This window comes from Anguilla anguilla, chromosome 3 (genome assembly GCF_013347855.1).
Source record: "Anguilla anguilla isolate fAngAng1 chromosome 3, fAngAng1.pri, whole genome shotgun sequence".
In the NCBI taxonomy this organism is placed as follows: Eukaryota; Metazoa; Chordata; class Actinopteri; order Anguilliformes; family Anguillidae; genus Anguilla; species Anguilla anguilla.
Genome location: NC_049203.1, coordinates 49,808,214 through 49,880,302, shown reverse-complemented (window position 1 = coordinate 49,880,302; position 72,089 = coordinate 49,808,214). Strand labels below are relative to the sequence as shown.

At 40.8% G+C, this 72,089-nt stretch overlaps 2 protein-coding genes across 3 annotated transcripts; one reads left to right on the top strand and one right to left on the bottom strand.

Annotated features, from left to right (window-relative positions):
- Nucleotides 1-30,945: 30,945 nt before the first annotated feature.
- On the bottom strand, nucleotides 30,946-43,217 carry slc26a2 (solute carrier family 26 member 2). Of its 2 annotated transcripts, none has more exons than XM_035410386.1 (4): nucleotides 43,072-43,217; nucleotides 36,573-37,192; nucleotides 35,483-36,222; nucleotides 30,946-34,942 (listed from the first exon to the last, which is right to left on the bottom strand). In XM_035410386.1, exons 2-4 carry the CDS (start codon nucleotides 37,167-37,169, stop codon nucleotides 34,141-34,143), a joined length of 2,139 nt encoding a protein of 712 aa, XP_035266277.1. In that variant the 5' UTR covers nucleotides 37,170-37,192; nucleotides 43,072-43,217; the 3' UTR covers nucleotides 30,946-34,140. The 2 variants fall into 2 exon arrangements, with proteins under 2 accessions (XP_035266277.1, XP_035266276.1); XM_035410385.1 differs by lacking the exon at nucleotides 43,072-43,217 and adding an exon at nucleotides 37,315-37,374.
- Nucleotides 43,218-43,312: 95 nt separating this feature from the next.
- On the top strand, nucleotides 43,313-67,655 carry pde6a (phosphodiesterase 6A, cGMP-specific, rod, alpha). Its single transcript, XM_035410384.1, has 23 exons — nucleotides 43,313-43,799; nucleotides 45,857-46,345; nucleotides 48,880-49,032; nucleotides 49,575-49,664; nucleotides 49,909-50,049; nucleotides 51,159-51,233; nucleotides 51,522-51,586; nucleotides 51,776-51,842; nucleotides 52,114-52,161; nucleotides 52,598-52,747; nucleotides 53,225-53,368; nucleotides 53,885-53,950; nucleotides 54,039-54,185; nucleotides 59,220-59,327; nucleotides 61,036-61,145; nucleotides 61,419-61,506; nucleotides 61,768-61,868; nucleotides 62,333-62,440; nucleotides 62,825-62,888; nucleotides 64,924-64,998; nucleotides 65,452-65,535; nucleotides 65,832-65,997; nucleotides 67,083-67,655. Exons 1-23 carry the CDS (start codon nucleotides 43,707-43,709, stop codon nucleotides 67,130-67,132), a joined length of 2,682 nt encoding a protein of 893 aa, XP_035266275.1. The 5' UTR covers nucleotides 43,313-43,706; the 3' UTR covers nucleotides 67,133-67,655.
- Nucleotides 67,656-72,089: the final 4,434 nt, after the last annotated feature.

The following is a 72,089-nucleotide window of genomic DNA, read 5'->3' as shown; positions in this document are numbered from 1 at the left end:
ACGGGGATCATGTACAGCCACATTTTGTAAGGATGTGACAGGCTTGATTTTCTGACAAGAATCTTTTGTAAAGAAATGTGAATTCAGAAAAACAGTGTTTTAGAGTTGAAATAGATTATTCTGAGTTGAAATTGAGATTCTTTGGTGGAAATTAGCCAATAAAATCATTTATCACAATTTTTTTGTTTTTTTTGCCAGTGAGTTATGTGCCACTACAGCATTCCTTTTACAATACAAAAGTCAACTATAAATTTAAGTAAATACCCACCAGACCAAGTATGCTGCCACTGTTGCCATAGTGTACACTGCCACCAGCTCTGTACTAACACATAAGTGGCATTCTCGGGTTGAAGATGTATGGAAACAACAAAGACCTACAAATAGTCATGTGACCCAACTCTGTAATGACACCCTGCTCTGGAGGAAAACATTTCCCAGGAGGAAATGCACAGTAATTCCCATAAATACATTCAATTGCCCTCTTTTTCTCTTTCCCCTCCATGAATTCAGCCAGCACCGATATTAGACACACTAATCACACTGACAAGGACAACATTTCCTTGGTATTGGTTTTGGGCAGGAGTTGTTTTTCTTTTTCAATATGTGAAGCATACCGGAGTGGATCAGTGTTAACAATATGTTAGTCATTTCCAACGGAAAACGCTACATTCAGATCGTAAAAAAAGGAATGTGTGCTTTTTGCATGTCTTTCGGAATGACTTAATCTTCTTTCTCACTTGTCCCTCAGAGTCATCGGCTCAGCCCATTTTTTTTAGGATGTACACCTCATTACTGTGATTAGTGGAGGGGAAGATGCGATGAGGAGAATCTCAGATCTAATTAATTATCTCTATCAGTCTTGCACTTCCTCAAGGCCTGCAGTACACTGAGCTGTAATTCATTTCAGCCTGGTAGCTTAAATTAACAAGCAAATTATGGAGTAGTACATGCAGGAAACAAATTCTGAACAACAGGTCTGTGACTACTGAAATAGAAAAGAGAAATCATTCTTTACATATGAAATGTAATAAGTTGTTTGCTTTATTGATTCATATATGAGTAGCACTGTATTACAGGAAATATCTACTGTATGTTTTAGTATAAATGTCTATCAATGAGGTCATGCCCTCATTTATGGACTACATGTTGTAGTCTGTATTCACGGTCACTTGTCTCCCCACTACTGTCTCTGTGTCTGTGTTCCCTGAGCTGCTTCACTCCCCTGTACTTGTGTGAATTCACTATTCGGGTGGTTCCGGGTTTTCGTGGTTTCCCCCCTTCTTTCCAGTCTCGCTTTACTTTCTTCCTGCTGATTTCTAGTTTTACTAATTTCTACTAATCCCTACTAACTTATAGATTGTAAAGTACTAACCTCACTAATATACTAACATGTGAATATTACTAATGGACTAACACACACTAGTTTTGGGTTTTTGATAGTTTAGATCACTATACTAATACATTAACCAGTCTCCCCTTTTCCATGCTGCGCTGTAGCTCCGCCCCTTTTCTTTCTAGCCTGCTCTACGCTGAGTTCTGCAATTGCCTGCACCTGTCTCTTGCTCTAACTGCACCTCTCTCTCTCTGCACGTGTTTACCTGCTTCACCCAGGCCGTCTATTATCATTGTTGTCTATGTGATTCCAGTCCGCGTTTTGTCAGCCCCCTGTCATTTAATTAGTTTTCCTAATGTTCTTCACCTGGATGTTGTTTGTTACTCCTCCCTCACTCACTTAACCCCTCCTTGATTGTTATCTTCCCCAGTGTATAAATGTCAGTCTTTTCCACCTGTTCACGGTCAGAACGTTGATCATATTCATTGTGCCGATTATTTGTAAGCCTTTGTTTATTGAGATTCCTGCGACACCCCTTTGCCCGACTTCGAGTTTGCCTGCCCCTTTTGGTTTTGTTTGCTCTGGTTCGACCTTCGCTTTTCTTTGACTTCTCTTTTGCCTGCCCCTTTGTACCTTCGCTATTTCTGATCTCCTGGTTTTTGACTTTTTGCCTGTCTTTTTACTATTCTTTTGGAAACTCGATTCGGTACCGCACTCTCTCTGATCACCTGGCTTCGAACTTCGGACTGATTAAAGACGACGTTTTCTTGGATTTCCCTGGTCTGCGTGTGGGTCCTTACTCTGAACGTAACACTACAGATACATCAGTATTGTTCTGTTTGCTACATCTCTACATAAACGAAAATGATATTGGCTGCATGTGCTATTTTATATGTGTTAAACATGTGTTTATACGTACCGTATTATTTTAAATCCCTTGAAAGCAGAATATAGGTTTCTTCTCTCAGGCAGAGCAGTGTAGACTGCAGTATTGTCAATGAGCAGCTTCTTACACACTGAGCGAACTCTCACCCTTTGCGATCAGGACAGTTTAGCATCATCCTGTGTGGGCTCCGTGGAGACACCGCTGGGGCAGTCTCGCCATCGCCATCCTCTGCAAAGTCTCCTCTAATCAGCGCATGTCTTTTCCCAGAAGAATGGCCCAGTCTGACGTCTGTCCTTGGCAGCGTGCGTGTGGATAGAGAGCCCTTTTTCTCCCCGCCCCCACACGGCACTCCTAGGAAATCCCTGTGGGTTTAGTTTGCTCTGACGCAGGGCGCTCCTGGACTGAGGTGCTGTAGTCATGGCCACGCACCTGGTCCTGAAAGACCCAGTCCACTGGAATAGATGAAATGCGTATTAGCCTCCTCATAAGCACTGCATCGCAATACATTAAAGGCATTTAGCAGACGCTTTTATTCAGGGTGACTTACACTTTTTTTTTTACATTGACATTGTATCCATTATATATATATATATATATATACAGAAGCAATGCAAAGGGTACAATGGTACCAGGAATCGAACCAATGACTTTTCGGTTACAAGCCCAGTTGCTTACCCACTATGCTACACTGCCACCCATTAGCAGCAGCTATGTGTCAATGAACATAATACCTTGTGTTTTTGCTGTGATGTCACTGGTGAGCTGTACACCTGCAGTACATGCACAGTTTTCGATGTGCTGGGTTAGATGCATTGACATAAAATCTGGAGTCAGCTAATAGGACAGTATTTCTTCTCTCAGTCCTGCCAGTCTGTGGATATGGGTGCGCTGGCAAAGCAGGCTGTGCTTGTGTCACAGGAGTCAGGTTATTTTTCTTTCTTTCTGGTAACCCAGGTAACATGGGTCCCATGCTTCTTACTCAAATCCAACTCTGGCCCTCGGTGCAATAATACTGCTGGTTTTCATTCTTACCTTTGACTCAGAGACTGATGAGAGCTGAGACAATGGGGAAATAAAGTCTCTGACTAAAAAGTGACATTAATCAATCAATTAACGATGTGATTTTAAAGAAAACCAGCAGTACTGACGGCCTTGAGGGTCAGATATGAGTATCCCTACTCTAATCCGTCCAGATTGTTACTGTATCATTTGCAATTTGTCAGTGCCATTCAACAGCACCTATGCAGGTGTTTGAGTTTGTCTTGATACTTTCTGTGGTTTTCACCACAGACAAATTATATGTTTTGTTAGGCAGTTGCCTCAGGGAGCTATAACAGGGCAACAAAGATGGTGCATTTTATTTCGGTGAGAATGATTGGATATGATTACCTGACGCCAATTTCCATGCGTAGTGCTGAGAGACAAAGAAGTGCAGATCCCTGTTCTGTCAGGTTTTTACACTCGAGTCATTTTTTCCTGCGATAATATTTCAGATTTGAAGGAAGCAGACAGAGAACAAAAAAAGTCAGCAATTGTACTTTGAAAAGTATGCTATGAATCCTTTTTACGACAATTATGTAACTGTTTTTTTATGGATACATACCATGTATGAATTTTCCCGTGAAAATCCCACATCAGTTTATGTTTGTGTTCCTAGACACAACAGTCATACCCTATAAATCTACGAAATAGTCTCAGCAATGAGAAACCACTTTGCAAAAGCTTTCGTTGTGATGATGAATTTATATCGACTACAAAAAGTACTGTACAACTGTTTACATTAGAGTGCCTGCTTTTAATCTTAAATGCAGCATCTTTCAAATCTATTAGAACGTATGATGCTGCAGAAGTTCAGATAAACAGTCTGTGCAGGGGTGGATTCAGATTTAGCATCCTTACGTTCTAGCCAAAGACAACTCATATCATCATGTGTGCGTAATGGCTCAGTTTATAAAAGGCTCTTTAGACAGTGTGTATTGCACTGTAATAGCATCCGCGACATTTACAACACGTACCCATTAATAATTTCCTCTGCTCTTTTTGCTTTTAAAAGCATGTATTGTTCTCGCTGTCAAATGAGTCATTTGTCCAAATAATTTTAACAAATGTACAGTTTCAAGGTACTCTCTCATCCAGAGCTCTGAAAGAGATCATTTCTATTATGGTGCCACTGTAGGGGCTGGTGCTGTTTGCCACTTTAAAACACTTTAAACTTGACTTAACAGCTTCATGTGGGGTATTCTGACAGATGAATGTGTCTTCAGGGCTGTGTCCTCTTACTACTAGGATGCCGTAAAAGAAACCTTTCCTATTACACTCAATTACCACAATTGACCTGAACCTGGAATTTTGACTGTTATTTTCACTGAAATGTTTTTTTTCTCTCAAGTCAACTTGAAAATCAAAGTGCTGCCCACTGTATTACCTGCGAGAGACATAAACCCAGACTGCACGGAAAGTCCGACTGTGTACACATAGCTCAAGAGCTTATGCTTATTCGAGATGCGGCAGGAGAAGTGCTGGCTCTGTAGAGTTGTTTAAATGTAAATAGTTCTTTTTCAGTTTAATTTCAGACACTAGGAATTCAGTCCTATGCCTGGCGTGCTTTAAATGATTGCCATTCAGTTTTACGGACTCACATATTTACTTGCTGCTTGTTTCAAATGCATGCAAAATATCAAGGAGAAATTAACATACAAGGGAAACAGAATATTGATGAACACAATAACAGCTTGCAAAACAAATTGGATAGTGAATTTTATTAGATAACAGCAGTGACGGGTCTATTCAGAGAAGGAAGCATCAAACTGAAAGAGAACAAAATAGCCCATTGTAAATGTGACAAAAGGGTGACAAAGGGTGACAAGCCTGCAGGGGCAATGTCACTTAGCTGTATGTACTATAGTCTTGGATGTACTTTTATGATGCATATTAGATTAAACAGGGCAAGATAAAAGTCAGGAGGGCTGTATTATATAAATTTTTTTTTACTTTTATATACATTTTTATAGATATTTTCAGACAGAAAAGAGACCTGCACACAAAGCAGGTCAGCCCAGCCACCACATCAGAAAAGCATATCCCACTCATACATGGACATACATCAGAATTTACATCAGAATTATCTGAAACACATTATGTCCAATTTACTGATGCAATAAAAATAACATGCTGTTCCTGCTCAACAAACATTACTGTTAATCCAGCCAGTATAGCCTAATAGCTAGAGGTGCTGCCTGGGCTTGTATTTCTGAGGTTTTACGTTCAGTTCCTAGCTGGTACAATGCTGTTGTATCATTGAGATATTTAACCCGAATTGCTTCAATAAATATGCAGCTGTATAAATGCATTGAATGTAGAAATGCAAAGCTGTGTGATAATGTGCTCAAGATAAAAGTGTTAAATGTCTAAAATGTGGAAAACAAATAAATAATGTGCTTCAATTACAGGCAAACAATATAAATGTGACAATGCTGCTAGCCGACAGAATGAAGCATTCAAATGAATTCATTCATTTAAGCATGAAAACAGTAGCTGTTATTATATGTGCTTTGTGCTTCTCAACACATGCCCCAAAGATAACCTAACATTTGCTAACATCGGCTCTGATGGTCTAAAGTTGACCGAGATCCAACTTATTTGAAGGGCTAACATTGAATTGTTATTAGCAGTAAGCAGGCTTGTCAGCTGGCTTCCTGGCTTAAAATGAAACATAGCTTGCTATCTCTCCTGTTTACTCCCCTGACAACTACAGAAACCTGTTAGCAAGTGTGCACTAGTCAGAGCCATAGTTATGTACTGTAAGACTGCAGTGCAACAGCCAGCAATACTACTACAGTAGCGGATGCTGTCACTGATCCAGCCCTTAGTTTCAGTCATCAGGCAGGAGAAAGTCAAAATGTGGTATAGCTGCCAGCTGAAATAGTTGGTGATGAAGACACAGCGTTTAGATCCTGAATTTCTGTTTGTTTTGGGGATTTCTCATGTTAAGCACCTTATTGTAAATCAGCAATGCTGATAGGATTATGTTTGTGAGAGTATGCATCACTTTTGTCAATAAATTGTACTGTACTGATGTATGTCAGACCTTTTGATATATTTTTTTACATTTATAGCTGTGATATTTTTAGATTGAAATGTTTGTCGTTTTATTTTTTCCCATTGTGTTGACTTCCTTATTTGGAAAATTGACAGTGCATAAAAAGAAAAAGAAAATCCTCTAAGGTCAACAGAGATCTATGCTCTCCAAAGGCTGAAAATATATGAGGAGCACTGTACTGCAGATCCTGTGGTGCTAGAGAGTTATGGGGCCTGGAAGCTTGGTGAGTGTGGTGGCAGTGTCACATGTCCCACAGCATGACGAATGAAGGCCAGTGAAGGTCTCTGACCTGCCCGCTCTGGAAGAATGTTGGAGGGCCCTCCCACTGTTGTGGGGCCCCAGTGTCTTGTTGCATCAACAGTGACTGTGGTAGAAGCCGGCCTCTGACAGTGGCGCATCCGCTTTCCTCAGGGACGGGGAAAAGGTCATCATCCACACTGCATCATCCACTCTGCCGCCTGGTTCAGTGTGCCCCGTACGTATCTCTACAGAGCAGCCTCTCCTTCAGGCCCTCCCCCCTAGCCTATCACACTATCCACCGCCGTCCATGTGACCAGGGGCGTCGTAGTGGGGGGAAAAGTGGGACTGACTACCCAGGGCCCGAATGGGGGGGAGGGAATGATGCATGAGAGACATGGATCAAGAGAGGAAGGGGGCCCACAGAGACTCCTTATGTATAGGACCCAGAATTTTGTGCTACACCCCTGCATGTGACTCAATACAATGGCAAGTGTGGACACGGAGCTACTCTTAATTAAGCACAGGGACGATGTTTTTCTCCCAGTGACCCAGGCATGATCTCTGACCGTAGCCCCTCAGAGATGTTGCTGATGGAGAGATCACAGGCCGTGTGGCATATCGGCGTTCAGCGTGATTGCTTCTTTATTTTTCCCATGGCTGGTTTCCTCCAAGTCGAGGACATGTGAGGCAAAAAGGTCGATATTTGGTCATAACTGTGAAATTGTTCTAACGTTGAACATATTGAATTTTATGGTTCTCATCTGCCTTCCCTTCACTATTGATAATTGGTGTGATAAATCCTATCATAACCTGTAAGTTTGGCCATGTTTCAATTCTATATGTAAGTATGACCTGGTCCAAGACTGACTTATTTTTGGAGGATTTTGGAATATATGCTTCAGTTAACATGTATTACGTAATGTATGCCATATTTATGACTTTCGTTCAGGAAAATTTAGTTTCTCCTTACCAGTTTTTTCATATTTTTGTTCATAAGTGGAACATTAGCAACCTGGCATTTCTGATCTGGCATATCACTTTCAAGGATCAAAACAAAATGAACGTGAATTCCAAAAATAAAATAAAAAATCAGTATAAAATAAACAGGTGGAGGCACAAATTTTTCTATTTGTGCTTTATTATGTATAAACAGTGCAGTATACAGTAATAATACACCCAACATTTTGCCTGATTAACTCAGAAACCAAAATGTGTAAATCAGTACTAAATCTTAATATTAATGCAGGCTCTCACAATTAACAGATATTTAAATCATCAGCGAACTAAATAATAAATGTAATAATTAAGAAGTCTTAAATACATTAGATAGATAGGGTAGATATATGAATATAAACCATACATGGACAATAACAGGTGTTGAGTCTTTCATATTTAAGAGTAACCTTTCAAATAAACAACTGATGTTTGCATGTCAGCACCACAAAATAATTTCAGTTAAAAAGTAAATGAAAAACACAGAATTTGCTGTTCTTGAAGACTGAGGGCTATATTTTAACGATCTAAGCGCACGGTCTAAAGCGCTTGGCGCAAGTGCATTTAGGGCGTGTCCAAATCCACTTTTGCTAGTTTAACGGCGGATGATCTGAGCGCAAAGTAAAGCGCATGGTTCAAATGGGTTGTACGTAGTCTCTTAATTAATCATAGGTGTGTTTTGGGCATAACATGAAATAAACCAATCAGAGTGTCATCTCCCATTCCTTTTAAAAGCTCAGACTCCTACTGTAGAAACAGATGACATCTTAATATCAAAACTGCAAATTAAGATATTTCAATAAAAATTAAGGGGGCAATTACATTTATCAAATTAAATGCATTCATTTAAAGGGTACATCACAGTGCACAGTGCAACTATCACGTAATTAATATTAATCTGACACCTTTGAAAATGAATTTTGTTATTGAGTTAAAATTTCTATTTTGCATCTTTAGCAACTGCGCATAACACATTTTTAGGTTATACATGCTTTAGCACCTTTTTTGCACTGCATGTAATTACAGTTTCCCTGTTCTTTCCTGTGGCGTATAGGGTCTCACTGTTTTATTAATTCATTAGTCTGGGAAACAATATCTGATTGAAAGATGCATCGCTCCACCTTTCTGAAGATTCATTATACCTAGTCTTTCAGGTAGATCCAATCTGAGCGTCACAGCTGAACCCGGTTGATCAATGCACTTGCCTACACAGACTATTTTCCCTCCGCGCACTTCATCCAATTTGTTTCCTATTTTTCTTGCAGAAATAAACTTTTTTCCCAGAACCAGAATTGTCAGATGGAACAGAAGTGGAATGCTGTGTGTAGCAATATCCTGTCTTACATTGCCATGGGGTACCATCAATCATTTTGAGTTTGCACTCCCTGCCCTATGCCATTAGGAGCACAGAAAACAGAATCCGTTGAGACAAGGCACTAATGGTAACCACTTGAGTTGTTTTTTGTTTTTTTTTAACCACATAGGCATTTATTAAACCATGTCAAGCGAAACATTGATTTATTTTAGACATCCTCCAAGTGCAAAAACATAATAATCGTGTGTGATATATAGTTTCAAAGCTGAGTTTAGCAATGAAATTGTGCATTTTTATTTTTATTTTTTTATGGTTCACAATTCAACTTTGTTCCATTTTAAATGACACCACAGGTAAATTCTAGATTTGTAGACATGGCATCGACTGACATACTGTAAACAAGGCAGTTTGACCACCACATGCAAGCATTACATTGGAATGGAGATCATGTTTGTGCTTTTTCATATATATTTTGGACTCATTTATCTTCATAGACTCATAACTGGAGCAGCAATGCAGTCCTACATTTGTATTTACAGAGGGCTGAAAAGCTAACAAAAGATGATTCATTTATGAAAGGTCAGAGCCCAGATGAATTAATCAACATCAGCAATAACGCGGAGTGCAGCTGGCTGTTTCAGAAATGTGTCCACGGTTGGAAAGAAATCATGTGCGTCACTTGTGTGAGAGCTCAACATGCTAGCAGTGCGGTTCATTGCCCACAAGACTGAAGATATCAAGGAAAAGCCATAGCGACCATAGCTAGCTAGCGAGTGACAACAGGAAAAGTAAGATTATAAAATGTAAAGCACACTAGACAGATATTTTATAAACTAATTTCCTGAACTACAGTGTTTCCTGCCCCACCACCATCGCCTGCTGCCCACAGTTGCTCACATACACACCTCCTACAATGGGAAAACATTGTATTTCTGCCTGCTGCTGTATATCACCCCTTGCTGTCTGCCAGTGGCAAGCTCTGATCAAATGTATGCTAAGCAATTATCTTAAACATCATTCTACCTCCAGCATTAAAACGGTGATGCACAACTGTGCGTGCCTCACTGCAGCATAAAATAAATGAGCATGCATTGTTGCCTTTAATAATACTAAATTATCAAGAAAATGTGTCAGACATAAGTGGCTTTACCTTGATCAAAAGCAGCAGGCTATCCCATAGAGTTAAAATTTTGCATATGCATAATTTATTCATTTATGCATCTGAAGTTTTACAGGATCTGTACAATCACATTTAGTTATTACTGTTTATTATTAATAAAGCCATTAGAAAAAAAATGTATACTTATCTTTTCCAAACTTATAAAGAGGATAATATAATTTTCTTTATTTGAATGTAAAGTAAAATATGTAGAGCAAAGCTGAAAACTGATGTGGTGTTTCCCTTCTGTTAGGAATACTGACTTTTCACTTTTGATAGACACCTCACTAAATGGACTGTTTGTTACTTACAGCAGCTAGCAAAACACAGAGAATCATGTGGAAAATGAGTGACATCAACAACACCAAATTAAGAGAAAACTAAGTGCAAAGGATTCCTGAATGACTATTGTGAGTACAACGGAGTGTAGCACAGTGGGTAAGGAACTGGGCTTGTAACCGCAAGGTCGCAGGTTCGATTCCCGGGTAAGGACACTGCCGTTGTACCCTTGAGCAAGGTACTTAACCTGCATTGCTTCAGTATATATCCTATGTAAAAACTTGTGTAAGTCGTTCTGGATAAGAGCGTCTGCTAAATGCCTCTAATGTAATGTAATGTATCTCACTTACAATGTAATGCTGCATTATCATCACCATACATCTGTGTGATCTGCTTTCTTTTTCTTAAAGTTTTCTTTCCTGCTGGTGAGCCATGAGATAACATTATGTGGCAAAAACACACTCTTTCCAAAGCCATTCACACCAATCAAATGAAATCCCTCACCAGTGACAGAATGCATGGAGTTATGTAACACATTTAACATATGTTAAAGATATGTTATTGTATGTTAATTCAGCTGGTGGGTGGCTCATCCTTAATCGCTACCCTAGTATATATGGTTGGGCCCCATGATCTGGTGTAGAATACAGACTGTACCATTACCGACTATAGCTGCCAGCTCCTCAGGGTGGCACACAGTTGGATCTAGCTAGCATCATTCAGGTATTGGGAGGTTTCAGTTTGCGGGGATGATAAGGCCTCATTGTGCACCAGCAACCCCTGCTGGCCAGTCAGATATCCGCAAGTCCATCTGTTAAACTGCAGGTGAAGTGTGTTTCTTTAACTCATGCCTGTGTGAGCCTGACCAGCAAAGTGCAGTGTGAGGAGAGGTGGAGGAGTACTGTAAGTGTGGTGGTGTAATAGTGTGGGGAACATTAGGCCCCTTAACACCAACTAGGCATCATTTGAATGCTGCGGCACACCAAAGCATTGTTGCTGACCACGTGCATCCCTTTATGGCCACAGCCTACCCTTTTTCAAATGGATACGTCCAGCAGGATAAAGCACACATCATCTGAAGCTGGTTCCACAAACAAGACAGTGACTTCAGTTTGCTCCAATGGCCTGAACAGTCCCTCGAACTCAATCCAATAGAGCACCTTTGGGATGAGGTGGAATGGGAGGTTTGCATCATAAATGTGTGGCCAAAAAAATCTGCCAGAACAGTGTAATGCTATCGAGTCAGCATGGACCAAAATCCCTCATGCTGCAAAGAATTCAGGTTGTTCTGGAGGCAAAAAAACTCAATACTAGATATATGTACCTAATTAAGTGACCACTAAGTGTATACTTTAGGGCCAATGAGATTAATATTTTTTTTTTTTAATTCTGTTGGTTCTTGTAATTCACACTTAAGTACATAAAAGTACATAAGTAAGGCAGGTATTGAGGTTAAATTATTACTGTAGATATATATAGATTTTAGCTGTAATTCCTGTTTTGAGTTCAGATTGTTTATAAACACTCTCTAGTCTGGCCCACCATATATCTCATACCACAGTTGTTTCTGCAGTTTTGCTTTTGACCTAATAAATGGTATCAGGCCTCATTTTGTATATTAAAATTATTTTATATGAATATGTTTTTTATAGAAACAAAAGATGGCTATATTGAGCTAAGGTGAATGTAAGGATGTAAAAGCATGAAAGATTTAACATAATTTTATTTGTGGCTCATTGTTTTCCAGTCCCTTTTAAAGATAACCCCAGGCCATTGAAAAATCTATTCTTGTATCATTGCAAGGTCACTGGGTTAGTTGGGGATAAATACCCCTTTGGGGTGGCTGCTACCACATTTATTTTTATGGCAAGTTACAGCTGACCTTTTTCAGTTTGCCCGTAACTCCATGTTCATGTCCAGGAAGAGAACAAACAAAACGTCAATAGCATAGAAGTATCCTCTGAATACCCCAACAAGTGATGGCTTTCCCTCGTTTTTATTATTCCCATAGAGAGAACACGCCATATACTTTTTAAGGATAAAAGTTTTGATGTGGGCCAAAATGTGTGGTTCTTGTTTGAACAGTAATTTCACTTCCTTTGTACACTTCCTTTGTTCCTTTGGCTCTACTGTAGTTAAATGGGAAAGGAAAGACATACTATTTCAGAAAATATTGACATAAGAATCCCTCCATCAAGCATTTTCTTTACAAATGGGAACTTGTTAAATGTAATTGAGCACAAGATTTCTGAGGATTGTCAAACATTGTGCGGCTGAGTGGACAATTCTTACCTGATGCGTGATTCCTGTCAAGATTCTGGTTCTTCCCTTTACATATAGACAGAAAACCCTCAGTATTTTGGTTGAACAGCCTGCTAAAGCCTCTACTCACCATCCTCATTTTAAAAACACTTTGAAATACATACCCACATTATCACCTATTGAATATTTACGGTATAGTATGACCTTGTGATTCCCATTTATAAGTAAAACAAAAAGACTAGGATGACGGTGTCTTCGACTGTGAAGAGTTTTGATTGGATCACTGGACAGAACTAGTCAAGGGATTCTTTCAATGTCCTGCATGAAGACAGTTTACTAAATTCAGATGTGCAGGTACAGTAGAACCAAATGTATCAGATGTTTTTAGAACTTATATATTTGTAAGTAACTTCAGTCAATCATTGATTTGAATCATTACTTATAGTGCTGCAGGCTTCAGTACATAGGTTATTTTATTTTGTAGCTACTGGCAATAGCTGGTTTTGTTGTTAAATCAAGCCATATTGATTATCCCAATGCTGTGATATACCCCTTTTACTAATGTTTATATGCCAATATTTTGAGTGTTCAAGCTTCACATCTCTAAGGTTATATTGCTGTTATCTAATTAAATTTGACTTACATTCAACCTGTTGGGAGAAACAGCTTTTAGAATGATATTCATGCAGGGGAATCAACCTCAGCAAATGACTTTTGTACAGTACATACAGCATTGTTGAATACTCATTGAGATCACTCTTTTGGAGGAAAACCATTGCAAATAGTGTAGTATGTGTAATAACATTATTTGCTGGTACAGTGTATGGAAGGGTAATATGCTTGCAAAGCATACATGCATAATAAAAATCTGAGTGTGCATCCACGTAAATGTGATACCAGCAATACAGTTTACCTGATGAATCAGCCAGAACTTCAAAAGGGCCCTGTCCTGCTCTATAGTCAATGAATAAGTGTAGTTACAGATCTTGCTCTTGCTTTGTTTTTCTGTAAAGTTGAGAAATGTAGTGACAACCCTTACTTTAAAATGCAGCACTACAGTCATTAATCTCATTTATGCTTGTGAACTACAAACAGAAGAAGCAGAGAACTGAAATGAAAACCAATAATGGCCCTGGATTAGCTGTTCATCCACTTACCAGTTTCTGTCAGAATCAGCACATCACCAGCTCACCTTATTTAAGGTGTCTAATGCGGTAACCCTATTTCTGCAAACTTTAAATGCTTGTCATTCTTATATGGTCTGTATTGCATTATGGTGATCATGATAGAAGTTATATATTTTTATAATTATTAATTAATTCATTTTTGATGCACAATTAATCGCGCAAATACGCAACTTCCAGATGCAATAGAAGAGAAGGGACAATGCTTATTTAAACCACGTGTATGTTGTTTCAAACCGCCATAGGAAACCTCGGAATACGTATCTCGTAAAGTTAAGTTTTCTTTGTCTTACATTTCAAGCTCTCCAGACATCAATGTTCTCAAAAACAGAGCTATCATTACTTGAATGGTCTCGTGTGATCAATATTCCCCTCTGTCCGCTCCATCCCGATGCCACATGATGCAGCGGCAAACTAGGCCCCATGTGAAGCACTGACAGCAGGTGACAGAGTGGTCTCTTGCCAGTCGCTGGGATGGATTCGTGCTGAAAATATATTGACAGGGAATCATGTTTTTCGTCGGCTTTAGGGGACCTGACAGTGGAACTTTGGGGGTTCAGTCTCTGTAATCACTGTAGCTTGAAAGGGCAATTGCGTGCTGGATCTCTTGTGGCCGTTTCTCATACTGAGATTCATCTCGTCAGAACAAGAATTGGAATAATTCCAAACAAAGATATATTATATATATATCCAGCTTAAGGAAATTATGTGTATCACACTGCAATCATTGAACATTGCAGTGACCCTCGCAGCCAAGCAATACAATTTCTGTTAACCCAGGATCATGATTCTAATTTTACATATCCCAGAGGTTTAAATATGGCAGATCACATGTACTCTTGGTGGGGAAATCACTGATGTAATTTGAAAATATGCTAAAAAGTTTAAAGCAAATAAAATAAGAGAACTTGGTGAAAATTAACATTGTTTGTTGTTATAAATAATTGCTTTGTTCTGTCCTCTGAAGCTCACACACCTCTGTTTGTGTGGCATTATGTTAAATAGACCTACACTTTCACAGGCTTCCCAGGTCTATAATCACTAATGTTCATAGTTAATAGGTAAAAGATGTGTATGTATAATTAAACAGATATCTGAACTGCCACTCCACTGTGAAATCTCCCATGTTAATATCTCCCATGTTAATAATGCAAACACATGTTTCCACTGGTCTATACATTTCTTGTGAGGAGTTTTAAAAACTCTGTCACGTGGCTCACATGCTAATGCCACATGCAGCTAGTGGAATGTACATAATTCCATATTCATGAGACTGATTTTTATTTAACTTGCCAGTGTAAATGCAGCTTGCTCTACTTATTAGAGTGGCTTTCTGTGACAGACTGTGGGTGATCTTTGAGTGAGAATTTTGCACACAGGATGATAGAAATACTCATTGGCTTATTTACCATGCATACAATCAAGCTGTAAATTGCTATAAAATCATAGAATAGTACAAAGCAGCTGTGAGCAGTGACATAGAAAATATATATTTACAAAAACAAAAAACATGTTCTACACTATCAGTATAAATAACTCTGTCAATCTTCGAAATGGCTTCTAAATGGCAAGTGAAAGAGAAAAAATGATCAATTACCTGACTATCGCTTCCTGTTTGTGCAGCCCATATGTCAAGAGACACTCCCTCAAGATGTCAGGAATATGCTGTGCGTTGACATCATCGCCAGGAAGGGACAGTTAGCCCCAGCCCCTAAAATATGTCCTCGCTATGCAGAAACACACCTGAGAGTCCCCGGAAAGCTGTCTCTTTGTCAGGAGGGGGACCTGATGGTGCTTTCTTCCTCACGGTTGCTGTCAACATAAGTCACTAAGCTGCTGCTTTCATTTACATATAAACGACCCCTGCCTACTGCGCTGGGCCACAAAATAATTGGGACAGAAATAACACACCCCCCTGAGAAGGGGGCAGATCATGGGGCTGTCTTACTGAGAGCTTGTCTATAATCACAAATTACCCGGTGTCTATATATATTCTGCACATTTTGAAGTGAACCATTCAAGATGATTAATCTTCCAGTGTTTTGGCATTTGGTAGTCTTTGCCACGCCAGGCAGCCACAGTGCATCAATCATAGACGGAATTTATCCTGCTAAATTGGATGCATTTAAAATTTTGCCTCAAATAGCCCCTGTTAATTCAGGCATGCATTTTACGGGGAAGGGTTTTGCCAGGAAAATAATTGCACCTTGACCTAACTATTCATAGTTCTCAGACTCTAAAAAGAAAAGTCTGACATTGACAGTGTGACTAAACGGTACATTTACTTCGAAGGTAAATGAATAAGGTCGGCCGCTGACTGTTTTTCTGCAAATGGAACCCACGGGCTAGAGGATGACAGCACTCCCAGTCCAAGCGCTCCAGGTCGGTGATGTGGGTCCAGCGACATTCACTTTGCACCGTGCTCCTGAGGAAACAGAGGTGTAAATGCAGGCTGTGGTGGCCTGACCTTTTTGCAACTTACTCGGTCATCTGCAGGAAGGGTAGAAGCCCAGTCATGGCCGGCAGTAAATTAGCCAGGGTTCACAGAGGACCCTGCCGTAGTCAGCTCAGGAGGCGTGGCCACGCCAGGAAACTCAGTCTGCCAAAGAGCCGACCCAACAGGCCACACCAGGGCTTATGCACAACTCAGTGCACATCGGGATAATTTTGTGCACATGGAACAGTGTGTGTGCACAATAGAGTGCCAGCTCCTCAAGGGAAGGAAGTTTAAAATCCTGAAGGTTTTCTCTGATCCATGAAAGGCCAGAATTACTCTGCATGCTCCCTGAATACCTGAGCCGATCTTATCTTACCGCTTACAGAGGAGTTTTCTCCCCGCCAGCTTCCTTTACACAAGAAGTCTTAGTATCCATGGAAACAGCTTGAACTCCTTGCTACCCAAAAGTGGTATGACGCAAAAACCCTCCCTCTCCAAGCCAGTGTAATCTGCCACCTCATTCCGTCAGGAGAAAAAACGGTCTTTGTGGAACTGGTAATTTATTTTGCCCTCAAAGGCAGAATTATGTAGTGAGGGGTGGATTGTGGCAGTGGAAACGGTCTTTTTAATTTCAATGGTTCAGAAGAAGAATAAATGAGGACGAGACCATGAACTTTTAAAGGGCCATGACCCTGCCTGGAAAATATTCTTTCTAACACAAAACCTGAATAAATGTGTCATTTTTTTGAGAAGGCACACAACAGGGAAAAGAAAACCTTGGCTCTCTACTGCATTGTGACGCACTAGCAGGCCAACCATTTATGCCTACAGTAAGCACAGAGGGAAATCCAGCCAAATCCAGTTTGGGTGTGCCCAAGTCAAACAATGGACCAGTTAAGGCAGAAATGGATGAGAAGAGGTTACAAATACCTGTGCTGTAGCATAAGGGGTCACATTGCACGTAAAACTGTTCCTACTTTACTTTATTTTTTACTTTTCCATAACTCGCCCAAGGTCACTCAATTCTTCATATTTACCACTGGATGTTTCTGTGGCAGGAATTGGACCCACATTGCCATGTAGGGAACAGTCTAGGGTCATTCCATGGTGACTGAACAATGGGTACAAAGGGACACATCTTACAACTCCCGAGAGATCATAGTGAAAATGCATCTGTACAAAGCAAACGGGGCATTTCTCAAAGGTCCTGCTGTTACAGTGTTACATTATTTCAGGCAAGTTGGACCGAGTGTGAATGGGCTCACACTGATTCCCTCACTGTGGGCCGGGAAGAAGTGGGTAGAGGGACAAGTCTGGTGTTGGGTGATGGTTGCACAAAGTAGCACTGACAGTTGTCTCCTTGGAGTCTCAACCATGGCTCTCTTGTCATAAATGACGATGCATATTTGAGTTGGTGTCAGAGTAACGCAGTCCATCACATGGGCTGCGTACAGTATGCACAACTGTGAAGACAAAACTGTCATTTTCAAAAGACTTTGTTTACTTATTGCCAATTTCACTCAAAATAGACACATAATATGTAATGTGAGTCCCATGCACACAAATGGTGATTCTATAGTTTATTAACCTCCTTACAATACTTATTTTTGGATTAATGAGTCATAAGAATGGCTTTTCTCTTCAGAAGTAACGTATTAACTTATTTCTTAGCCAGTGCTGATGTTCAAAATAAACCAGAGGCCTCTTTAAGGCTAGAATTACAGATGAACGATTTCACTTAGGAAAACTGGACATTCTGCATTATTTCTACCAGAAAAAAAGTCAGGTTGAGTCAGCTTCCCCTCTAAATCTTTACTTACTTCCAGTGAACCGAGAGCTGAGGCAACGTGAAAAACCTCTGTGGCCTTATAGGCATGGGGCTGCTCAGCCATGCTTTCTACAAATGATTTAAACTGACTTCAGTCTAGGTAATTAAATTATAATAATTAAAATTGCTTTAACAATAAGGTTTGTAAAACATTGAAAGGAAATGCACTGGTATGATGTTAAAGGTCAATAATTGAAAATAAATTGCAGGTGAAAAAACTGATTGAGGCTGAGTACTACTAATAGGCATATCGCGTGTTAATGGGATTTTCTAATTGTTTACACTCACACCATAGAAACACCCTTTTGTTTTTGCTAAAGGCTTGAACGCTATGACTAATTCATTTTTGGAACCACAAACATTGCCAAAACATTTATTGTTTCACTATACCTAGTGTATTATTTGATCATCCACAGCATTCTTGTTAAAAAGCTCTTTTTTATATTTTTCATCTCTCTTTTGGCAAAGTGGCAACTGAATTCAAGGTGGCCACTTTATGTAATTACCGCGTAACACTCAAAGCATCTTTACAGATGGCTCATGCTTCTGAAGCACATACAGTAGATCAGGATCCCGGACAGTAGAATGTGTTTTTCTATTATTTGCACTTTATGTTCTTTTCTGGAAATCCTTTTGGCTTTTATGAGCACTATGTGGTGATTTAAGGATCAAGCCCGAGGTCTTTGCCAAGCTTGATAATGTCTGACTCACAGATTTCTATCCCGTGAAGGCCACACATTGAAGTGGATGACACATCTCCTGTGCTTTTGACGTTGATTGGCAATTCAGCTGCTGAGACAAATGTGAGCCAGGAAGTAAATGATGTGACTTTTTACTGAGGTTTACCTTGGCTGCCCAATCAGATGATGTTACAGAATGTGCCCACCTGAGGCTGGTGTTAAAACATGCAGCCTCACAGGCAGGTAATTAATCAAATTATGACTTGATGGCTGATGCTCATTTTTTGTGGAAGAGGCTGGAGACGATGGGGGGGGGGGGGGGGGGGTGCCTTCTATACTGCAGCGTCAGAGTCCACTATCAGGACAAGAAAGGCATGTTGTTGATAGCCCATAGCTGGATTTGCTGTCAACCACAACTGTAAGAAACCCGAAGTAGCCCCACAGTTATGTCTTATCCATATCCAGCTCTGATGCAAAAAGGCGAGAATTACACCTGAACGGCATGGTGCCACAATGGTTAGTGCTGTGGTCCCACAAGAATGTGGTCCTGGGTTCAGGTCCTCCCTGTGTGGTGTTCTCCCCATGTTCACGTGGGTTTCCTCCGGGTACTCCGGTTTCCTCCCACACTGACATGCATGTCATTGGCCTCAGAACTAGAGTCGGTCCCTGGACACTGCACTGTGGCTGCCCACTGCTTCTAAATAACTAGGATGGGTTAATACTGAAGTCAAATTACCACAAGGGGTTCAATAAAGTATATCTTATCTTACTTTATATATGATGAGAAATCCATATAATTCTGTAAATCCTGTATGTCCATATAATTTGAAAAATGGACATTCTATCAAGATTGCTCCGAGTTACTGTAGCACATTTTTTGGACTAAAAATTGCTGTGGGTTTTGTTCACTGGATCCTTGCCGTGAAAAAGACAGCGAATTTACAGTGATTCGTGTTGTGTTGGATTTCCAAAATGTATAGTTGGTCAGGATCCCTCAAGCTTGTTTTGCCACCCGACATGTAATAGTACGAAATAACGAACCGTTGTCGCTAAAACATTGGCACTGTAATATATTTTCTAGAGATAGAACAGTGAGTTTTAATACTTTTAACTGGTACATTACGTGACTAGACTGAGGTTAAAACTAAAATTAATTTTGTAACATCTGCCAGCAACCTCAAGCCTGACAATATTTGCCTCCTGTTTAAATTATAAATACATTATTTGCAATATAATTAGTGAATGTGTATGGTGATTTTCTGCAGCAAGCATTTATGTCAAGCATACGGCAAATTTAATTTACCACAGAAAAAAATTATTTAATGGCTGCTTATTTCTGCTCTGGTCCTCGTCGTTTTAACCATGGATGTCAGCAATATCTGTTTGTTGAAGACGTATGACGTAAATAACATTAGGAGCATCACTGTAGGCTTCCCTGACCAGAGGAGAGTCGAAAAAAAGAGCAGAGAGAACAAAGAAGGAAGGAAGGGGGCAGGTGTATGGTGCGAGAGAGAAGAGGAGATGACAGAGGCAGGGTAGAGGGAGAATGAGAGAGGGGCTTTGAGAGAAGCAGGTCAAGGGGAGAGCAGGATGGGGCGAAGAGACAGTTTCAGTGGCACTACAACTACCAGAGGTCAGCACAGGTATGCCGCACGACCCAATCTTGAGTTCATTTCCAATATACTCGGGCCAAACCCTCCCTCCTCCCCACCCCAAATCTGCCTCCCTGTCCTCTGAGGACAGACAGCTGTTACACTCTTCCCAACGGGCCAGAGCTGGCCAGCTGGAGAGAACACCCTGAGCCCCACAGCCATGGGGAATTACAGAAAACACCGCTGCTGCCCACATCTCCCATCATGCAGTGCAAGCAGACCTCAGATGTTGTAGGCAGACAGAAATTACAAAAACACACATGCTTCAGTCACTGTGGGGCATATGGCTCAGTACAGCTTCACCCTGATCAATCTGCTTTGTTGAGAGCAGGAGGGTAAGGGTGTGCGGGTTAACATCTCAGTGTTTGAGAATGCGCCATCCAAGGTGCTCTATTATTTTCCACCTTATCCCTCGCCATATTAAATATTTATGAGTAGACATTAATGTGCGAAAACTCACCCAGGTAGAATAGTATTAGCAGTATATTTCCTCAACCCAAAGCCCTTAGCCTGTCAATAACAAAATAAATAAATGCATAAATAAACAAAACAATAGTAAAAATAATTTTTTTTAAATGACAGCAAATGATAAGGAAATGCAATGGAGCTGGTGCTGGAACTCCAAATGCAAATGTCATAATGTCAATGACTTTTATGGTTGTGGAGCAGACAGTTCAATTACAGAGTTCTCCAGAATGGTTTGGTTTAATGAAACAGATGTCACTGGTGTGAAATTTGAGTCATGGTCCCACTCTCTTACACCCTGTAGTCCTCACTGGGATTTTGCATTGCAAATAGAGTGGCACAATATCACAATATGACAATATGAATGGCCATATAACAAACATTAGGATGAACAACCATGTACTTTTGACACATTCAGTAGGCCTACTTTTTATGTAGATCGCAGGAACTAAAACCTGTAGTACACTTAATGGTTACAAATATTAATTGGGAAAAAAAACATTACTTTATTGAACTATCAGGTCTGTTTGCTTAGAGCTTGACAATACTGCATGTTACAACAGCAGTCATTACCTGGAATGTACATAACACAATAAATAAATCTTCAATAACTGAAAAGCTTACTTGCCACAAAATTATATGAAATTAACATTATCCAGATAGAAATGAAACCTTAACTCAAAAGCATAATTTCCACAGAATAATCTGTAATAAAAACTGCATGACAAGAATGAGAAAAGTCATTCATGATTTAATTGGTGTCAAAAAGAATGTGTTTCAGGTTACTTCCAGTATTTTGACTACAGAGGTTGATAGTGCCAGTGATATGGAAGTTTAAATGTAACCCGGTTATAGGGAAGTTATAAAAGGCTTAACAGATTTAATAACTGCTTATTAAGGCTTAATGTACCGATTCAATGTAAACATGTTGTATTGCACCATGCAAAATAGTTGACTAGTATCAACACAGAGCCAACTACCAGTTGCCTAAAAGTTGACCTAATATTTAGGCCCTACACCTGACTCTGCAGAAATGTAACACAGCCCAGTGACTTCTGTTAGACTTCTGTTTTGCTGACAGTGTACTGTATTCTGTTAGAGGAGTTTTACTTCTGTTTGTTTTCATCTTTTTTCCATTACCCTATTATTAAGCAATATCTATTTCCTTTACTTAGCTAGGTAGAGCTAATGTAAGCTAATTAACACACACATTAACGTTACCGTATAATTAGTAGCAGAAAGCCAGCAATACATTTTTAGCTTTTTTGTAAAAGGTACTTAATAGTCAAATAGAACATTATTGTGCTTCAAGGGTACATTTGTGAAATCTGTTCCTTAAAGAACAAAAATATACATCCAGGGTTCCTTCATTCCTGAGAGTGTACTACAGTATATTTCTATTTTCTGGTGTCGCTAGGAACTTTTAAGTCTAGGTTGAGGGATTTGATGTTTTATTTAAACTGCTTGCCCCTGCGTGGTCCTGTACTGGAATGATGGGTTTCCTATTTTTCTGTTGTGTTTTCTCCTGGTTTTAATATATTTACCTTGTGTTCTGTCATTTTTATTGTCTGTCATTTTTTGTCAGTCTGCAACCATGTTGTATGTGCTACTGCTTGTCTTGGAAATGACACTCTTGAAAAAAAGATTTGTAATCTCAATGAGGTTTCACTGGTTAAATAAATGTTGAATTAAATAATATATATATAAAATACATTTTTTTTTAAAAGCATGACCCCTCATTTTAATTCTTAAAATCTGCTCTGTTTGCCAGAGCCAGCCACTAAAGTAAAAATATTCCGCGGATAAGACATTGCATGTGATTTTCATGTCTACCCATAGTCTATGTCTGTGTGTAAGACTTGCCTGTTGGGTCATACTGCGTTTGCAAACATAGTGCGCAGTAGAGAAACCTGGAAGCAGCAAGCCTCCTGAGTGTATGTTCTTTTGAAGTGCTGCCAGTTTGATTCATGGGTTCTTACATTTCGTACAGAGATGCGACTTATGGGAAATCTTAGAAGACTTGTAAAGGCATCTTTCATCATCTTCAGTGCAGCAGCAAAATTAAGATTACATTTTTGAGACAGGAGATTTCTACATGTTCACAACCAGATTGATGTTCTGGTGCATTTGAATTGACTGCATCCCACCTAAACCAGGGAGAAAACTACGTATCTTCTCAATTAACTGAGATTTGCCTGAACCTCGTATTTTTTACGATTGAGGACAGGGGGAAATGAATGGTTATGTTGTTCAACTTTATATGAAGTTATCTGTCACTTGAACATAGACTGATTTTGGGCACATGCCTTTCGTTTGCAGTTGATGAATATGATAAAGGAAACAATCATAACAATCATAAGCACAGTGATGTGCTTGCCTTACTGAATTTACTCAGGTGTGATGCCTCAGGTAGTGAATGTGTTGCATGGAATCAGAATGCAAAAGGTTAAGGATTCCTTGAAACCAAACAGCTCAGAGCATAAAATGTAATATCCCTACAAAAAACTTCAAAATTATTACACAACACTTCCAGTTCCAAGAAAAGAAGTCCTTTACAACTCTTAATTGCCATAATCACCCCCTTGCTGGTATGCATGAATGCTGGAACCTAAATACATAAATAACATTAAAAGGATTCTGTAATGAATATCCAAAATAAATGGCTATTAAGAAGTTTTGCTGAATAAGTGGTCTGAATTTTAAAGAGTTTCAAGCAACAAACATTTGCTGATTTCAGCTATTCGTTTCTAAACTCATTTTAAAACTTAAACCTTGCCGCTTTTTGCCAGAGCCAACCGCAAACATGATGAATATTCCAGGGATAAGGCAGTGCATGATATTTATGAATCTGTCCTGGTGATGCCTGTGGGTCCAGCTGGCCACATACAGTAGTTATCCGATTGGCAGGTGTCTGAAATATTAATCTGTCATTGAATTAAATTATTAACAAGAATTCAAATACACCCCTTCTTAACCTATGATTCTAATGCAACACAGAAGAACAACGTTGGTCTGTAGTCTAAGTCTGTAGGCAACAGAGTTTACATACAGCATTAAGCTCCCAAATACAGAATTATTGGTTATTTTGGGGCTACTTATGTGGTGTATAGACTTTATTACCATTACCTATATCATAATACTTTGAAGAAAATATTTGCCGCAAACAACATATCTGTCCCACATACATCAAGGATTAGCTACAAGGTTGATTGTAGCCTACGACAAACATCTCATTCCTTCACTTTTTTAATTTTGTTGTTCCTTGTGGTGTCAAAATGATTCACATCTTTCACAACACAAGGTCTTTTCAAACAGCCATCACACAAATTGGCATTTAAAAATGATTTGTTTTTAAAATAAGTTATGTTGGTATTAGTAACTTCAGTAACCCTAACCCTAACCTTGACAGTAAACCAAACAAAAAATGATGCTATCTGCTTCTAACTGGGCAGGTAGATTGGCAAGCTAGCTAGCTAAGCTAGTTGGAGTTAATCATATTATCCTAGCAAGCTACATAACTAATGGCCTCAAATATGTTGCAAAACTCATTTCTGTATTTCGACCAATGCCTCCATGACTAGCAGAGGTTAATTTGTCATTTTCTTCTAAGCTTATATGAAAATTGCACTGCAAATGTGGATATTTTCAATTATGTTATCCAGACCAATAATTCTTATTTGTACATGCAGTCGTATACATTGCAAATGTAGCAAAAAAGGGAAGGCCCGACCTTCAACTCTTCCGGTTCTGGCGCCCAACACTGTTTATTGATGGTTTTTCTTGATTACAGGTTGAATTTGTTGAATAATTTAAAGTGCATTAAAAGCTAATCCTGTTCAGTAATCAAATTATATGCTTCATTTTAGTCTAAGCATTAAAAGTGTATTCTGTTCAGTAATCAATTAATCATGCTTTTATTTTAGTCTAAGCGGTTATCATCATATGAATATTATAATCAGAATTGAAATATTCACATAAAAACTGAAAAAGTTTTTATTTGTGACATATTATTATGGTCAACAACTCCTTTGTCTATTGGAGATTAATAATATTGTATCACTTGGTGAGTGAAGATACAAAATATCAATTTTCTTTTTTTACCTATTATACTTGTTGTATTCTTTCTTTCAAAATGGAGGTGCCCTTTCCTATAGCGAGGTAGATGAGGTTTGTGCTGGAAGAGTTGAAAACAGAAAAAAAAGATACACCTGCATTGCTGATGTGGAAACTCAGCAAATATAAGTATTCAACTTCGATGAAAAGATAAGTCACCAATTAAAAACTGGCTGCAACTTCTAAAATGGAACCAGGAAGGAAGTGCTTAGACTGTGGACTAGTCTCCCTAGTGATAAATGGTCTCTAGGGGAACTGTAGTGTGATTTGCTTTGATGGGGGAGACAGAAGAAAGGAAGCCACTCGTCAAGGCAACCCCCTGATGTGAAATTATGGGCTGCACTTTGTGTTTTATTTTTTGAACAATGTTCTGAAACTATGATTCAGAAAATCACGGCAGTACTGTATATACTCATCGGAACAATAGCTTTGGTGTGCTATTGGTCCCAGTGCATGCCTATTTGAGAATGAAGTGTCTGTGCTGGAGAAAAGAACTGTGCTTCATACTGGTTCTCTTGCAATGATCAGTGAAATCCACTGGGTAATTTCAGAGCGAAAGACTCGAAATTCAGCTGAGGAGATCACTCTCACGGTTCTTTCACAAAATCAGCCCAAGAGATTTGGAGCAGCTGTTTAAAGTATCTGAGACAATAGCCGGTAATTCATTGAGTAATCAACTGTTGTTAAACGGCTCGGCGAAGGCACATCTGCAGCTCAAACGGAAGACACAGCACAGCCTTGATATTGAGATTAATTTGTCACTTTTAAGTAGGACACATTGTGCTCTCTGTTTGGGAACAGTTTATAAATTCAAAATTATATACAGGTGTGTCATACATATACAAACACGAGAGCAGAAACGTCAGGGTAGTTCGAGCCTCCAGTGAAAGTTTCCGACAAAGTGTGCAAGACAGCGATATCCATGTCAGCATTCGAAAAAATATGGCTTGGCAGACATGGACAGGATGGAATATCCTACCCTTTTACCAGGGACGGGAGACAGTCACTATCTCTCCACACACCTGCTGATGCCAATGAGGCTCTAGGAACGTGAAAGAGTGACAGTCACAGGTAGTGTCTGAGATGGTGGGAAATTAAGGAGTCTCCTGACAGCCAACAAACTTGTCTATACTTTTTTATGGCATTGTGAAGTGTGAAGGAGCTGCAAACGCGTGCTGAACACTAAGCTTGATCAGAAAAAAACCGCTAGGCAGAGTGTTTAAGGAAATGAATATACGTCCATGATGACTAGACGCAGCTATAGCGTTATATGATAATATGTTAATAATATTGTTTTTCTCTAATATGCGTATAAAAAATAATATTTATTGTCACACACTGCATGACACCTCTAGGAGGGACAGAATAGGAGGACACAGAGCCTTGGTAATTCTTGGTAAATCTTCACTGTTCACCTTCACAGGATCCAGGCCGGCACAAATAATGAATTCTATTTACAAAGGCAAAATAAACTAAAACACCACAAAAGCTTTTCAGTTTTCAGCTCAGTTTCTGTGTCTTGCTCTCTCTGCGTGTGAATGCTGGTCTTAGACACCTACTGTGAAAAGAAGCACACTTTTAAAGCTTGGGTAGATTAGCTAACACAAGTCTGGTCCCAATTGCCCTGATTTCCACTCCAAGACAAAGCCCTGCCATAATTATGCAATCAAAACATCTCTTGAATTAATTGTACATTTAAATATATCTAATGGGGTCGACTAGATCACAAATATTGTTTCTGGTTGAAGAGTGTCATTATTTCAAGATCTCTGAAAATTTTTAAACAGTGCAAAGGTCTACACTTTTGAAAACGACTGTGTGTGTGCTTGTGTGTGTCTGTCTGTGTACAGCCTAAAAGTATTAGGCCTGTGGTTTAAAAAATAAAAAAATAAAAAAACTTAAGTATAGAAGAATTTAAAGTACAAACATTATTTTTTTTTCAAGTTGTACCTACAATAACACAAAAAGATGAGTTTTACTTAAAAATCTTAGACATGGCTTTTATCAAAATAGCCTCCTTTGGCTTTCATTACAATTAAAGAAATTATTGTAAGTTTATCTAATCATTTTGTACATGTAGAGCGGGAGGGAGGAGGAGGTGCAGTTTAATTGAATGAAATGTTATCTACCTAAGTTTTTCTTTTATATTAACCTCAGCAAGCCTAATCCCATTGGCTTGTAGTGTAAGTAAAATAGCATTAAAGAAAGCAGTGCAAGAAATATGGCAAAGAAGGTAGCATTAGGCTTAGATGTGAGAGGCCAAGTGAACACATTGTGGCAAGGTTATTCCCTGCAAGAAATAGTAAAGAAGCTTAAGATTTCCAGGTGCAGTGTTCTGTACACACTCAGAAGGGCCCAGCTGGTGGGCAGTAATGTTAACAGGAGAAGACCAGGAAGATCAAGAGGCAGTAGACAAATATATTGTGGGGTCTGGCATTAGAAACCGCTGTAAAATTGCACCATAACTACAGAAAGAACTATTGAGAGAAACCAGTTCCCCCGACTACAGGGAAACAGCAGCTGGTCTGAAAAGATCTGCTGGTCTAAAAGGATGTGCATCTGCCTTTTCCCAATATTTTTGGCCCAGTGGTGATGGGGCTTTGCCCACTGGAGTCTTTTCTTCTTGTTAACAGTATAGAGCAAGGGCTTTTTCACAGATACACATCCTTTTAGACCAGCAGATCGTACATGTAGTTGACGTTTCACTGTAGTCATGGGGACTGGTGTCTTTCTAGTTTCATTGAGTTCTTCCTGTAGTTGATGGTGTCTCTTGCTAGACAACACAATATATTTGTCTTCTGCCTCTTGATCTTCCTGGTCTTCTCCTATTAACATTACTCCCTATCAGCTGGAGTCTTATGGGTAAGTACTGAACACAGCACCTGGAAATCTTAAACTTATTTGCAGTTTCTCATTGGGAATAACCTTCTTGCCAAAATCTTTACTTGGCCCGTCTAAGCCTAACTCCTTTTTGACGTGTTTATTGCAAATTTAGTTCCTGTTTTACTTGTACTACTGGCTAAAGGTATTAGGCTACCTAGGTTTTTTTTTTTAAACTTAAGGTAGATAATATAATTGCCCCTCCATCTCCCTCCCACCCATCCAACTCCCACTTTCCAAAATGATTGGATAGACTTCTAATAATTAATTTAATTGTAATTAAAGCCAAAGGAGGCTTTTTTGAGGAAATTCGTGTCTAAGGTTAATTTTATGTAAAACTCATCTTTTTGTGTTATTGTTGGTAGTAACTGAAATAAGTTAGTATATATGAATTCAGGTGGCCTAATACTTTTGGCCTGTACTGTGTATATATTTAGACAAAACATTTTTTGTTTTTGGCTTTGCTCTGTACACCAGCAAATCGGATTTGAACAATAAATACGAGGTTAAAGTGCAGACTGTCAGCTTTAATTTAACGGTAGATAAGTCAGCTTTTAGTATCAAAAAAGCTCAAAAGCAAACAAAACAAACAAAAATAAGAAAAAATAAAACAGTAATAAGCCAGACCATAGGCTCACCAAAATCAACTGTTTGGAACATCATTAAGAAGAACTCCCAAGCACCCGCTTGACAGATCCGAAACACTCTTCAGGAGGCAGGAGTGGATGCTTCAGTGAGTTCACTTTACAGTATATATGTATATATGCAACACTGCTGCAGTGCCTCCATGATTGCTGTCCCAGTTTGAAGAGATCCAGGAGAGAGAGGCACACAGAGCTCATTTGTTTCCCCTGTGGCATCACACATTTTCTGCCCTCATGCAGGGGTCTCCATGTGACAGTCATCTGCTTTGAGTTCAGCTATTAAACATGCACTACATGGCCAAAAGTATGTGTATGCCTGTTCACCCAAGATCTCATTCAAAATTATGGCCATTAATATGGAGTTGGTCCACCCGTTGCTGATATAACAACCTCTATTCTTCTGGGAAGGCTTATATACTAGATGCTGGAGCATTGCTGCAGGGATTTGCTTCCATTCTGCCAGAAGAGCATTAGCGAGGTCGGGCACTGATTGGCCGATTAGGCTTGGCTCGCAGTTGGTTTTCCAACTGATCCCAAAGGTGTTGGATGGGGTTGAGGTCAGGGTTCTGTGCAGGGCAGTCAAGTTCTTCAACACTGATCTCAACAAATTTACATATGTAACGATGTGGTCAATGCAGTTTTTCGTTTTTCAACACCTTGAAATGATTGTTTTTAATGTATTGTCTTCAGTGTAAAGTGAAAATCAATTTATATTTACTGTTTATAGCCCCAAGCAAATTCTGTCTATTTTAACTATAACAATGCAACAAACGTGAATTGGTAGATAAAGAAAATGTCAGGAGCGATTTTAAATCATCCTGGCCTGGCACACACACACACAGATCACAGCTCATGTTTTATGAACATTTTTCATTTTAAAAAGTTTACAAAATGGAGTTTACAAAATGGAGACACTGCATACACGTACACTCAGTTTCAATAATGGGTTGATTTTACAGTAAATTCTGCGTACCTGAATGATTATAACTTGTTCGGCCATCCTCAGAATCATGGCGCACTCTGGTGGTAAGACTAGATCATTACAAGAATGAAAATGACATTAGTCAACTAGGGTCCTAGTTGAGTTCATATATAAGTACTATATAAATGTAGTACTTCGGTGAATTATTTAGGAAAATTATTAATTTTGTGGAAATATTGTGAGGTTCTGCTGGGACATGCTGTACATCAGCTGAGCAGCTTGGGCTTCTCTATTCCTTTAAACCAATAATGGAGGACATTAAAAGGGTAAATGTACATTCCACTCTGCACCCAGGTAACAACACTGTCTCTGTGTGTTTAAGAGTGTTAAGCCAGTAATTAAACTCAAACAATTACAAGTGGATAACATCGACTCCTTTAATCAGAGCCAAGCAACTGGAGCCCCGAGCAGGCTGAGGAGACGGTTAGTATTCAGAACTCCAGGCTCTGCTGTGAGGAGACAGCACCAGGTGTCTGTGAGGGACAACTGAGAGAGGGTAAGGAGATCTTAAGATGTCCTCATCGCTGCCTCCACACCCTTGGGTCTCTTCTGCTGAGCACAAATGCAGTGACATATCCATGGGAAGCATTGTACATTGTGAAGAATCTACAGAAGATTATCCTCTTTTACCTGGTATACAGTATCCTGCAATAAGGACGTTCACGTTGAGAATAAGGCTGGAAGCATACTTGATTTAAATTACGCAAATGTGTACACAAAATGGCTGTCATGCGTATCCTGCGGTCATTCAGAGCGCCCTTTGTGCATGTCCTCATAAATTAGCACGATGTTTCCGTAAGGTGCAGTACCCACGTAAACCTCAGGGGCAGTATACATCTTATGCCAAGTGATGTGACTGGCGCTGGGAAGCCAGGAAGAATGGCTAAATCATTTGACAAGAAGCCATGATCCGCCTCCTAGTGGGTGTACCTTTTAAACTTCCAGTGAGACAGAAAGTAAGCAGACGAGTATGTAAACAATGTCACCTGGAACGCAACCATTTCACATAGCATAAGATTATTCATGTTTCCAGCCTAAGCCTTTCCTAGTGTGATCAACACAGGCAAAAAACAGTTTCTAAACTTAAGTGTTTCAGTGAGGCATTTCCAAGATTGATGAAAGAGAACGTATTTTAACCATAAACTAGTAGGTCTACGCATGAAAGTAAGCCGTGTGCTGGATATTAAAGAGTTTAGTCAGTATTTATTCCACTTCACCCTATGAGACAAAAAATGAGAAGGCATGATGTGTGAAATGGCTGGTATAGTAAAGTATGTGTCCACAGCAATATACAGGGAGCTCCATAATGTTTGGGACAATATGTAAAATTGTGGAGTACATGGCTATATCAAGAAAAAATATGTCTTTGTACCAAATTTTATGCAGCTCACGGTATATTTTAATTTAGTGTTTTCTGTCTTTACTGACTTGTCTAAAAAATGTAAAATATAGCAGTATAGTGGTCCCAGTGGCATACTTAATTAAAAGTGTCAGGAAAAAAAGACTGTCAGTTGTTATCTGAAGCAGACAGATTTGCTTTATTTGCCAAAAGTGGAAGAAGAAATACCACAAAGCACTTGCAGTGTACAGCACTTGCATCATGAGGCATTGCACAGTATTTGAGTAAACTGCTCTTATGCAAGGGAACAAAATCATTTCACAAATGTAACTTCCCATAATCATGGAAAATTGCCTCAAGTAAACCGATGTGCAAATCTAATTTTGTGAAAGGCGAAAGGTCACAAATTAAGCCAGAAAATAATTGGGAGGAACAACACACAAGATTCAGAATTCAGAACCCCCATCGGCCACACGCACCCTACTGAGACAAAGCCAGTAGCATTCCACTGCTGTAGACTCCCAATCAGAGCTGGCTCATGACACAGCCCAGGCTCAAAGCTGTGCTGTTTATGCTGTAGGGCCCAGCCTGTGTTCACGCCAAACACCATCACCAACTGAGCCACTCAGGAGGCTGGAATTGTGCGTTTTCTTTTATTGGTTCCCTTAAAATAGATATTTCACTCACATTCAAGAACAAGTTTTTGACTGCCTTTGTTTTTTGTTTGTTGGTTTGTCTGTTTGCTTGTGTTGGCAAAAAAAGTTACCATACAGGAACAGTGATTACTGATCCTTAATAAGATTAGTCTTATCACATACCTCAAACTATACATGACTACTATTATTTTTTGGTTTAAAAAAAAGGCACACAGCAGTAAAATAACAAATGCTGAGGTATAGTAAGCCCGCACACAGGGGCTGATGGGTAATGACCCATGGATATAAGCTACATCCAGCTCATCAGGAAAGTTGTGATTCACATTGTAATGGCAAAGAAAGTCATTGTACTGTAACAGAAATGATAACAGAGATCATTCATGAGCCAGAAGCTCTGCTTTAAAAGCGGCCAAACTGCCTCTCCTTCTACTAAGCCTACACATGCATTTTACTGGACGAAGTCACCAGCTCTGGAACAGCTGTGATAGGACGGAAACTTTATCCAAGTTACGCTTTAGGATTTTTTTTTAAAGATGGCTTCGAGGATTAAACCCAAAACATTGTTTGCAGCTAAAATTTACATGACAGAGTTACCAGTTTATCCACCCTCTTCCGTGACTACTCTCCAGGAAAGTCGATAACCTGGTTATCTGTTCCCATCACAAAAACCTTTCTGGCTGCTGCACACTAGTCTGCCCACATGACTAAATGCAAAGTTGTTAACTTTTGGCCTCCTTGAATAGGTACAATTTCAATATAAACTGCCATTTAGTGACTTATTACTAAAAACTACATTTCTGAATAACTGAAATGCCAAAACGAGGGCAGGGACACATCTACAGTGCCATATAACCGGTCATCATATATAACTGAATTAAAATATCACAACGCTACACTACACACTATAACACTAGTACACAGGCAATGGGCGGAATTCAGTTAACAACTTTGCTCAACTGTGAGCAAGCGCACGAGTTTCTTTATTTCTAAACTCACGGAACCATTTGTGAGGAAAAACAAACACTGAAAATGAAACACTCAAACAAAATCGAAATGAAATACAAATGTTGATGGAGCCCAGGCCATACCGCTTAAAAGGGAAGTCAGCCTGAGTCCAGCAAGCCTGGAAATCTACCCTCCTCCTCCAGGCGATGATGTGAGCTGGCCTGTTGATAAGTTTAGACTTCCTCTTCTCCGGTCAATTACTGAGCTCAGTAATTATGTGGAAGAATTTCCTGCTAACTTAGAAATCTGGTGTTCATGTGTGGGGACAATTGTTCCTTTAACAGGTGTTAAAACCAAGCGATTCTCCATTGACTATTATTGTAACACTTCTATTATAACACTAATATTATCACTTCTCAATGTCCAAATTCTCATTGGTTACTTTTTCATAGTCTCAATCTATTCAGATATAGTTACTGTATACCCATAGTGTGCTTTTATAATTTTGTGTTTAAGTGTTCAAAGAACTATCTGTGGGAAAAAACCGGGCTGTTTTATGCCAGCATTTGAATTTCAATAGCCTGCTGAAATCTCTCATTGGTAGTAAAGTCATCTTGCATATATTGGAGAATGTTGTGGTTCTCAGCTAGCACGTGGCTTAGAATGTCCCATTGTCCATGGAAGCACAAGCCTCTCCCTTTGAGTAAACATCTACCTTTGCATAGTCATGAGCTATAACGCTCCTACATGAAAGAGCAGCTCTTACTTCCTTCTTAAAGTTTAATCAAGGCTGCCGCCGGGCAAGTACCATTCTCAGATCCTCAGCAATATTTTGATCGGTTTAGAGCTTTTAGAAGACATTAGACAAAGCAGGCGTAAAATCAGCTCCTTCCCAGGCTAGGCCATGTAACAGCTAAAGCAATAAGGCACTTCTTTTCAAGCCTGGTATAAACATATGACCAACTGCATAGTACAAGCCTAGTAGGCAAATATACATGAAACTGTGTAACTGTGTAAAAATAGCTTACGTAAAAAAAACTAAATACAAATGCTATCTCTACACTAAAAAATAATAGTCATATCCCATTATATTGATTAAAATAACATATAAAAGGCAAATGACTAATTATTTGATCAAGAAATCAAGCAGAGAACAGACTTCTGTATAAATACAGAAATGACTTAAAGGCTATATATTCCCTTTTGGCTTTAACAAGATTACATTTATCATAAATATCAAAAAGATTCCTGATTTTTCTCGACTGAACTACTGAGCCACAGTGGACTCTGTTCTACGTACATTCAGCATAGTAATGAGGTCAACTACATCTCGCTTTCAGCGACTTTCCTTTGGGTTTTAAGAGACTGCCTAATGAGGGAATCTCAAAAGACTACACAAACAAGTCTCAAACAAGAGGAGATGATTATCAAAGAGCACGATGATGAAGTAACAGACCGACGCCCTCTTTAAATAAAGCTGCCTGATTCAAATAGCAATTAGCGACCGCTGCCCTAATGGCGTAAAGAAGAGGAGGCACTGCTGCAGTGAACCAGCCCTTTCAGTTTCACTGAAACCAGGAAACATCTCAGATGTCAGCTCAAACCGCCAACCTCATACCGCCAATAAATTCACATTCATTTTTTTAGGAATCAGATCCTTCAATGACACAACACAGAAGCTACAGTAATAACAACTCGCACTTTTGGAAATAGCCAGTGATATTGACAAATCAAAAACACAAGTATATTTCCCTGTTTTCCAACCCCTCTCACAAAAGAGACGCATCGCAGTCTCCGTTCTGACAGGGAAGGCTACGGGCGTAGCTGACGGCGTCGTCGATGGTGAAGAACACCTTCTCCGCATCGCCGCCGCCGCGCTCCAGGTAGCCCCCCCTGTGAAGCGAGTCCAGCACCGAGGTATTGCACCGGGCCAACAACATCCGCACGCCCATCTCCCTGTAGTCCTTCTGCAGCTCCTTCATCGCGCCCACCCCGGCCGTGTCCAGGAAGAGGACGGGCCCGCAGTCTATCACCAGCGTGTGCAAGCCGGCGCCCTGGGGGAGGAAGATTTTGGTGGACACCTCCGCGTCGCCGCCCTGCGCGTCCGCGTTCCCGGCCTCCGCGTTGGCGTCCGCCTCCCGCTTCCTCTTCTGCTTCTCCTGCTTCCTGCGCCTGGCCTTCTCCTGGACCGGGTCCAGGCCCGCGCAGCGGTACAGGGCCTTCTTGAACAGCGTCTGGTTGGCGTAGTAGACCGGCGCCTCGTAGCGGAACACCAGGATTCCCGGGAGGGTCTTCAGGCCTTTGTAGGCGGCCGTGTCCTCGTACAGGTCCAGGTGTCCCGCCTGGCCCAGCTGCAGGGCAGGGGCCCGCTGGGTGCGCCCCAGGACGCAGAAGGCCGAAAACAGCACCCCCACCAGCAGGCCCAGCTCCGTGTTCACCAGGGCCGACGTTCCCATGGTCACCAGCCAGATGGTGGCGTCCACGTGGTTCTCCCTCCACATGCGGGGGATGTCAGCGAACTTGCGCAGCGCCCCCCGGAGATTGACAACAATAATGACAGCCAGCACACACCTACAAATAAGAAAAACACTACCTAAAGTATTGGGTAGCTAAAGTATCGACCAGATAACAAAGCATACGGCTTGTCAGTTTCCCAAGCCAAAACAGTTAATGTACTGTTGCTAGCTAATGTAAAGAAGTTACTGGTGTGGCAGTGGAGAAAATCTGATTTTGAATTTATACAATATGTTATCAAGTAACATCCTATTAGGAAAATTGACGTCAGCAGCAGCGCGCTTTGGAATCAACCCCAAATTAAGTAATAAATATTCATAATATTTATTCAAGTTCAATGTTGACTTGTAAGACTGTGAAAACCTCTAGACTGGTTGTTTCAAGACCAGTACCCTAGTTTTATGATTTGGTGTACAAACAAATAAATGCTAAGGATATTCATTCATTACATGGTATTAATTCACTCATGACTAAAAAAACTTATTTGACAAGGGTATCCATTCCAGCCAACACCATTTTTGGGCAGCAGTCAAAAACAGAGTGAACATCTATAAAAAAACACAAAATGGCAACTGTGCCTAGGAGGGATATACTTACTTCTGCAGTGAATAGAAGAGGGGGGCGATAACCAACAGGACCAGAAGCAGCACCAGTGCGGTCACCAATCCCGACACCTGAGTCTGGCAGCCGGTGGACTCCTTGACCAGCGTCTTGGTCAGCGCGGCGCTGGTGGTGAAACAGCGGAAGAAGGACGGCAGGATGTTGCAGAAGCCGATGGCGTACATCTCCTGGTTGGCGTCCACCAAGTAGCCGTGCTTCTTGGCGAACATCTCGGAGAGGGAGACGGTGATGGCGAAGCCCACGATGGCTATGGAGAGGGCGTCCAGCGCCACGTTGGGGATGAGCGACCAGCTGGGGAGCTGGGGCGGCAGGAACCCGGTGGGGATGGTGCCGGACACGTCGGAGCCGAAGCGCTCCTGGAAGCGGCCGTAGTGCGAGGCCAGCGTGGCGCCGATGACCACGAAGAGCTCGAAGGGGACGGGCGCCTTCAGCCGGGCCTTGAAGCGGTCGTTCAGCTCCTTGCTGGGCACCAGCACCAGCAGGCAGACCAGGCTGGTGACCAGGTCGCACACGTTGGTCTGCCCGATGTTCCGGAACAGGCTGACCCAGGTCTGCACCAGCGAGCCCAGGCCGTGGGCGCGAGGTAGCTTGAGCCCCAGCAGGTACTTCACCTGGGAGGTGAGGATCGTGAGGGAGGCCCCCGTGGCGAAGCCGCTGAGCAGGGAGTCCGACAGGTACACGGACACGAAGCCCACCTGGAGGAGTCCCATCAACACCTGCGGGGAAAGGTGGCCGCGTTCCAATTACCACCAGACCAAAGTTTTCCTACGCCTTAACTACCTAAAATGTTGCATTCTAGCAACATTTTTTTTTCTCACAAAAACAACTGGCAACTGTACAAATGTTATCATAATTAGGTCTTTGAGATTTCAGGCATCACAACTCCAAGCATAAGTGAGAATATAGAACACTATTTTAATTATTTGTTATATTAAATAAATAGCAGAATGGGAACCTTTAAAATGTCCTTATTAAGATGTAAATGCCTAAAAAAAACCAAAGACTTTGGTTCTGATCCATTATATATTTTTGAATTGAAACACTCGAGACTTCAGCCCGTTCCTACCTGATAGACCCCGGCGGTGAAGGTGACGGTGGCCCCCACCATGATGGCGTAGCAGCTTCGGTCGCAGATGGGCCCGACGGTCAGGTTCCCCGCCCCAGCCAGGGCCGTCTGATTGGTTTCGCCGAGGTAGCCTGCCAGCATGAGCTCCCTGTCCACCACCTGCCCCACTAGCAGGCAGAGGACCCCGAAGATGCCCACGGAGATGTGCCTGGAGGTGCCCAGCAGGGTGTAGATGATGCTGGAGAAGAAGGAGGTGTAGAGGCCGTACACGGGGTCCTGGCCCGCCAGCAGGGAATACGCGATGGACTGGGGCACCAGCAGGATGCCCACGATGAGCCCCGACATCATGTCGCCCACCAGCCAGTCCCTCGGCCGGTAGCCGGGGAGCCAGCTCAGGATGGGGAAGAAGCCCAGCACCAGAGCCTTGGCTCGGTCCGCGCTGCACGCGCACCGCTTCCCCGCCTCCCGCCGGGCCAGCTCCTTCCAGCCCTCCCTCCTCTTCTCCCGCTCCTCCAAAACGAACGGCACGTACGCGCCAGGCACCGCCGGGCTCTCCGCCGGGCTCTCCGCCAGAGCCTCGCTCTCCTCTCCGGCCATCTTACCCCGCTCCCGAAGTCTTCCTGGCAAAAAAAGAGAGAGAGGCGATGAGGAACACAAAGTTCTGATCGCACAGCTGCGCCCCGCTAACAGGTGGCAGTGAGCATATCTCATCACAGGCTGACAGTTTTACCGCGTACCCTACCTGCTGTTGTACCTATGGCTCTGCGAGCGGTCGAATATGAAGGTCACAGTCCTCTCAGCCAACAAAGCTATTACTGCATCGCCCGAGTCACTCAGTTATAGCAAGACCAGCGCCTTGTGCAATATCCACAATTACAACGAAAACAGAAGTGACTGGACTCCTAGGGTGAAACGTGATGAAATATGTGGTTTGGTTTGCATAATATATACATACATAGTAAAAATGATAAATGAAATAATAATATAATAATAATAATAATAATAATAAATACATGTATTTTTTAAAAAGTGAAATACTGTGGAGAAAATATTCCGGTGGCAGTTAGAATGGAAAAGACACATCACATAGGCCCCCTACACCTCTTAAAATACAGTATGTTCCTCAATTCAATCACAGCCTATTCTTCAGTACACAAAGCCACAGAACTACTCTCACTGTAAAAGAGCCTTCTTAGACCTCTGTTCCTGGCAACACCCAATATTTTCTTCATAATAATCATTAATGATCTGTTAAAACACGGGTCCAAGTTCAAAAAATGACTTGCGAGTTTAAAGAAATGACCTATACGTGGATAATTCCTGTGTTAACATGAAGAAAGAAAGCCATTGATTTTCTGGATGTTTGGAAGTAAGGTTACTAATCTGCTGATGCGCTGAAATGAAAATGTCACCCATTGTTTTTTAGGTCTAATGATAATGAAATTCACACTTGTCCACTACATCTACAAACAGTGGGCTACAGTTAGACACTGCTTCCTCAATATTTCAAGGGTACTCTTTTTAAAGGGCACATTACATCTACAAAAAATATAGTTATAATAATTCATAATAATCATGATAACGATTAATTTATTAATTATCAATGATAAATTATTTAAAAAATGATTTATGTCAAATATTCAAATTAATGAAACAATTACAAAGGGGCTTATTATTTGAAATCATATTTTATTATAAATCATGGCAGAGTTATATGCCTTTGAGGAGCTTGTTATCTGAGGTCCTAGTTGTTTTTACTATATTCCTAAAAGCTAAGTCCTCTATTGGCATTACTTCAGGATCATGGTGTGTTTACATTGTTGTGTGTGATTACAGATATTTAGATAATTCAAGTTTCACGATGGCTGGTGTAGGGGCACAAATGAGTTTGTGGTTAAAATAAAATGCACTTAAGATAACTCAAAATCAGACTGAACAGTGATGGCATGTCTCCAGCGGTTGTATATCACCAAGCAGGCTCAGGTGAAGGTCAGGGACCAAATCATTAGCAGCAATAAAATGTTAGATTTGGACAAGGGATGATGTGTGGGAACAATTCTTTATAAAATGAATTGGGCCAAAATGGCAGCGGGGTAAGTTCCTTGCTACGCCAGGCTTTCAGGCCACCGGTGAACACAGCAGCCAAGTACCTGCTGGATGATTCAGACAGGATTGTTCAGAGCCACCAGACGGTTAGCATTAACACCGATTAGGGGCTAGAGGTCATTTCCCCAGTAAGGAAACTGGGGAGCAAACATAAATATGTCACCTGTCAAAGTTACGGAGCACTGAAGTGACGGCATAATTTCCATCCTGCAATCTGCCTACACTTCCTCCTTTTTCTCTCTCATCTTCCTCTTTCTCATCCTTTATTTCCCACACTGCTACCAATGCAACAACCAACATAAATATCACAGTTGCATTATAACAATCCTTACCTATGTAAACATAAAGGTCACATCGCCTAAAAGGCCATCTTTGTAAAATGAGACTACTCCCTTCTGTTTTCTGGGGCAAACCCCCAGGATATCCTTCACAGCTGACTAATGGCTATTGATTCTGAGTTTAGATAGAGGGGATCAACAACACATTCTGATTATGAGCTGTGCCTGAAAGATTTACCATTCCACTAAAATAGGGCCTGGGTGTATTTTATGGTGGGTCCACAGCGATGCACTGTCCAATTTCTACTTTGTATTTAACTTTGTACCTGAACTATCCAATGCTCTTATCTTCAACTCGCTGCTCATTATAACCTGTAATCATGCATTGCGAAAATGAATCATAATCCAATTATTCTGTAATGGGGACAGCCGTAGGTAGCCTCAGTGCAATGAACCCTGGGATAATGGTCTGTAGATTTTTTTGTTTTTAGCACCGCCCACAAAATATTCAGCACAAAATCTGTCTTTTTGTCTCATCTTAGGTCCTGACTGACTTTCAATCTCAACAGTTAAGGGTTAATTTATTTAACTAATGGGTTATTCATAAAAATAACATCTGCATCAATTCACTACAAAAAATATGAGAATGAATAACAATGTCTAAGCTTACCAATTTACTGTCTTAAGGTGTTTATAGCAAATGTGCATAAATGCTTAAACTGGACTTAATCCAAATGTCTCAGAAATCGAAAAGAAAACAAAGATTTCAATGTTAAATGATAAAATGGAGTGCTCGGTTTATTCCCAGACATTCAGGTGGCTGCTGTTTATTTTGTGCCAGACAGACAGCGATCTCCCTAGTTATGCGGAGAAGATTAGTGGATCTTAAAACTCCTTTAAGAGTCTTTCAGGGATTTAGGCAGGTAGTGTGTTAGAAGTAACCACAATACAAAATGATTTAACCGAACAGTTTACAAAAATGCCTACTATATGTAGTTTTCAGCTTTGTCCTGAATTAGCAAGAGAAAAAATAACCACACTTAGAAACAAGGTTGATTATAAAGTGATTCCATGTCGGGTAAAAAAAATACTGCTCTGTCCTCTGTGCTCTAAAACTGCAACAGGGGATGTCAAACCTTATGAGGGTTGTTCTCATTCCGTAACACCCTCATATCAAATCAGATAAATATTGGTAGGTTTATACACTTGAGCATCAGACTTTATTTGTAGTTTTTGAACACAATCCTTAATGATTTGTTTTGTCAAGATATTTGTGTAGTTTGTAAGATATGGGATCTCAGTTTAAATTCAATATAGCCCCTTTAATTGTCATAGCCTATATCTCATAGGTAATACAATATAAGAGTAGGCCTACATTTTCAGGGTAGCCAAGATTGGCACATAGACCTCATAAATATAAAAATATCAATCCAGTTATAAACAAATCATGGTAACAATATTTTTGGTAATATTCACTGAAGAAAAATCACACGTTGGGATAGGAAAGTAGTTCAGTCTGAGAACTTTCATATTTTAAGACATTGTAGTAGACTTGCAAATGTTATCTCATTGTGAAATGCTTTCAAATTATTTTTTTCAATCATAATACATTTTCAATGCATATTTTAATCTACACTTTGGACACTTGAGGCGGTAGTTTAATTAGACAACATCCTTTCTTGCATTGACTAGTAGGCCTTTATGAAAGTTGTTCTGAGAAGTCATTTGGATTATACAGATTACACAGTTGTTATGTTAACAGCATTATCAAATGCCAACATGGTCACATTGAGCTCATAAACAAAAGAATATCCCTTTATAGATAGACAGACCACAATACTTCACATGCAATATAATCATGCGACACCACATTATTAGCACTTAGACTTTTATCCATTCTTTATATTAAAAAGTTTCATTTTTGTGCATTGACTCCTATAATTGCTAGTCACAATAAGCATTGCAAGTTGTTGCATTAATGTTGTCTTAATGGCTTAGTTTTGGCACCATGCAAATACACTATATGACCAAAAGTATCTGGACACCCCTCGGTCTGAGGCGGTTGGGAAAGGCACATGATTCAGCATGACAGCGCCTCCAAGCACACAGCAAGGTCCATATAGAAATGGTTCTGTTGAGAACAGTGAGGAAGATCTTGGTCTGCACAGAGCCCTGACCCATCCTGACCCCATCCAACACCTTTGGGATCAATTGGAAAGCCAACTGCGAGCCAGGCCTAATCGCCCAATCAGTGCCAAACCTCACTAATGCTCTTCTGGCTGAATGGAAGCAAATCCCTGAAGCAGTGCTCCAACATCTAGTACAAAGTCTTCCCAGAAGAGTGGAGGTTGTAATAGCAGCACAGAGTGGACCAACTCCATATTAATGGCCAGAATTTTGGATGAGATGTTGGATGTCAAGTGTCCACACACTTTTGGCCATGTAGTGTATCTTGAAATGTCAGCCTAATGCTGATTCTAGTATGTTACATTTTTTCTGACTTAATTTATGCACCATTTGAATATTCTATGCTACAGTTTGCGATTATGAAGCACTGACCCTGCCACAATAGATGTACAGTATGCTATGAAATCTGAACAAAATGCATACTTTACTATTTGCTCCAATATAGAGCTTTTATTATGATACAAGGTTAAAAGTAAAATACCGGGGATGTAAATACGCAGTTTGTCCAGAGCAAACATGACATGTTTGATATGATTCTTATATGATAAGCCAGTGGGTGAAATCATAATCAAAGCATAAGAATCCAAATTGTCCTAAATTAATTATATCTGATTGTATATGCAATATTTGATAGTGATCATTTTTATCAATGAGCAAGACAGACCAAGAAGCAAGCAACAGCTCCAATGTGCCTTGGCATAGATTCTACAAGTCTCTGGAACTCTACTGGAGGGATGGAACACCATTCTTCCTAAATATATTCATTTGGTGTTTTGATGTTGGTGGTGGAGAGCGCTGTCTAACACGTTGGTCCAAAATCTCCCATAGGTGTTCAATTGGGTTGAGATCTGGTGACTGCAAAGGCCATAGCATATGACTCACATCATATCATGCACATCATAATTAATTGTTTTAACATTGTGAAAAGCCGTGAGTATTAAGTCATAAAATCACCCAAACAAGTAAAGAAAATCATTAGTTTCTAGTTTCCAAATTAAGTTTCCAGATATCATTAACCAACAGAGTGGTAATATTTATTAACCAAAAGGTCCTTCAGGAACCAAGTGGAAAATCTTCTTTAGGTTTACGTGTATTTAATTTATCTTCTAAGTGTCATTTTTATGTAGTCATCGATTAATAAGAAATTTGTCAAAACATTAGATAAGATTGTCCAAAGATTCAATGTTTGGTTTCTGCAAAACTAAAATGAGTAAAGCAGGACGTAGGCCTGGTAATGTTCCCAAAATGTAATTCTACCAGGATAAAACGGTCTCTACCAAAATGTTCATGAGCCAAAATAGTCTATCACAAAGCCAGACTGTATTACCGTGCCGCATGACAGCGTACAGCCCATTTTGGGAGTTCCGTACAGTAAATTACGCAGACGGGGGGGGGGGGCGTTCAAAACAGACTGATATTTATATTCCAAGACAGAGGTACTATTCAGCAGTCTGTTTAAGACTTGTAGTGATTTATTCACTGTCAAGCCGTTACTTGAGCGAAAAACACTTGTAATAACGTTTTCACTAAATGATAACCAAGGAGACTGGAAAATAGAATGAAGCTGCAAAGCTGCGCAATGTTGCAAGTATTGCAAGTTACAGCTAGCTAAGTTAGCTAAGAAACTAAAATCACCCAATGGTTTCTTTTTTAGGTCTAACGTTTTCCAATGAGTAAACTCTGTGAACATCGGGCGTGTTGTATGGAAACTACACTAGATTTAACTCACTACTTTGTTACCTGTCAAACTGGTATACTTGACAGATCACGAACTGTAGTTAGCCAGCTATCTAGCGTTTGCAACCCTGCAACGTGTACAACTTTGTTCCTGCTTGCTGTTAGCTAGTATGTATTAAGGATGCTCCCAAAATCGCTCCAAAAATCGTAACTTTACCTATGTCGGTTGAAGACAGTTGGTGGTAACTCACCTCCGTCTTTATGCTGTTACAGTTTGATGATTAACTTTTCGGAAATAAAGTCATTGGCTACTTTATTTCAATCCACCGTATCATCACTGTGCCGACCATACAGCGTATGGTGTTGACTCCACTACTGTCGAACACGAAATCAGTAACAGCTGAAGTAAACTCGGAAATACCCCTATCACGTGATATGAGTGTTCGCATAAACAAAGACCTGCCAACTTTTAACTTACCTTTTCACGTATCCTACAACCAAAGAATTCAAATGGGATACCTCCGCTTCTTTCTCTCTAGTACAATGTAAAATAGAACAGTAGTGTGGCGAGTTTTTTTGGAAAGATCTAAATGAACGAAACGACATTAATGTAGCACATTAACGTAAAAATAGATATTTTTTGAAGTGTTGAAAGAAAATAGCATTTATGAACATAATATTTCTCAAATCGGACAATAATAAAAAAAGAATTGTATATGCAGAATACCGTAATTTATTACGTGATTTTCAGAAAGGTTTTGTCTTGTTTTGCTCCCAAGAACGGGCAGCCGTGTATTTACCTGTAGCTATTAGCCTGCTGACGTTGTTTTGAACCAATGAAGAACATAGTTCAGCGCGACCTTAAACCCAGTGTTTCAGATATCAGATGTCAAAATGTCCATCTGTTAGTCACCGCCGAGCTCTTGCCTCAACCCCATTTCAGTACTTCCGAGAATGCAAGGATGCAGGTGGTCAAAGGGTAGGCAACATTAAATTATCCTCCTGGGGCTGACACATGGAGTTATAAATCTACCCTGTATTATTAACTATGTTCATTAATTTGGGGGTGTGTGTCACTGAAATGTACTGTTAACGTATTCCGTGTACAATTCAGACACTGTTAAATAAAATGATCGCTGTAATATCACAGGCAATGCCACTTTTAGAACCTTGTAAAGTTAGTAATAGGAATATTGTCATGTTCCTGTCTGCGTTTTCCCTGTTGTGCCGCCAGATGGCGGCACTTCTGTTTTGTGTCCTGCTCCCCCTGTGTTAATTGTATTATTGTTTCCAATTGTCCAATCATTGTTTTCAATTGTCTCGTTTTCCTTTCCCTCTCTGTGACCTGATTGTTCATGGTGCCCTCCTGTGTCTCATCAGTGTCTGTTCTATTTAAGTTCCCCCTCCCTTGACTCAGGTGCTGGATCCTTGTGGTTATTTCTGATTGTTTGTTCATAATCCATGTGTTCTTACCTATGCCCTGGTGTTCTGGTGTTTTTTGGAGTTTTGCATTTTCTTGTTCCTGTGTTTGTAATTTCCCTTGTTTGTTTGAAGGTCGCCCTGCGAGGCTTTGTGTTCCCTTTTGTTCCCCCCTTTTCAAGTAAAGTCTTTTTGTTCCATTTTGGAGTTTTTGTATTTTTTGACCTCTGCGTTTGGGTCCTAACCCCCCACGCATCGCAACAAATATGCTTTGCAGATACAGCAACCTTTTAGTTTTGTGGGGCAAAAATGAACTTCATGGGGAGTGGCTAACTTATAGCCACTGAACTAAACTACATGCATGGCCTTAAGTTGCATTTACAAATGGTTGTAAGTCTTGCATTGACTATATGCCAAATATGTTATTGATTTCCAGGGTTTTCAAGACAGACTAATGGCATCGGGCATGAATTTCCATTTATTGTTTCTGCAGCCATATTTACATATGTCATATGACAATAGCATTTTTTATATTACCTACTGCAAAGGGTTGTCTAACAAAGGAAGTATGGTTAATATAAAAAATAAAAAAAAACCTATCTGAGAATCCTGAAAGAATACCAGTCCTGGCCATCCACAGAAAGATGAATGGTTATAGCAATGCTTTAACCAACACCCTGGTCCAAAATAAACAGACACAATGGAGGTGTTAGGGTGGCTAAATGTAGCAGGGTTGAAAGTTCTCTTCATGCCAGAACGAAGGATACATTTTATGAACAAAGATATATTGTCCCCACTCTGTCTGCCTTGCTTAATCTGATTGTGTAGCTGTTGAAGCTGTAATAACCACTCTAATGTGAATATCACTGCCATAGTTTACATAAGCTTTGACAAGAAAACCTTATCCAACATATAGTACATAATTCAGTGAATTTCAGACTCAACGCATTGTTTTGAACGCCATAGGGATCTGAGATGTGATGTTTTACACTTGATTGATAGGTCCAAAATAAAAAGAACAGAAATCAGCCAGAAACTTCAATTTTTTATCTGCTTCATGAAAGTCATTTTCTCTTTCATCTTTCTGAGTAGTATTTTTAAGTGATCACATTTATCATTCATTTTTGTACTGAAAGAATAATTATACTTAATTACCTTCCTGTTCATCTTTTTTATTTTATTTTATTCTTTAAACCACCTCTGCTGTGGCAGTGTTATTTCACAGCTATAGATGATAGATGATAGCAACATTTCCACCCTGCACAACCCCCCCCCCCACCCCCCCACCGCACCCCCCACCAACTCCTTGCTTTTCAAGTGTTCCAATTTTGATTAGCACTGTGAATTCAATAATCCAAATACAGTATGTAATTAGATACAGGATTATAAACCCACATGACCCTGTTAAAACAATCCCTTTAATCCCGGCTCTCTGTCAGCTACCTGCATACTAGGTGCTGAGAATAACACAGAGAGATGATCAGAGTGAGCAACTGAATACAGTGGCTGCTCTTGGGAAGAATCAGGGTTTGTTGGGAGATATATTTGTGGTGTGTTACACTGTCATTTTCCACCTCCGTATTTAAATTCCATATTCAAACTATTTTTTTTGAGCAGCAGCTACTCCAAAAAATGGCAGCAGTGGACAAAGACGTGGCGGAGAAGTTTTTGGACAGCAACCCTGCCTTCGCCAAGGAGTACTACGACCTCAAATTCAGGCCGAAGATCATCTCAGATCTCCTGGGGAGCAGAAGGTCGGAGGTGGACATCAGCCAGTTCCACAACCTGACCAGCGTGGAGGAGAGCGAGATCATGTTCGACCTGGTGCGCGACCTCCAGGAGAACCTGCAGATGGAGCGGGCCATCTTCAACCTCATGCGCCACCTCAGCTTCATGATGCGGGCCGACCGCATGAGCCTCTTCATGTACCGCATGCGGAACGGCACGGCCGAGCTGGCCACGCGCCTCTTCAACGTCCACAAGGACGCCGCGCTCGACGAGTGCCTGGTGCCGCCCGACAGCGAGATCGTCTACCCGCTGGACACGGGGATCGTGGGCCACGTGGCCTGCACCAAGAAGACCGTCAACGTGCCCGATGTGACACAGGTAACCACTCTTAGATTCCGACAGTGGATGTATCTCACTTTGCAGCCTGGTGGACATTGTTTACTGTCGGGGACACATTTTAATCAGGTTTACAAGTCTATGTATACATACATACACGCATACATATTACTATGAAATTTATTTTATTGAATAGTGGATTATAGATGACAATCTGAAATGATTTTGCTGGTAATTATGGACTTACTCAGCAATTCAGTGCTCTGCCGCCAGGAGACAGCATAGTCCCACTAGGATTCTGAGTTCCTGCAAAGCCAAGATAATCTCATTACTCCCAGCAGCTACGCTGTATGAAGAGAGATGTGCATGGGCACATTTAACAATATACTGGTTCATTACGGCCATTACGTACAGTTTACTGCACCCTCATAACATTTGGGTTCATCACACTGCATGTCTTCACCATAAAATATTGCCAGGGGGACTCTGATTACCGTGTCTGACAGGGATTCTCCCACAGCAATGTTACTAGTGCTCTACTGTGAGAAAAAAGCCTTTCCAGCAGGTCATTTAGGATTAGTGACATCATTGCCTTCTTCGTCCGGATAAACATCATACAGGTGTCATCATTGCTGAAGAGGAGAGGGTGTTGGGGGTCGGGGGAAGGGGTGAAACTGTTTCTTTATGAGAGATTTCTTTTATTACATTCCAAACGTTAATGTTATTTAATGGGAACCTAAAAGGAGAAAATTGATTTCTTAGAAATAAAACACAGTGTGGAAAAAAGGAAGAGGATTTGTTTGGGGAAATAATTTATTTCTTGCATAAGAACTATATTACACAAAGTTGGCAGTCTTCACCAGTGTGTTTTGATTCAGTTGACAATAGAAGTCCAGCCCAAGATGTGTTAATCTCCTGTGCTTACTGAACTGGTCTAACTTAAAGCCACAAATAATGATGGAGGGCATGTAAGCCTGTGGCGTTTTTGCCCATGTTTCACACCCTGGTTTCTCACTGGAAAATCAAAAATTATTTTTCATTGTTTCAGTATATATATTAAAAATTGTAGAAAATGAATAGGCCTATCCCCTAAAACCCAAGGAAGCACAAAGCATGTCTTTTTCTCCATCCTTCCTCAGCACTGACAGGGGGTGATTTATGAGATGAAAACCACTCCCATTCTAAATTCTGAAATTACCGTTTGTCATCGTTTGTGCAGTGGGGTGACAGTTTCTCAAAGTATTACCCATCTCTATTTCAGGGCTTTAACCAAAATCTTCAGGTATTTATGAAGCATATGATTGGGCCTATTTAAATTGTACCGTGCCTTGAATATGTTTTTTGTGTTATAAATGTGTGTATGATAAATATTCATCGGAGAAATCTTGGATAGGCACTATTCTCCACCTCTAAAGGTTGATTTCTGTTTCATTTTCAGTCAGCTGCACTACAATTAACCTCCTATCATTTATTTAACAAACAGTGCATCTGTGAAGATCCAGTGTCAATATTACAAAATATTCAACCCCACTAGGTGAAGCGAAAGAGGCAAATAAGAAAAAGCCGTCTGTTTACACGGATACAAAACACAGTGTTCACAGACTATAGCATGTGATTTAATCAGGCATACCTTTAAAACCAATTATTATTGATTTATGATTCTTTTCACAGTACCGCCCTTGACCCTGAGCCCAAACGTCCTGTCCAAGCACTCACGAGACAATAAAAGGTTCCATTATGAGGCTTTTAAAAACACTGTGCCCACGCATTGGGTCTGTGCCATCCTAGCATTGGCTCCATCAGCGTTAATGTTTTCATGCTAATAGAGATGCACAGTTCCGAGCGATGTTTTAAAAGTCTTGTAAAGGTTCCTACTGAATATTCAATTAGATACATTTCCTAGTAAATGAGAAAAGGTAATAGAGTCTTAGTCCTCCATATTTTCCCACTCTTGTGGAATAGCATGGCAGTAGCAATAGTCCATCTGCAAGCCCGGCAGGATTAAATTGTGTCACTCCCCCACCCCCAAATGCCTTCTGGGAAACTGGGTGTTACTGGGAAGGCTGGGGATTACTGTCCCCATAATCTCAGTTGAATTAGAGTGATCCGGGATTATTTCTAAAGGTCACTCCTATGTTTCACGTCAGCAGAACACCGCATCTCACATGTTCACTCATTCCACTGTAATAAAACTTAGCAAAGAAGAAACAGACATATTAAGTCCGAGTCTGTGTACAAAAAAATGTAATATCACAATATCATCAAATGAAATGACATTAAATTCAGTAAGAATATTAGTTGTATTGTATAGGTACAAATATTCTAACCACAATTGTTGCATTTTTTCGTTTTTCTTTTATTTGCCTATTTTTATTTTTGAATACACTTATGGGATTACGGGACTCAAATACCAATTACCCAGACTCTGGAGGATGCAAAGCATTCTTTGAAAATATATTTTAAGTGTTACTCAGTGTAAGTTCTATGTCCCATTTTGGACTCTCATAAAACCAGTGGTTATGGCATAATCAGTTAGCCCAGAGAGTAAGGGTTTTTGACACGTCTTTGTTCTTCAGAATAGCAACTTCAGCGATTTTGTGGACACACTCACGGAATATCAGACCAAGAATGTCCTGGCCACGCCCATCATGAATGGAAAAGACATGGTGGCTGTCATCATGGCTGTGAACAAGATTGGGGGGCCACACTTCACCAAACAGGATGAGGAGGTACTATTCCAATGAGGCCCCCACCCCTCCCCCCAACTCTCACCACAACCCACTGATGCCAACCCCAACCCCAGACTGCATGTGTTTGCTGTGTGTTCCACAGAATTCCTCCTTATTTTTCCCCCATGCCAGAGCAAAACAACTATTCCAAGAATGTCCCGGTCATGTCCGTCGGCTTTCAGTTTTCATTGTGAATGAAATATGTTTCATCAGATGAAAAAAAACAAAACATTTCTGGCTTAAATGTGTGGCTGCTGGCTTAAAATAATATGATTGCCAAGAAATGTGTGACAATTACTTAGAGGAAAATACAATACATTTTTAATTGGTAGAATGTGCTAAGTACAGATAAACAACTTCATTGCAAAGTTCTGCTATATGGCAGTCTTTGTTACAACAGACAATGTTACATTTTGCCATTAAAATGAATGTCCACTAATGTCCACTTGTCCACTAATTACCACAGAATGTCCACTTGTCCACTAATTAACATTGAGTAGATGAGGACCGAAATTGTAAGAAGGCTTTGTTGTCCCTTATAGACACTGATGAAGTACATTAATTTTGCCAATCTGGTGCTGAGAGTCTTCCACCTAAATTACCTTCACAACTGTGAGACCAGAAGAGGGCAGGTAAGATGCTTCTTTATTGTTGCAACTAGTCACCAAAGAAAATGTGAATTTATCATTCAAGGCCATGCTTTGGAAAGTGGATGAATACGTTCATATTAAAAAATTGCATCAAGTATGCATTATAATATGGATGGATGCAATGTTTCTGAGCAGAGTGGCAGAAATATTGTGATATATGTGATATATCATGATATACGCCATGTTGCTTTGAACTTTGGGCTGCTTGGCGCTTCGTCCTCCGCAGGTGCTGCTGTGGTCTGCCAGCAAGGTGTTCGAGGAGCTGACCGACATCGAGCGACAGTTCCACAAGGCCCTCTACACAGTCAGAGCCTTCCTCAACTGTGAGCGCTATTCCGTAGGGCTCCTGGACATGACCAAGACAAAGGTGACTGCGTCTCAACAGTACTTGCAGTCTGGCTGCCAGCGATGGTCGGGTATCCATGGCAGCAATCCAGAATCGAATCCTCAAAATAATGAATCACCGCAGTACGCGGCAGAAAGTCAGTGCTGTGCGTTTCGGTGCACTTTCAAATCTACCATCACTCCTCTCAGCCACTCCCGTATATGGAAACTTCAGAGAAGACAGACATGAATTTATCTGCTTCACAAAAGCATGAGCAGCGTCCCTCCAAAAAATCATTCAGATTCGATTGTTATTTTGGCATCTTTTAGACATTTGCCCTATTATTTATTTGCTTTAACTTAAAACTGTTATTTTGTCAAGAAATTGTATTGGCTGATCTGTCCAATGAAAGCCAATAAGGTTCAGCATTGTTTTTTTCTTGAAAAAATCTACTGTTAAATCGACTGGAATGGGGTGAATTTTATGTAATTTTTTCTTTTTGCATTTAAGACCTGCACTCGAAATGTTAAAAATGTGAAAGAAAACTATTCACTTCACAGAATCCCTTACATACAGTATGAGCACTGTTATTAGGGTTAGGAAAACTAACATATGACTGAAGTTAAAGGGAAAACACTACCATCATTTAAAAATGGTGTGAATAATGTGATAGTGTCTGTGCTGTGCTGTGCTGTGTGTGTGTGTGTGTGCGAGTTTATTTTATTTATACTGTTAAAAAATCTCCATTGAGATTGGCATCTCTTTTTCACAGTTGAGGTGGCAAGAAAGCAGCATACAAATACATAAATGCACAAGACTCCAGACAACAATATTTGAAATGACAATACAGTAAAATAGTGACACGAAAATGAATCAAATAAACCTTAGGCTCTCATGTGTGAAAACAGCTACACTCCTCAATTCATATTCTATGAATGAATCATTTGAAATCAGTAAAAGGTATTTGTAGGGCCAGTTTTATCTTATCTTGTAAAACATTCCAACGCCAAGGCGCACAATAAGTACAAGCTGTTAATCATTCAGAAACGAAGATGTTAAAAAGGTAAGTGTGTATGTCTGCGCCTTAATGTGTGTGTGTGCAGGTCTGTGTGTGTCTTGGTATCCCTCTAACATCCCTTGTGTGTTCACAGGAATTCTTTGACCTCTGGCCAGTGTTGATGGGGGAGGTTCCTCCCTATGATGGGCCTAAGACTCCGGATGGCAGAGTGAGTGATTCTTTCCTCCTCACTCACTGACTGTAAATGAACATGCACATTCATTTAACTTAATGATCATGGAAGGTATTTTACTCCATCTATGCGTTTTGCTCTTAGGCATAACCCTACATCGTAACACAAATAATGATACAATAAATTTAAAAAGTGGATATTTCCAATGCTATAATGTGGAGGTGTCTGTCAATCTAGAGAACCACTACCACTGTTCCAATTCAATATTTGAAATGCACTGGATAGAGACCAGTTTTGACTTACACAAAATAAATTTCCTTTCAGGAAATTATATTCTACAAAGTAATCGATTACATATTGCATGGAAAAGAGGAGATCAAAGTCATTCCGTGAGTCATCAAATAGTATTTGCCGTTATCATTTTCTGATCGTATTCTCTTGCTGTTTAATTAAAGTTCAGTAGATGTATGTTGTGCCCCTTAAGCCTCCGGTAATTAGTTGTCTGCCCTGGCCGGTGCTTAAATCTTGATATCCTTTTTTTCTTCGGTACCAATAGGCTGTTCTCTTGTGGTTTTCAGGAGCCCCCCAGCGGACCACTGGGCCCTGTGCAGCGGCCTGCCCACATACGTGGCCGAGAATGGACTGGTGAGAGGCGTCCCCGGCGGGAGGCGCGCTCTCTGAACGCAGCCTGACAGGGCGGCCTCACAGTCTGACGGCCGTAACAGGCCATTATGCAGCTGTCAGGCGCGCAGAGCTGGGAAACGGCGTGCGCTCGCCCAAACCGAAATCGTAGATAATTGCACAATTTCTGGATGCTGTAATTAATTTTTCCTTCTTTTTTTTTTCGTTTTCTTTTTCTCAGAGTGTGCTTAATCACAGACTTCTCCTTTTTTTTCTTCCTGTTTCTGCACCGCAGATTTGCAACATAATGAATGCCGGGCAGGACGATTTCTTTGAATTTCAAGTAATGTCCTCAGACATCCCGTTCTCCTCCACACGCCATTGATTCGGCTCTGTAATCCACTCTCGACCAATGATTGAAAGAAAGGGCCAGGTCTAAAGTGTTCTCAGAGGCAAACAACGCAGCTGTGCAGACCCAAAATAAAACAATGTTCCTCTCAACAATTCTGGTCAGAATAATTAGAAGTGCTGCAGAGAACAAATCGATCAACGAGGCTTATGTTAGTCCCATAAAATAAGAGGAATTAAATACATTCTCAGAACACCATTTGGCCAATATTGATATTGTGGCTTCAGTCACAACACCACAACTATGGACATTAGATAAACTGAGGTGTAAAATCCATACAGGCCTAAGTGAGACAGAGCTGTTGCATAGAAATGAATTGTGATGAAATGTGGGTGAAGTGGCATTTAGTGAGGGACTCTCCTCTCATCAGAAAGGACCTCTGGAGGACTCAGGCTGGACCATTAAGAATGTGCTGTCTTTGCCCATCGTCAACAAGAAAGAAGAGATTGTGGGCGTGGCCACCTTTTACAACAGGAAGGATGGGAAGCCCTTTGATGAGATGGATGAAACACTCATGGAGGTGCTTCAGTGATACTGACAACATGCAGTCATTGGTCCTCACATACAAAAATGGATACATAAACACTAACACTAAGAGTATTGATTGTACCCATCTTTGATAAACTGTATGACCAAAAGTATCTGGATACCCCTTGGTCTGGGGCTGTTTTTCATGGTTTGGGTTAGGCCTGTAGGTTTGCATTTCAAATGTAAATTGGCACTCCTGATTCTACTATTTAGCAGCTCAACAAGATCTCTATTTGTTCAATGAGGTGTGCTCTGTTTTGGTTGGAGTGAAAACCTACAGGACAGTAGATCTCCAGGAATCAAGGTTGGGTAGCCTTGCTCTATATAAACATTTAGCAGTGGGCAATGGAACAGTCACTTTCAAATATCCTTCCCATCACATGTTGTTCTGTTTTCTGACCCGTGGTCAGAGGACCAGATTTCTGTGAGGTAAACTTTTAGAAAACTCACAGTGTTCTTGTCGTTTCAGTCTCTGACACAGTTCCTTGGCTGGTCGGTGCTGAACACGGACACGTATGATAAGATGAATAAACTGGAAAATCGCAAGGACATCTTCCAGGACATGGTCCTCTATCATGTCAAGTGCAGGAAAGATGAGATTCAGAACATCCTGGTAGGTTAATTTGTAAAGCGTATATTGCACAATGGATAGTACCATGTCATTTCTGCTGATTTAACGTTACCTTGAACATATAATGCATTCATAAATTCCCCCACACTGTCAATGGTGTAAAGATAACATGCGGAATTATGATTGAACACATAAAATTAAAGATAATCCAGGGTTTGGCAGACAGGAAATTCAAACAGTCTGAAAACAAAATGTGATTCAGTTGAGCTGCCAGCTGTCCTGTATTAGCCGAGATGTCCCACGTTTCAGAGTGTCCACGTGGGACATCCTTCTGTCACGTGTTTTGTTTTTTTTAGCTTTGGACTTTCCAAATTTGGGAAACAATTAATTTTCTGAACAACCAGCATTTCCTCATATCGGTTGAGTGACATTACCCATAATCTGCCTCCCTAATGGTCACAATATTGTCACCCTTGTATGCTATTTAGTGTCCCATAATTGGGCAACAGAAACTGGCAACCCCAGGGACAAAGCTAATTGTGTGTCACCTGTATCTAGAATACAAGAGAGTTGTACAACAAGGAGCCTAATGACTGCGAAGAAGATGAGCTTGAAGCAATCTTGGTAAGGGATGTTTGCAACTGCTTCACATCTGCAATTTGCCTCAACCTCCCCCACAGACCTTGCCAAACTAATTTTCATCCTTCCCCAGGAAGAACAGCTTCCAGATTCAGAAGAGTCAGAGATCTTTGAGTTCCATTTCTGTGACTTTGACTTCGCGGAGCTGGACCTGGTCAAGTGCGGAATTAAGATGTACTACGAACTGGGCGTAGTGGACAAGTTCCATATCCCTAGAGAGGTGAGGTGAGGTTGGGGTGTCAGTGAATATGTGTCCTGTTTGCAGTCTGGGACTCAGACTAATCCTGCCTACACGTTTCACTTCTGGCACCAAAACAAGGCAGGTGTTGGATAATGTTATTAGAGATCTGCACTATGGTTGGCTAAGGCTTTCACAACCTGCCAATTGCTAGGCAACCATTACTGTCTTGCACTATAGGAAAAATATTTTGAGATCAAAATATCACCTCATTACTGAAAGGGAGTCAGTCCTTCAAATCATACTGAACAGTATTTCACCTTTTCTTTTGCATATATATATATTGGGATGGCAGGTATGCCATCCCGCCAAGTTACGCCTTGGCGGGGGCATGCCCCCATACCTATACAGCACCGAGAGTTTGGCACTTTTCAGGGTTCCCCACAGAAATAACCACAACAGCCACAGACACTCAGCCCTTAAAAACATTAAATTCTGTACATTCTGACCCCATTTCAACAGACAGAATTCATAAACAACTTCACATGTCCACACAATAAAGCCCCAAACTAAGGGGATTTTGCGTTTTCTCCTTCTTCTTCTTCTTCTTCTCATTCTTATTTTTCCTGCCGCCTATCCCACTAACAACATGTCTCCCCATTGGACATTTCACTGACACCAGCCAAATCTGCCCTACACGACCCAATCAAAAACGCGCATACACACGCAAAATACCCATACATTTTTATTCTGAAACATTTCCCGTTCAAACAGCTAGTCCGCCTGTGGCCTAGTGGGTAAGGTTACAGTCTTGGGAACACGGGGTCGTAGGTTCAAGCCCAGCTTGGAACACCTTTCTTCAACCTGCTTCAACCCTCACTAATAATTGTCTACTAGCCTACTTATCAATTATTGCTTTTGCACCATATTTACCCGCCGTTCACCGTTCAGTTATTAACCGGCTACAATATTGCTAAGCCACATGGATTCAACGGGAGCTCTTCTGTGCTTACTGGCCTGTGTTCTTTAAAACCACCGGCAGGTTTGCTAATGATATTTCACGCATTGCATAGCTATGGCATTAGCTAACGAAGTCACGGCAAATGTATTCCTTTCATTAAAAAGTTACACCAGTTCACCACTGTGCCATTTCTATTAACTATATTTCTTCACTTGGCTACCGTACAAAACTTTCATATCAGCAAACGCCACGTTTCTATTTCTACATTCATGTTACCTCGCTCTGTTCTCTATCTAGCCACATACGCTACAAACAATTACTACTTATGTACATTCTGCAACTCCGCAGTTTGAACAGCTAATCCATCCGTGGCCTAGTGGGTAAGGTTACAGGCTTGGGAACACTGGGTCGTATGTTCAAGCCCAGCTTGGAACACGTTTCTTTAACTTGCTTCGACCCTCACTAATAATTGTCTACTACTTCTTAATAATAGCTTTTGCACCATTTCTACCCGCCGTTCACCGTTCAGTTATTAACCGGCTACAATATTGCTAAGATATATGCATTATGACTTACCGTCTGTACGTTCAGTTATTGACCGGCTACAATATTGCTAAACCATATGGATTCAACGGAAGCTCTTCTGTGCTTACTGGCTTGTGTTCTTCTTTAAAACCACCGGCAGGTTCGCTAATGATATTTCACGCATTGCATAGCTATGGCATTAGCTAACGAAGTCACACACTGGTAAACCTCACTCACTCACGGCCACCCATATGCATTTCATGACGCAAATGTATTCTTTTTATTTAAAAGTTACACCAGTTCACCACTGTGCCATTTCTACTAACTATATTTCTTCACTTGGCTACCGTACAAAACCTTAATATCAGCAAATGCCACGTTTCTACATTCCTGTTACCTCACCCTGTTCTCTATCTAGCCACATAGGCTACACACAATTACTACGTATGTACGTTCTGCAACTCCACATTAAAACATTACATTTAAAATCATGATTCACTCATTAGTATAACTACTAGCACTGAACATGAGAAAAACACATTCGTGCAATAGATTATATTACAGGCAAATAATGTGTGCAATGTTATTTGACCCTCCACTTCAACAACCAACATTCAATACCGACTGTTATATATACCATTTGATAAGGAATATAAGCTCGCTCATGGTCACTCCATTTACTTCGCACTATACTCCGTGATCATGTCAACCTTCACCTACATGCCCATTCTGCTAAAAACATATTGTTTCAACTACGGAATTTCGTAATTTCATTTTAATTTCTCTCACACTGTTGTTATTCTCTCATATGCAAAGCCTGCTGGGACATATGCGTCTGCTCCTATTCTCCACTATCATGTTTTCCGGTTCTAGTTTAGCAAAACGGCGAAGAGAATTCCTACCTGCAGATTAGCCTATCAAAATGCCTTATAAACCTTACAAACACTAAAAGTGCATCTCCACGAAATAACAGACAATGGAGCAGGACAGAAGGATAAACCTTACAAACACTAATAGTGCATCTCCACGAAATAACAGACAACGGAGCAGGACAGAAGGCTACACAAGTTGCGACCTAGGGAGTTATAATTCTACGGGCGTGTTGATTACTTTGTCAGTCAAGGCTCGTTGGATGGACGTCAAATCCGTGAGTACATACCATAGTCCATCTGCGTTTCTGATGCGTTTACGCTTACGCCACTGCATCCTTTCTCACATCCACTGTTTTACATATATAGCAAACCGAAACTGCTGAACGGTACACGCTCATCAGACTGTACAGATTCACACAACGATAGCCATAATCCACAACCGTTTCTTGCAGGGTCGCATTTCTCACTCTCATAATAAAACGCTTTGCAAAAAGAACTGATATCTCATAAAAAACACGTTTTCAACGTACAAAAATGCCAAGTTACTAAAAAGTATTGATATCAAAATGACGCCAAGTTACGATACTACAAACAATATAGGCTATCTTGCCTCACCGAAATGACATAAGATGTATCTCAAAGCAATGCTACCCAATATTTCCTCAGTTCTTTCAAGTCACTTGGCCCTGTGTATAAGCATGCACTACATGAACAGGGCAAATATATGTGTGGATGGCTCTCTCACAGTCAAGATTGATTGAATAGGTGTGTATGTCCAATTTGTATTGGTATGTAGGCCTATGTATTTCGCTGCCCAGGCTTTCTGTTGCGTGAATGATAGTATGTTTCTTGGTACAAGTGTGTTCGTGAATGTGAATGTAAGATGCTGCCAGGGAAATGTCCCCATGCGGATAAAGAAGTTCTCTATGTATGTATGTACAATATGTGTTTTACATGCAGTAGGCTATTTATTGTACGTAGCAAATATACAATAACTTGCACATGTACTCAAATTCAGTTCAGAAGCAAGTATAAACATGTTTTCTGGAGAAATGTGCTTCCTGTCGTTGCTCAGCAGCAGTTCTGTACATTAATGAATTTATACATTAATTTCAATGTACAATGTACAATGTTCAATGTGTTCCATGAGGCAATTCGAAATATTTGTCTCTTTGATCTGACAGAAAGTTTGCATGACATTGTGAAATGGTAAGATTAGAAAACACAGGGCCAAGTGACTTGAAAGAACTGAGGAAATATTGGGTAGCATTGCTTTGAGATACATCTTATGTCATTTCGGTGAGGCAAGATAGCCTATATTGTTTGTAGTATCGTAACTTGGCGTCATTTTGATATCAATACTTTTTAGTAACTTGGCATTTTTGTACGTTGAAAACGTGTTTTTTATGAGATATATATACACACTCACCGGCCACTTCATTAGGTGACAGGAGTGGCACCCAGTGTGGTCTTCTGCTGCTGTAGTCCATCTGCTTCAAGGTTTGACGTGGTGTGTGTTCAGAGATGCTCTTTTGCATACCTTGGTTGTAACGAGTGGTTATTTGAGTTACTGTTGCCTTTCTATCAGCTCGAACCAGTCTGACCATTCTCCTCTGACCTCTGCCATCAACAAGGCATTTTCGCCCAGAGAACTGCCGCTCACTGGATATTTTCTCTTTTTCGGACCATTCTCTGTAAACCCTAGAGATGGTTGTGCGTGAAAATCCCAGTAGATCAGCAGTTTCTGAAATACTCAAACCAGCCGGTCTGGCACCAACAACCATGCCACGTTCAAAGTCACTTAAATCACCTTTCTTCCCCATTCTGATGCTTGATTTGAACTTCAGCAGATCGTCTTGACCATGTCTACATGCCTAAATGCATTGAGTTGCTGCCATGTGATTGGCTGATTAGATATTTGTGTTAATGGGTGCAGTTTACAGTTGAACAGGTGTACCTAATGAAGTGACCGGTGAGTGTATATATATATCTCATAAAAAACACGTTTTCAACGTACAAAAATGCCAAGTTACTAAAAAGTATTGATATCAAAATGACGCCAAGTTACGATACTACAAACAATATAGGCTATCTTGCCTCACCGAAATGACATAAGATGTATCTCAAAGCAATGCTACCCAATATTTCCTCAGTTCTTTCAAGTCACATACGACCCAGTGTTCCCAAGCCTGTAACCTTACCCACTAGGCCACGGATGGATTAGCTGTTCAAACTGCGGAGTTGCAGAATGTACATAAGTAGTAATTGTTTGTAGCGTATGTGGCTAGATAGAGAACAGAGCGAGGTAACATGAATGTAGAAATAGAAACGTGGCGTTTGCTGATATGAAAGTTTTGTACGGTAGCCAAGTGAAGAAATATAGTTAATAGAAATGGCACAGTGGTGAACTGGTGTAACTTTTTAATGAAAGGAATACATTTGCCGTGACTTCGTTAGCTAATGCCATAGCTATGCAATGCGTGAAATATCATTAGCAAACCTGCCGGTGGTTTTAAAGAACACAGGCCAGTAATATATATATAGTTTCTTGTCTGAGATTTAGTTTTTTTCCGGAAAGTATTTGAATCTCATAACTGTCAAGGAAGTTTTTAGGTGGTAATATGACAATATGCATGTTAATATGCTTCAAGAGATGGTCAGTTTCAAGAATGAGAAATCTGTGTGGTTGTTGATGCTGAGAGACTGTGCTTCCCTCAGACTCTGGTGAGGTTCATGTACTCCCTCAGCAAGGGCTACAGGAAGATCACCTACCACAACTGGAGGCATGGTTTCAACGTGGGGCAGACCATGTTCACGCTGCTTATGGTAAGTTCAACCTCCATGCAGCCTTCTGGGGTTACCCACTCATGTCTGTAAGACTGTGAGGGTGGCTGACAGATCTTTTGGACTTTCTTGTTACTTAAACTCCCCTGTCCCACCGGAAAGGACAAAAATACACTAAATTGTATTTTGTTACAAAATGCAAAACACTCAAAAATGTATCCATGAGCGACAATAAAAAATGGTAGGAGCATAGGTTGCTTAGCAGGTTGCACAGAGGAATGAACCACACAAAAAAGATACTGTACATGCACATAAATATTTCAAATACATTTGTGTGTACATGTATTTTAAATCCTCCCAGTCTGGAAAGACTTTGAGCACAAGCTGAGCCCTTCAGCTTAATAATAGCTAGATTTTTTAAAACTGATTTTAACTGTGCCTTTGTACTGGAGAGGTAACTGCAGGTCTTCAACCTGTCTGAATTTATACACTTTTTAACTTTTTAAAACTCCTCACTGGTTTCTTGTGGCTGCCTGCATTCAATTCAGTTCACACCGATTGGCATGCCAAGTTGCAAATGGTACTTCCCCTTTCTATCTTCAGACAATGATACCCTGTACCCTCCAATCAATTCTGTCCTTTCAGCATCCTCTTGCCAGCTGCCTGTCCCCATCTCTTTGAGCGCCTGCCAGCCACCCCTTGCCGTGCCCGCTGTTCTCTGCCCTGATCCCCTGATGGTGGAATGACTTTCCCCATCAGTCACAAAGGCAGATTCACTGGATGTTTTCTGCAAATATCTAAAAAACTCACCTTCTCAGGCAACTCCTCAATGTTTCTATTTGGGGCTAACTTTATCTCATTGGTTTTGACACGCATGCACAATGAAGGTGGCACTTATATGATTGTAACTTTACATATCTGTAGGTCTTATGGAGTTGGCTTACCATGTGAAATGCACTATTGTAAGTCACTTGGGCTAAAAGCATCTGAATGACTAAATTGTGAATTAATTTTTTTTTACAGCCAACTGGCTCCCTCCTGCCAGTATAGAGTGGGCTTAAGCTGGCTAGGGCTGGTGTTATGTGACATAAGCACTCCGAGCTGCTCTCCAGACACCTGTCATCAGTGTAATGCGCCTCTCCTCAGCACTTGCTTACCTGGTGTGCTGCGTGTCTTGCAGTGTGGAAAGGTCACTGGCACAGACTCATTGGTCATCCCTGTGTGGGAGCAAGGTTCACAGTGCAAGGACAGCATAGTTCAATTGATGTTTCTTTAAACAAGAGAAAAGAGGGAATGAGCATCGGTGCCGACTGCCTGGCACACAGTGTTACAGGTGGTCGTTTCGTCTGTGACAGGCTGGGATTCTGCGCCATGTTCTCCGTGTCGTATTGCCGCAGAAATCAAGAGCACCCTCACCTCATGACCTCTCGAGTAATTTCAGGCTGGAACACTTCCTTCCTCTCGATCTGGGCTTTATTTTCTTCCTCTCCTAATAACTCACCGAGGATGTAACAGGGACAGGCTCATTATGAACACCCTGCTGCTGTGATACCATGCTTCATTTGGCATAACGAGCTCTCTGGAGGAACTGTGTGTGTGTGTGTGTGTGTGTGTGTGTGCATGTGTGTGTGTGTGTGTGTGTGTGAGAGAGAGAGAGAGAGGGATACAGGCCCGGCTCTCATGGTGAGTCTCAGGTGCACCTCCATACTGATCTGTGGGGGCCTCCATCACTCTTGCCTCTTTTCATTAGACAGGCGACCTGAAGCGTTACTACACTGACCTGGAGGCCATGGCCATGGTTACTGCCGGTTTCTGCCATGACATTGACCACCGAGGAACAAATAACCTCTATCAGATGAAGTAAGCAGGGGACCCTAATGTCCACTAATAGATGCCCTATGATTCTACCTTAGCCTGCGCATTCAGTAAGAAATGTGCTTTTAATCATGTCTTATCATCACTGATATATGGCACTCTCATATCTCGAATCCAGGTGTGTTTTAGCTGAGCACATAAAACCCCCCACCTCTGACATTAACTGACCTCTTCAAAAAAAAACTTTCAGTGATGAGTTTTAATCTTTCATGAATCCAATGCGAGCTCTGCCCCACCCCATGTTTTCTGTTTCCACAGATCCGGAAACCCCCTGGCAAAACTTCACGGCTCCTCCATCTTAGAGAGACACCACCTGGAGTTTGGGAAAACACTGCTGAGAGATGATGTAAGGCTGTAGTTCTACAACACTAGCACTGGGTGCTGGATAAGTTACCATCCCCCAGTGAATGATTTGAAAATCAGCCGAGCCACCACTCACCCCATCTTTGAGGCTAAACAGACAAACGAGAACGCCGTGTCTCTAACCATAATAATGAATTACAGTGTCTCTATCCGCAATTCAAAATAAGCTGCAAATGTTTCATTTGTAAATAAATCATATTATGTGAATAGCATATTATAATCTATATTTGAATGTTTATTTCAGGACTTAAACATTTACCAGAATCTGAACAGACGACAGCACGAGCATGTCATCCATTTGATGGACATCGCCATCATTGCAACTGACTTGGCTCTGTATTTCAAGTAAGCTCTAAATGGTTATACAGGTTCTGGCCAAAATAATAATAAGAATAATAATAAAGTGAACGGGCTTAAAATCTGTGGAATCAATGTGGAAAACAACAGCAAGTGCTGCAAGAAACCAGTTAATGGCTCCACAACATTGCATAGTGCTTATTACAAAAATATGTCTGATGCATGTGCGTGGTCTAACAGCCACTACATCTCCATATGTGAGGGTACTGGGAAAATATCCTCACGTCTGAAACAAAAATGTGTTGAGCCTGCAGTACAGCTGGTAATTGACATGACACCAGTTAAGGTACCACAGTGCATTGGACACTCGCTCTGTTGGTGTTGGAAGATGGAACAGGTCAAAAGAAATGTCCGGAAAAACTCATGGCTAAACGCATAAGGTATATAGAGTATAGGCAGCAGCAATGAGAAAGTAACTGGTGAACGGGTTGCTTCTTCTTATCAACCTGCAGGAAAAGAGCCATGTTCCAGAAAATTGTGGACCTGTCCAAAACCTATGAGGATTGGGACACCTGGACCAAATTCATGATGCTTGAGACCACCAGAAAGGAGATAGTCATGTGAGTGTAACCCTCCATCCAACTCCACCACCACCACCACCACCCACCTTCCATCGTCCAAACCCCCACTGGAACACAATAGTGGCCCATAGTAAGTCAGGACTTTTAAAAATAATGACCACTAATGTAATAGGGTTTGTAGGTAAATGGACATCCAACACCACATTGCCAATGTCCTCTAGGCAAGGAGTTCATTGCAGTGTAAACTTTACACAATGCTTCTACTCCCCCCCCCCCCCCAAAAAAAAAAAAAATAGTAACAATAAATAAATACAATGCACTCAGATCTAAAGAAGGCACCTGGCACACAGAGCATTGTTTGTTATTTCCCCATAGCGAGGTATTGATGACACTAAACATTGTTTCTATGGTTTTTCATTATAGGGCCATGATGATGACTGCCTGTGACTTGTCTGCTATTGCCAAACCCTGGGAGATCCAGAGCAAGGTAATCCTGTTCTTGAAAAGTATGTTGTGCGCTCCCACAATGCATCTCTGAGTGACCCTGTACCAGTGCTAGCCTGCCAGGTGGCTCCATAGTCCTGTGAGTGTAATGGACCCCGTGGAGAATCGCATGAACAGCAGAGGGATATATGAGGTGATAGTTGCGTGTGTCCTGACAAACACCGGCAATTAGAGTGCTTACTATCTGGCAGATCAGAGCAGCAGAGGACTATACCTTTTCAATCAGATTAGGGAATGTGGCCAGCGGGTGTATGTGTGCCACTGGCCACGGGTGGGTAAGAGTTTGAAGATGTTAAGATTAATTGCTGAATAAGGAAGATCAAGCAACAAGGCTTCTGGGTGTTGATTGACTTGTAACTAAAAATATGACTTTATTAACAACTATTTGCTCCCTTTTTCTTTTTTTGCCCCAATTTCGTGTTTGCAGCCAGCTGTTGCTTCTTTTCCCTTAATAATCTGCCAGTTGAGCCGTGCAGTTACAGCTACTGAACAGCTGGCACAGCTGGCAGCTGCTGGAGGTCCAGGCCAGCAGGACGTGAATATCCTCACCACTGATCCCCTCTCTCCAAGGGGTGACATCACATATACTATCATACTGACTAGACGATCAGCTTCATATTCTAAAAAAAATTTTTTTATGGGGCCTCGTTCGTTATGGGGCATGGCCAAGTATAATGCAGCTGCAATGGATGTTTGGAAACACCAGACACTCCTTTTATGAACCTTCTTAAATTAAGGAAAGAGGAGGATGGAACAAATGTAGGAGCTGGCCACCTGCTAGCTTATCAGGGTATCTGTGTTGATACTGGCTAATTACGTGCACCCAGGCCACAGTCAACACTGGCACTGCCAGCCCAGTTCAGTCCAGACCCTAGGGTGTGTGGGACCCCTAATTCACCATTCTAGGCCTGTTCTGGGTCCTAAGAAACTTCAAAGGACTCGGCCAGCGTGGTCTGGAGATTAGACACAGAGAGCAGGACCTGGAAGGGCAGCCATTTGAGGTGTAAATGTGTGTGTGTGTGTGTGTGTGTGTCAACAGGGGTGGCCTTGAAAACGCCATACTCAAGGCTGGCATTCCTCATACTCATAGGATTCTGTACCTTTAAAATTGGTTAATACACCAACAACTGTTTTGGATAGTCTGGGTTAGGCCATACCAGAATAAAACAGAAGACAGGGTGTCCGTACTGGGTTTATAACTTGGTTTAATTATTGCCTGACTTAGTATCTCACAAATATTTACAAACATTCTCCAAAATATCAAAAAATATTAATATTTAATGTTACCACTATGTTCACTTGGAGATGGTCAATTTCCTTATAACCTTAAAAAGATGTTTTGTATTGTAGATTGACCTGAACCAATAGTAATATATAGAAAAGGGAAGAAATCAGTACTACTTGGATCCTCCCCGATCATTAAGTATGCATGGGTCATGAGAAGAAGGGGTAGCCCCTCCCCCCTTCGACTAGATAAAATGCAGACCTTTCTTTTAGTTTTGGAGTAAGTTGTAAGTTGGGATCTGAGTGCTGCATCTAGGTCTGGTATTCTATATTTCATCCCTAGCTGTTTGGAATATTCTTCTGTTTGAACCCTGGTCTTGGCACAAACTTGAGATTGTGTTGGGAGAGACAAGCTGTGGTTTGGCATCTTCTTCCATTAATTTATTTTGTGACTATAACATGTCTATGTCTATAACATATATTGTTTAAGGTAAATGAGAAGTGAGAGAAGTATAGAACATTCATATATAAAACAGAGGAATCCAAGGAAAATGTGGGTGCTGTTTCAGCCCAACAAATTTAGAAAAAGTTTTTATTTTATTTTATATAGCATTTTAACTAAATTCAGTATAAATCTTTAACTTTTTTTTTTTTTAAGATAATACTAACAATGGACTACTATGGCCCAGTACACAGCAAACAGGACAAAAGTACACAGTAATGCTGTGAATAATAGTGTGTGATTAATGTGCCACTGCTCAGTGATCAGTGATCATAACACTCTGCTCCTGCAGGTGGCGTTGTCCGTAGCGGCGGAGTTCTGGGAACAGGGTGACCTGGAGAGGACCGTGCTGGAGCAACAGCCCATTGTAAGACAGACAGCTAGACCAATGAGGGAGGGGAAGGAACAAAGGGGAGGGGGGTAGGGAGGGATGGGGAGATTGGTAGCAGGGTGAGGGGGTGTTCCTGTGAGGCATTTTGAGACAAATTACCCATTATGTGGTGCACTGAATCAGAAAGAGCGGTCAGGCTGGCCCAGTCAGCTGGGCTGCACCCCTGCCTCCAAGGCTGCTGTCAGCCTGCAAACACATGAGATGTGAGATGTATGCTGCAAGCTACCGCGGCGGTGTCTGCAGACACATTAACATCAGACCACCGATTTCAGACCCGCTCATATTATCTCCTCCTGTTAGATTTATCCTTCAGCTGTGCGTGTCTTATCCTGGCCACCTGCGGGGACCGTCACAGATTTATCCTTCCTTGCATTACCTGACTAATGGGAGCGTCCATTTTGTTCCCCCCCCCTCCCCCTCCCTCCTTAGCCCATGATGGACCGGAACAAAGCGGCTGAACTTCCCAAGCTGCAGTGCGGTTTCATCGATTTCGTCTGCGCATTCGTATACAAGGTGAGCCCGGCTGGCCTGCTTCCTGCTGCGTCAGTCAGCAAGAGATCCCATCATTTTCTAAATGGAAAAAGCACACGTGCTGTCAAAGGAATTACTGGTCTGCTCATGTACAGGAACCCGCCTGCTTGTCTCACTCACCTGAGTAATTATATTTCACCCTAATGACTAATGACAGGTCAGCTTTTAGACAGAAAGAGGCTCTGTGAGCTGAATTCTCAGTACAACTCAAGTAGCTCTGTTTCTCACTCCTCTCTCCTCGTCTTCTCCCTGCCCTTCCCCTGCCTCGTCCTGCCCAGGAGTTCTCTCGTTTCCATGTGGAGATCACCCCCATGTTAGAGCGTCTGCTGAACAACAGGAAGGAGTGGAACGCACTGAAGGAGGAGTACGAGGCCAAGTTGGCCTCACTGGAGGGGGCCAAGACGCAAAAGGAGGAGCCTGCGGCGACCACGGCCTCCAAGGGGGGTAAGGGAGGGAGACGGGGCTGAGAACCGCTGTGAATTACGGTCAATGAAACTTAGCAGTGGACCGCGACATGGCCTGGGAAGAGCTGTCTTCAGGACCATCTTTATGAGCTCGGAATTAAGGCAATTCAGCACGCCACTCGACCGTGTCTTGTTCCTAATGGAAGGCGCTGGAACGGAGCGCTCCGCCTGTAATTGCCAAGAACAAGACTGCCCATTAAATACCTCACACCGTAACACAGCCAAGGTGTGGGCTAAGTTCATATAGTTGTGGGTAATAGTAGTAAACAAAGAAATGGAAACAACTATTTTAAGTCGCGTAATAGAGTGTTTGTTGCCTACCAATACGGCCTGTATGTGCCATGACATAGAATGAGTCAGCATCAAGAATTCCACAGGAGGAATACAACACCACTGTTCTACAGGAAAGTCAATCCATTGTGTTCATCAACCATATCAGTGTGAAGACATTGTCCTGGATTCAATCAATATTTGTCTGTAACTTTGTGTTACAACTGAATTTACAACTTCTTAGTGAAATGAGAAGGTGCTGTTGTGATTTTACAGTGATCACATTGCTGTAGCCAATGATGTGGAAATTCCAGCCACAGTTATTACTGGCATAGACAACTGTTCACACAAGAAAACAAAAACTACTAGTTGCTGCTTGCATCATCACTGGTGATGACCTACAAGGCCCTCAAAAGTGCAGCTCCTCCCTACCTCCAGAGAGTCTCCTAAATACCAAAATGTAATTGTTGTAATTGGACCGATATTTATAGTAACTCAGAGTAGGAGTGCTGATCTATGGTCTGTTTTACCTTTTATCTTATGAAGCAGGGGTCCCAATCTTATCCAAAATGGGCCGGTGTGGGCTCAGGTTTTTGTTTATAGGCAGGAGAAGTCTTATCTGACATCGGTACTTCTGCACTGAGGGGACTAAAATGTTTGTGTTAAGCAAAATTCTGGCATCATCTCTGTGTCTACTGCTAACCTAGAGATCTGTCCCACTGAATGCTGGGAATGTAATGTATTGTATCCCTTAGGACATGCATCACGACTAAACTCTTGGTCCATGTCTTACAGCGAACCAGGCCCCGAGTCAATCCCAGTCCAAGACCTGCGTCATCAACTAGATGGAAGAACAAGCCAGGGCACTTCATTAGTCTGAGAACAAGAAGTATTCGTGCCTCACAATTGACTTGTCTTTTCCCCAAACATTTCTTTAGCTTTCTCACTCTTCCTGAGCTCCAGATCTCTTAGGCCAGGCTTCAATCAGCAATGATGAAGCTTAACTTTGTTATGGAGTGGTTGGTGCATGATAGAAAAAAGAAAACATGCATCTGAGCACTGAGCATAATTATGAAGTATCCCTGCATGTTCTAGAGATTTGATGGCAGATATTATTTATCACTGTACAATCATAGTATGATATCATTTTGTTTCCTGTGTGTTAGAGCCTGTATTTGAAATTCATGGGTTGGATTTTGTATATCTTGCCATCCCATAGGTCATCAGATATCAAATTATGTGTCTGATAATACAGATTACAGAGAAGTGTTTACATTTTAGGTAACCTGTCATTTTTTTCACTGAATTCTAAAGATGCAGACAGAATAAACATAGGGCATAATTCAATATGAAAAATAAAATGTTTTACTAAAATGCATGTTATCATTGTTAAAATCTGTTCATGCATTAAATAGCACACATATACGCACACACACACACCCACACACCATTCCCAAACATTACATTGTGTGCCACATGTACTTGCGTTTTTATCTGCTTTTTCGTCTCTTGCATGATGCTGAAAGAAATGTAGGACCCTGCTACAATGGAATAGTAAGCTTCCAGGATATACAGTACGCATGGCATGTACTCTAACTAACCAGTGGGACCATATGTATTAGTCTGACAGAGTCTGACAGAACAGGGAAAAATGCTTGCTAGGCGTTCTATTAGCTAATCGGCTGGAAGAGAAGGCAGCGATGACGGATGGGGGACTACTGCGTCAAAATTCGCACGCAGTTTGAAACGTCAGCATTGTGGCGTCACGAGTGACGCTCTACTTCCTATTGCCCATGCGAAGAGCTGCAGTTTCTACAAATAGGACAGCGCGCGTCTATGAAGTGTTACGCAATCGAATTGCAAGATAAAAGCTCAGCGGGACTTCACACAGAAACAGAGAACAAGAGCTTTCCGGTTACAGTCGTTCTCTCTGACAGTTGAATCAGAAAGCACTGGAGCATAAAATTGGCGGTGGCTCTCTAAAGACACACCATTAACCAGAGTGAACCGTAATCAGTATCCGCTAGCCACCTAGCAGGGGAAACCGCTGAGGTCGCTATAGCCGAGCAGTTCCCTGCAGTTTGGTCTGAGAGAGCTAACAGCAGCTAATGTCAATTCTAGTTGCGACGAATACAAACATTTGTCTATCATACATTCTATCGGTGCGTGTAAGCACAAACATCTGTAACAAGCAGATGTCAAGCAGCAAATATTAAATAGACTACCTGTAACGAAATGTATCTCCAGATTATAGCCACTTCTAAAATCCATAAAACCCTGAAGCAGGGTGCATAATCTGTGTCTGTTAAATTATTTTTTTGGTGTCTAATGAAATATTGCTTACCAATATTGCCATTGACATAAATTGCACAATTCATTTGTAGCCGATGATAGGCAGTTTAACGGAGAAATTCGCTTTGTTTATTTTCTTCTTTTGTTTTCTTTTTCTATCTCACTGTTTGATTTGGTTTTCATTTGGCCCCGACAGCCTTGTGTGTTAGGTAGCCTATTTACAAGACTGCTGCACTCAGAGAGGTACCACGACATAAAATATACTTGTTTATAACTGGTAAATGTTATAAAAAACGAACCTGTTCTTATGCACAGCCTAAAAAGAAACATACATTTCAGAAGCTTATAGGCTACATTTCATACATTGGAGAGGCTTGAAGTGAATTTTCTAATTATCTAATGTGCTGTAATTATCCATCCGTAAAGCCTGCAGGTCATCAGAAACTAATGTAAATATCAAATGTGCTTTATTACACACAAAAAGTGTGTGTGTGTGTGTGTGCACGCGCGCGCGCGCGCGCGTGTGTGTGCACAGTTAATTGTACAGGATCGTGACTTTTTTTATTGTTGTTATTTTGGTACTGTACACCAGGATGGATTTGGATTTGAAATGAATGAATACAAAGTTAAACTGCATACTAGCTGTCAGCTTTAATTTTATGATATTCATATCTGGTGAACCGTTTAGGAATTACAGCCGTTTTTATAAATAGTTCCCCCATTTTAGTTTTAATATTACCAAAAATAATTGGACAAAATTGGATAATCTTAAATAAAATAATCATATTTTGTACTTGGTTATTAATGCTTTGCATTCGATGATTGCCTGAAGTCTGCGACCCATAGACATCACCAGACGCTGGGTATGGTCCCTGTTCGTGCTCTGCCAGGGCTAGACAGCATCATTTTCATTTCCTGTTTGTTTTGGGGGCTTTTTGCCTTCAGTCTTATCTTCAAGAAGTGAAAGGTATGTTCAGTTGGATTCAGGTCAGGTGATTGATTTGGCCAATCAAGAACATTCCACTTTTTGGTGCTGAAAAACTCCTTGGTTGCTTTCACTATATATTTTGGGACCATTGCCCTGCTGCAATGTGAAGAACCATCCAATGAGTTTTGAGGCATTTGGCTGGATCTGTGCCAATAAAATGTTTCTGTGCACAGAATTCATCCTGCTGCTGACATCAGCAGTCACCTCATCAATGAAGACAAGTCGTAAGCCAGTTCCAGTGGCAGCCATGTTTGCACAAGCCGTAGCAGTGCCTCCACCATGTTTCACAGATGAGGTGGGGGAGCTTTGGATCAGGAGCGCTTCCTTCCTTTCTGCACTTTCCCCTTTCCATCAGTCTGGTACAGGTTAATACTCATCACATCTGTCCATTAGATGTTGTTCCAAAACTCTACAGTTTTTAATGCACTTTTTATGTAACTCTAACCTGGCCAATTTGTTCTTGAGGCTTACCAGTGGTTTGCATCTTCCGGTGAACTCTCTGAGGTTGTACTGGTGTAGTCCTCTCTTTATGGTAACCTTTGTCACATATATGCCTACATCCTGGAGGGCGTTCTTGATCTGCTCGGCAGTCGAAAAGGGGTTTTTCTTCAGAATGGAAAGTACTATTCGGTCATCGACTACGGTGGACACCTGTGGTTTACCAGGGTTTTGCTATGCTCAACAGTGCATTCTTGCTTCTTAACAATATTTTGGCTATGTCTCTGATCAAATTATTCTTATTAATCCGCAAATGCAAATGCCACACCAAGAATCAATTGTTAACCATTTGTTAGCTTTCTTGTGTATGATCTAATGACGCAACAACACACAAGCCAATTGTCCAATTACTTTTGTTCCCCTAATATGGGGGAACTATGCACAAAAAGGGCAGTTATTCCTATGAGTCACCCAATATGGATTTACATACCTGCAAATTAAACAACAAAAAAGTGTGTCACTGTCCAAATACAGACTGCATGCAACTGCCAAACAAAATAAAGGGTTTCCGCACAGGTGGGGCTCCAAAGTTAATTAAGCATCCCCAGTTGTGTATTAAAAATCCTGGGCAGGGAGGCCCAGTTGCCCATTATTTTGCCTACCATAGCGAGAGATCTGTTACATTGAAAGAGGAGTAATTATTTGGGCAGGGTTGGCAGGAGCTTCAGTGATTAAGGCTGTATTTCCTAGGTAACAGTGTCTCATTTGATGCAGGCACTGAAGTCCAAGAGAAGGAAAATATCAACTCGGGGTGACTGTAGTCAAAAGCAGATCCTCTTCGACCATGCATCAGCTTAAGAAGCAATGTAAAAGAGACACGGCACAAGCCGGCAGTTTAATCAAGAGTGGTCCATCAAACTTTACAGACGGACACTGGCTGGTGTGGGGTTTCATTTATTTTGGTTACAGATATATAACACAGACACACTCACAAATTTACTTGTGTTATTCAAAATACAGCAGAGGCCTTGGAAATCCATGTGAAAACAAGTAATTTGTGTGTATGCTTGAAACCACTTGCAAACTCATGCTTGTAAAAGGTTCTTAGAACATGACTACAAGACAGGAATGTTGTTCATTAGGATTTTTATTTTTTTGGAGGCAAATCAATGAATATATGTACTTTTTACAGTATATGAGGAACATTTCTACAGTTTAATAATGTAAACAATCTCTCAAGAGAAATGTATTCAGTTTAAAAGGAAGCCATAGTTCTCTTTTTTAAAGTATTTACATGAATTAAAATATAATTTATAACATCAGATAATTTCAGCTATTTTGGTAAAATTATCTATGAAACTAGATTTTAACAATTCAAAAATACTGAAATGCATTTTGTCTCCACAATCTCAAGACATATGAAATCACACGATACAGAGAAGGAACACCATTAAAAGACATCCAAGCTAAGTGGCATATAAATAAAAAAATAAAACCAAATAAAACCAACTTATGTAAAAATATAAAATTTTACTAACTAAATACAGTATACCAAAAAAAAGTTAAAAAAGGAAAATCAGGTTGTGAATTTGATAGTCATTAGATGTAAATAGACAAAAAAAGAAGATAAAAGTGGAAAAACAATATATGCCCTTCATTGTTGATTTTGTTTAAACTAAAGACTTGGTCTGTAAGTAGCGGTATCCAAGACCATGGCAGTCTCTAGCAGTTAGGGGGTTCAAAGACAAGGGTACAATAGATATCATAAGAAATGTACCCCAGTGTGTGAGAAAGTGTTCGCTACACGCTTCAGGGTAGCACAGACATTTTCAAGCAACTCACATTTGGAAAGCTGTGATTAGCAGGGAATGGGATAAAATAGCCATTCCAATATTGCAAGACCTTCCACGTGTCCACAGGGGAAATACTTAAAATTGTGTTTTATTTTATGTGATTATGAACATTTCATTGTAGTAATTACAAAAAAATAAAATGAGGGTCAATCAGTTTGATTGCAATGCTCACAAATAGATTTATGTGGCACTCATATTTGGTGCCAAAATCAAAGGGTGTTTTTGGTCAGC

What these genes read in the sequence shown, in the direction of transcription:
- slc26a2 (XM_035410386.1), bottom strand. Translation starts at nt 37,169, where the DNA reads ATGGCCGGAGAGGAGAGCGAGGCTCTGGCGGAGAGCCCGGCGGAGAGC. An exon ending in TCACCGCCGGGGTCTATCAG is followed by an intron (nt 36,223 to 36,572) that starts GTAGGAACGGGC and finishes CTTTCCCCGCAG; the next exon opens with GTGTTGATGGGACTCCTCCA. An exon ending in CTCTTCTATTCACTGCAGAA is followed by an intron (nt 34,943 to 35,482) that starts GTAAGTATATCC and finishes TCTTATTTGTAG; the next exon opens with GTGTGTGCTGGCTGTCATTA.
- pde6a (XM_035410384.1), top strand. Translation starts at nt 43,707, where the DNA reads ATGTCAAAATGTCCATCTGTTAGTCACCGCCGAGCTCTTGCCTCAACC. An exon ending in AATAACCTCTATCAGATGAA is followed by an intron (nt 61,146 to 61,418) that starts GTAAGCAGGGGA and finishes CTGTTTCCACAG; the next exon opens with ATCCGGAAACCCCCTGGCAA. An exon ending in AAACACTGCTGAGAGATGAT is followed by an intron (nt 61,507 to 61,767) that starts GTAAGGCTGTAG and finishes TGTTTATTTCAG; the next exon opens with GACTTAAACATTTACCAGAA.